The sequence below is a fragment of the Pempheris klunzingeri genome, chromosome 13 (assembly GCF_042242105.1).
Source record: "Pempheris klunzingeri isolate RE-2024b chromosome 13, fPemKlu1.hap1, whole genome shotgun sequence".
Taxonomy (NCBI): Eukaryota; Metazoa; Chordata; class Actinopteri; order Acropomatiformes; family Pempheridae; genus Pempheris; species Pempheris klunzingeri.
The window spans coordinates 6,103,683-6,155,859 of NC_092024.1; the positions used below are offsets into that span (position 1 = coordinate 6,103,683).

At 41.1% G+C, this 52,177-nt stretch overlaps 1 protein-coding gene across 2 annotated transcripts; it reads right to left on the minus strand.

Moving 5' to 3' along the window:
• Positions 1–5,933: 5,933 nt before the first annotated feature.
• On the minus strand, positions 5,934–50,827 carry rragd (ras-related GTP binding D). 2 transcript variants are annotated; one of them, XM_070842728.1, is made up of 7 exons: positions 50,677–50,827; positions 44,914–45,203; positions 44,246–44,445; positions 40,520–40,634; positions 35,346–35,488; positions 20,513–20,661; positions 5,934–6,356 (listed from the first exon to the last, which is right to left on the minus strand). In XM_070842728.1, the coding sequence occupies exons 1-7, from the start codon at positions 50,783–50,785 to the stop codon at positions 6,205–6,207; spliced, it is 1,158 nt and encodes a 385-aa protein (XP_070698829.1). In that variant the 5' UTR covers positions 50,786–50,827; the 3' UTR covers positions 5,934–6,204. The 2 variants fall into 2 exon arrangements, with proteins under 2 accessions (XP_070698829.1, XP_070698828.1); XM_070842727.1 differs by having other exon boundaries at positions 44,914–45,209.
• Positions 50,828–52,177: the final 1,350 nt, after the last annotated feature.

A 52,177-nucleotide genomic window follows, 5' to 3' on the forward strand; every position in this document is an offset into this window, starting at 1 on the left:
TGTCATTCCACAATTCTCTTTTCTTCACTCCATCTCTCTAAAAAAAAAAAAAAAAAGTAAAGTTTAAACAGTATGTTGGTTAATGGTTGGGCATATTATGAATTGGACCCCAGATTAAGTTCACTTGAGCTGTCACTGAGCCTACAGTCTGTGTGCAGCTGGGGTTCCTCACCATTAGACGACTCTCTAATTAGATGTTTCGGCTCCACAGTCTAATCAATGAGTGTAAGATTGATATGATGAGAATGTGTTGAATCTGCTTAACCCTTTAACGCCTAGTGTATCATATTTGATACATACACCTCTGCATCATCAGTGTGGTATATTTTTGTATTTCATCTGTTTTGTTATATGTTTTTGTTTGTTGAAGATAAAAAAAACTGTGAGCATGAATCACACAAAAATGCCGGATGTAGCAAAAATGATACAAATTTAAAAAAAATTAAAGTTTAAAGGTTACAAACGACCTCCTTATAGCATCAGACAGAGGACTTCTCTCTGTACTGGTCTTGTTAGACCTGAGTGCTGCATTTGATACCATTGACCATCACATCCTGTTACAGAGACTGGAACAGTTCATCGGTATAAAAGGAACTGCATTAAGCTGGTTTAAGTCTTATCTATTAGATCGATTTCAGTTTGTACATGTTAACAATGAGTCCTCCATCCACCCTCTCTATATTTAAGAGTAGACTAAAAACCTTCCTTGTATTTTTAAATTTATCATCAATATTTTATTGTTCAAGTAAAATGTTCCTGCGTGTATATGATCTGCTTTGAGCACATTTTCAATGTTTTTTGCTTTTCAATGACTAAAAAACCAAAGTAGGGTAAAGTAAAGTAAAAGTCAGCAAACTAACAGCCTTCTTTGCTGCTACACTCTCATCATAACATTCGGGATGACGGATCTCTAGATGGTTAATCAAATTTGTTGTGTTGAAAGATTTAGTCTGGGCTCATCCTCCCATCACCAACACTGAGCACTCACTGCAAATAGCAATTTTGATGTCCATTTCCAACACTTTAAAAAAACTTCCACACTGCTGACATTTTGGCTTCTCCCACTATCATGCTGCAGGCAGATGCATGCATCATCCCCAAGCCAGGGACTTGGCGTGGGTGCCTGGTGTTTAATCAAGGAAGCAGCAGCCGACTAAATCTGTTTTAATATATCAGCATGTTGGCTGATATCAGATAATTCATTAAAAGTCAATATTGGCCGATATCAATAAGAAGATAATATTGTGCATCCCCAAAAATTTTTACTCCTCACCATAGTGTCAAATACTGAGTGTACAGATAATGGATGGAAAATCTGCAGTCAGCCTGTGGTAGCAGCAAAGTAACCCATGCAGGCATCCTTAAACTAACCCTAACCCTAACCCATCCTCTGCAGCCACACACTTCAGGTCATCCCTGGGCATCCTTTCACTTCTAAAAGTAGGTCCTGGGTCTGAGAGAAGCTGTATGCACCTTGTTATATCAATTCACAATCACTAACAGACTAATCACCTGTCAACCATTCACTGTAGACATAATGATTAAGTTCAGAAACCTCTTGTCTTACCTTAGAATAGATAAATAGATAAAACATCGTAGCTACTGATGTCCAGTCAACCTCAACATAGAATCAGCACTCCTCTGAGCCCTGGCACTCCAATTCAATCTGACCGCAATTAAGAATTACTTCTCTCGTTATCTTCCCACAGCTCATAATGACGGGGGATGATAAGGCACAGATTGACATATAAATGGAGAGCTTCACCTTCACATGCAGCTCCCTCAACCTACTCTAGATTAAAAGGATAAAAGCAATGGCCCCATCACATCAACTTGCAAGCCAAAACCATAGTGATCTATTATATATCTGGCAGACATGATCAGTGGCCAATCAGCTCTCCAATTCTATTTCTTCAGAGAAAAAAAATGTCCAATGTGCTGCTTTACAAGCTAATAGCCTGCTATCAAACACTCAGGTGGCCATAATAATAAAGCTTCCCAGTACAAAGCCTCATCCCTAAGAGAACCCCTAAGGTGGAAATCTGTTACGAGAGAAAGAGGAATTTTAGAGTAGTAGTAGAAAAAGGCAGAAAGACAAAGAAGAAGGAGAAATATTCTCCAAATGTTGAACAACAGTGAGTTATAAAAGTAATAAGGTAATGAAACACTACAGATTAAATTGTGCTGGGATACTGCTTGTGGTTGATCTCATTAGAGATGCGCTCACATTTCCCAGCCATGATCGTATAACACTAAGATATCTGGCAACTGGAAAATACAACTTGGGTCTGTTACAAGCTTCCATCAGCAGCATGATCATGCAAACAATTGCAGCATTTTTCAGTCTCATAGAAATTGATATACTGTATCATATTCCTCTGTACTATGGGTGACATTTTGACTCAATCCTACATACACAGTCCTGCTGCCATAACATAAAGATATTTAGTAGGAACCAATAGGCTTGGGGGTGAGAGCCGCAGACCAGGGCCTTGTTCTTCATATCAGGGATAATAACTGACAAGGTGTCCATTATCATGGACTCTTCATGTGAGGTCCATGCTGTTTTTTTAAAATATTTTGATGAGGTTTCATTTTCAAGACAGGGTATTAAGATTAGTTTAAATGCAGGATCAATCTGAGGGCCTATACAGTAAATGGACAGTGCTTGTGTAGCACCTTTCCAGTCTTTTTGATCATTCAAAGCAGTTTTTACACTACATTGACCAATGAGGAATATAATTTAAGAGGAGACTGTTCATTCATACTGAGTAATTGGTGGGCCAGTGTCTTGCCCAAGGACATTGGAGGAGCCGAGGATTGGCTGGATTGGCTGGACAACCCACTCTACCTCTACTCACAGTTCTTTTTGTTGTTGTTCTCGTTTGTTGTGAAGGATATTTCCAACCCGTTTTGTAAACTTGAAATTACTAATTATTGACACAACAATCTCACCACTAGGACCTTTTAGTTGTTCTGAGACTTGGATCATAAAAATCTTAAATTGATTTCTTAGAGAAAGAGCGAGAACAGCAGAGGAATGATCAAAAGCTCCAGTGCAGCTGAGTACATGGACCTTGTGTTGAGATTACTTTGAAAGATACCGTTCTTGTGGATCTTCCCACATTCAGTTTATGGTTTACTCAGCTTAGTAGATACTTCATTTATCCCCTGGGGAATTTCAGTCAAGGGGCAGTTTATGAAGAGTTGACATACAAGATGGTGAACCAGCTCAACCTGTAAATGAGAGAAATGTTATTGATCTTATTACAGGGCCTTGATGCTAAATAAGGAATGCACTATATTTTTACTAAATTACTAGCAACAGTCACTGGGTGAAAAGTTGTGACCACAGCATTTTTCTCATATGAACCCCAGACAATGTCTTGAGACTCATGTTTGGACATTGGTGAACTCATCTGCCGAGGAAGAACTCCAAAGAACTCTTTGAGAAAGGGTGTTTTGTTTCTTTTCGGCCGTTTCACTTGAACACGCCATCTTGCTAAGCTACCGGTAAGAAAGTATGACTGACCCCGTCGACAAAGGCACCGTGGTGGGTGTGAACATGACTGACAACTATGAGAATTGTCCGACCACAGCAGATAAAAAAAAATTAAAACACAAATTTGCTGCCAAAGAAAGTCGCACAGAGCTGTGCCCTGAGGAAAATCTGTAGGAACCAATAAAACAGGAGCCTAAAGTCACCAGGGTTTCCAAAAGATATCATTTGGCTGGTATCCGTCACCCAGGAAGTATCCGTATTCAGACAGACATCAAACAAATATCATGTCAAAACAATACATAATGGCTGCTGACAGGCGGTAAAAGACTGGAAAACACCCTTATTTCATAATTGTTTTGTATTATATATCTAATTTATATGTTCACCTCCTGATATATGTAGGGAGAGGCAGTCTAGCGCCCTCTACTGGTCAGCTGCCACTGTTTCCGAGTGCTTTGAGGACTTTAAAGTAAAAGCTGAGGTTCAAAGTTCATTAAACTTGTATTTATGCTCGAGAAACAAGGACAGCATTATCTTTAAATAGGTTTAATGGTTTATAAGTACTTAAATTGGTTATCAAATAGTTAACAGAAATATCTTTGATTACAAAAGGGACGTTCAGCTTGAGTACAGTGTGTCAGTTCTGTGTGTATTCAGTATAAGTAGGTTTGGTAAAGATGTTAGATTTCACGATCATTAACAGCTGGCACAGCTGCTCATTATACAGTACAAATTATACTGTGTTGATTTAAATAACCTACATCAGGCTTGTATTGTAAGATCATATTTCCTGTTGAGAAAACAACGTGTTTTCTAGTTCTTAGACCAATAACAACACACATAAACACACACACTTTGGTTTTACAGTGCAAGTAACCACTATTCAACCTACTTTTTAATTATGCAAACTTACATCAACTAGAATTCTGAGCCACATGACAGTTTTGTCAATTTCCTGTTCCCCGGGGTAACATTTAACCCTGTCAAGTTGTCATGTGAATTTAACCTAAGCTTAATGTTCTAGTTTCAAGAGCACAGAAGGAACTCTAAATGGCTTTTACATAAATTCATCCATCCATCCATTGTTATCCGCTTATCCTCAAGGGTTGGGGGGGGGGGCTGAAGCCAATACCAGCTGACATTTAGAATCACCAATTAACCTGCATGTCTGACTGTGGGAGGAAGCCGTTATAGTATAGACAGTTATATCTTCCTCACTTCTATTCAGGCAATAGACTGACAATATGGCCAAAATAACCCGAATATGTCGGCTGGAGCCATCACGACTACGGTGATTTTCTTTTGCGGAGCTGTCATGTTGTCCATCTTTATGTGCAGTCTTTGATTCAGAGGTACAAATGATATTGCCACTGCACATGTCATTGTATCATGCCGGTTGCACATTGTAATATTAGCTCTATGAACACGTTCAGAGTCCTCTCTGATGGGCTCCACCTGTGTGAAACAAACCAAACTGACTGCTGCTATGTTAGTATTACAGTGAATGTCACCCATTGGTAAAAATGTTCCTTAGCTTCTGTAAATCAAATACAACAAAAAGAACAAATAACAGTTGTTGTTAAATGTACATGAACGATTAAAACATACAGAGCAGAGGCCTTCATGGGTCATCTCAAACTCTCAACCCCAGGATCTGAGACCTGACTGGAGACCCGAACGGGTTCCGGTCCACGTCTCATTATGTGTGTGGAGCGGATCTGAGAAGATCAGTAGTGATCACAGGTCAGGAGTGTAATTTGGGAGATGATTAATTTGATCAGATTACAAAAAATGTTGAGGAGCGCCTGCGAGGGGGGGGGGGGGCGCAACGGCATAACTATTTTTTACTTTCTCTATTTTCACAAAAAATGTTAAATTTCAAAAGATGTCCATCTGGATGGGATTTTAATAGATTCTAATAAGAGGACCAGCAATTTCACATAAAAAAGGAAAATGCGGCTGTAATGATTATTGTGGTTTGGGTGGGAAATTACTCACATACACAATCCAGATGGCATTAAAGTCACTGGGTAATGTTAAAAACACCCTACCTCCTGTAGGGAAATACTTCACACTGTCTGCTAAATTGTATAATTTAACGGTATTAAGCGCCCGTAATGCCTCAGATGAGCCATTCAGATGAAAGAAAATGATCACTAACACAGTATATGCTCCAGCGTCAGTGTGCAGCGCTGTAGCCACTGGTCTCAGGAGTGATTTGGTAGTTCAGATAGGCTTGGAAGTTATTTTACACTCACATCTTTTACAGCCGCAATTGGCTATATTATTAAATATAATATCCTATATTAGCAAGGCTTGTGAAGTTTGAATGTTTTTAATGTGTTCATGAGGATTGAGCATCACATGAGCATAGTCACACCACCAAACTAAAATGAACGGTATATTGTTGCAATAGATTGCTAAAACTTTGACGTGAGTATCCTGACTAAGATACTTCCACCACTCATCTCTCTCATAGGACAACAAATGAAAAAAAAAACACACTGAGTCCAAGACAAACGGGTCATTCCAGGACCCCACGTGTGTTTTTATGCCCCGACATTTTTTTTCTGTGGCATGTTTAGTGAAGCATAGTCTCTAGAAGAAGCTGTTCAAATCATACTTTTGTTCCTTTGACTGAGGATGGAGTCTCCTGGTGCAGCTAAGGTGCTTTTGGCTGTCCGATGTGATGTCATCACTCCTCAGTGGGGGCTGCTGAGCACTCCATTGGTCATAGTCAGTTTACTCCACCGCCTCTGACAGAGGAGTTTGCGATTCTGTTGAACCTTTACTCGTACATCAAAAACCTCCTGGATGGCATTCTTGAAACAATGGAAGTTGTAGTCAATCAGTCCTGTAAGGGACAGAGAAAGGAGTTCAGTCCATTACAGGTCAGAGAGGGAAAGACTGAACATTCTTCAAAATAGAAATATGCTTTGTCAGGGTACTGATCTCACGCTACAATTTATTATTTCTAATATCATGGTTGATGCTACAGTCAACAACGACAACAGTTACATTAAACAATGCCTGTATGCATGGCTGTGTGTTGGTGGTGCAGCGGTTAGCACGTTCTCCCCGTGCTCGCGCAGGTTTTTGTCCAAAGACGTGCGGCTGTGGTGTGTTGAGTGCGAAAACTTTTTGCACCGTATTATGTACACTATGTATATACCGTTTGGGAAATACGACCGCTTCCTCGCCAAGGCTTCTCCGCGGATCAAACAAACAAGATATAACATCGTGTTTAGTGACCTCAAGAGGTGCTGATACAGTAGCCAAACATTTTCACCTTTGGACTGAGCCAGTTGCATGCTGCCTTCAAATGGAAGTCCTGGGTTTGCGGTTAAGACATGAAAAGTTATATACAACATATATGCTTGCCATTCAAGTCGTTATGTCGAGAGAACACTATTGATACGTGATGCTGCAACATGATGAACACCAAACGACTCCTCACTGTTGAAATCTAGAGGCCACCGAAGATAATAACTTGCTGGCTAGCAAGTGGGCAACGTAAAGTGTATGCCGGAAAGGTGAGGCCTCTCTATCTCTGTCCCCTGTTCGTGTGTGTGTGTGTGTGTGTGTGTGTGTGTGTTTGTGTGTTCTGCACACTCTGAGAGTTGCACAAGCAGGCATGCAGACAGATGGAAGGGAAGAGCGACAGGTTAGAAAGCACGGCTAGGAAACAACACAAAGAATAATACACTGCAGAGTTCTAGAGCGTGATTACTATTATAACTGAGACAGCAGCGTGGCACAGATTGAGAGAAGAGCCAGGTGGGTGGATATGATGGAGAGGTGATGAATTAATGGAAGACAGCTGTGCTAGGCTGAGGAAGGCAGTGAATTGGCCGAAGGCAGTGTGCAGGATTGAGGTGAGTGAGTGGCAAGACAGCAACACAACACACACACACACTTTGCATAAATAATAGACCAACAATCAAAATACTGAAATTTACACCAAACACACAGGGGCAAACACCCCTTGCTTTATGTGCTCTGTATGAAACATTAGTCCTTTTCTATGGCTGTTTATGTGATAAACTACACAACATGTGGTTGTTTACAACAGGTCCTCTCAGAGAGTGATTCTCCGTCATTCTTGGAGTCTCTAGATGGTGTCACAGGAGGGGTTCTGTCCAGGTACGCCATAGTTCTACTGGGGGACTTCAATACTTCAACACTACTTCAATACTACACCCATCTGATGCTTTGGTGTCTGCGCTGGGTGGCTCATTTGTCATTCTTAGTTTTGGAAGAGACAACAATTTCCCAAGCTACCTGTGTAATCTTCCGTTTCTCCTGCATTGAGGGGTGTACCTTCATGTGTCCTGCATGACAACATGAGTGCGCACACGTGGATGGAGGTTTTGTAAGAACAAGGCCTTGAAGGTGGAGCTGTCCTCTAAGACTGGTGCATTCTTGCCCTGGAAGTATGTGTGCCTCAAACGTTTGTAATACTCTCTGGGATGCTCACGACGGGCATGTTTAATTTGAAGGGCTGCAACCATTGCTGTGATCTCCTCAGTAGTAGAAGAAAATTCTTGACAGAGCAATTTGTAATCATTCTTAACGCTGGGAGATTGTGACTGTATAACCAGCTTCAGAGCAAGTCTTCCACAGGCAAAGTCTAACTTTCTCCCTTTCGGTTGCATGAGGTAGGTCAATTAGATTGTAATCTAATTCCCTAAAATAGTCATCAATGTGGTGATCACAGTTGTCTGGATCAGACTTTTTGAATGTCTCTAGCTAGAAACTCAAGCTTGTTAAAGCGAGGACACTGTGAGGTCTGATGAAGGTGAGACTAAGTTAGCGTCATGAACGTGTGAATCGTGTGCTACAGTTCTCCCTGGTTGAAAAATAAGGGCTGGACAGCGGCCACTCTTGCATTGGTGCAGAGAAGGAGGATGAACATACCTGGACGGTTCTTGTCCTTTCTTTGGAGAAATGAGCACAGATTAATGTGCCATGCATCGGTGTCTGAGAAGGACTCGAGGCAGAATATCTCCCAGAAGCGAAACTACATATTTGTTATCAGCCATCTGAACCTTGTGGAGGAGACAAGTGTTTTGCGCTCTAAGAGCTTTCACCTCCTTTTCTATGGCTTTTTTGCTCTGAAGAATAAGGCTGGTTTACACTTCTTGTTTATTCTTGAACTTTGTAAAGCACTGTGAGACAACTCTGTTGTGATATTGGGCTATACAAAATAAATTGAATTGAATTGAATTGGTTTGCCTGTGGAGGTTCAAGAGCAAGTATTTTAACAATGGATGCTGTCTGCGCATCGCACCTGTCATTTAGTAGTGAGTTTATCTCTTCTGTGCACTCACTGAAATTCAATCTGCTGATGAATTCGGGGTAGCCAGGCTTTAGGCTCTTTGTTATGGAAGAAATAAACTGCTCTACACAGCGGTTCTCCATTATTATGCCTAGAAAGGGGTGAGGTTAAACAAGTTGTCTAATACAATGAAGCAGTTTGCTGTGGTGTTGCGGTGGCAGACACCTTGAAGCGTAGCTTGAACAGTACACCAGCCTAACCAAACAACGTGGTGGCCTACACTAGAGGCTAGCCTGTGAGGGAGGGGTAGCTACGGGACTATCTAATGGATCTAGTGTGAATAGCAAACTGGGGCCAATTAAAGTAAACACAGGTTTAAACAAAATTATGTTTGTGAAATGCAGGACAGTAACAGGATTGCCTCTTAAAGTTGACTCAAGCTGCAACATGTGGCAGTAACAGCTAGATACTAAACTTAAATTAACAGCAAATACTGACAATTTGCTGCATTGAATATGTGATATTCAAATGCAGAACCAAAATTCTTAGGGTTCCTACTGAGTAGGTTCAACCTGAATGGTTAGCAGCAGTAGCAAGCCCTTAAGGTAACGCTATAGGGCTTTCAGTGTTTGTTATCACAGCAATTCACAGTAACAAGTTTCACAACTAAGTCTCTCAACTTGCTTTAGCTAGATTTTGTTAGATCAATTTTCATCACAATGCACTTGTTTGTAAGTACAGCTGGATGTGTGCTTCTTAGGCAGACTAGTTGTTAAATGAAGACTTTTGCTCGTTTTAAACTTAATATTGTACAATTATGAATAATTGCCAACAGTACACGGCCTCACATGGGCTCAGTACTCTGCATTAAGATAAGATAAGATAAGATAAACCTTTATTCATCCCACATTGGGGAAATTTGCAAATTTGCAGCAGCAAAGAACAGGTGCCTATATAAGTAGAAAAAAATATATATAAAAAATATAAATAGAAAAAAAAAGTATAGTATTCAGTATATACAAATATAACAAAGAGATTGCACTGTAGTAGAATGGATGAAGTGATAATTATTGGGTATGCCTCCCTGGTGTGTTACACCGTGTTACACACCAAAATATGCTGGGATTTGCATCATTTCTGGGCAATTTGGCTATCGGAAATAATTAATTACTATCTAAGATAATTTATAATTACATTGATTAATGGGACTTTCTTCAAAGTCCACCTCGATTGGGGCACCACATCTTTAAGCGAGGAAACTGAGTTCAGAGACAGACAAAGACAAAGAAAGATCTAGTCCGCACCGTTTCTGGTGGGCCCAACCTCACCCACTGCAGAAACACACTCATTGGCATTGGTGACTGCCAGAAGAGGAGAGGTAAGAGAGTTGGGATAAGAGCTGCTCCATCATCAAGCCTACTGCCAGGCTATGAGTGTATATCTACATGTGTATAAATGACTGTATATGTTGCTTTGTGCTATTTCATTTTTTTTAATTTTATGTTCTATTCCAGATTAAAATATATAAATAATATCTTCTATGTGTGTGTTGTAAAATGACAAATAAATTAACTTAATACATTGATGTCCAATGTCAAAGAGAATTAAGATAGTAATGTTTTAAGTTTCTCAAAACATAATTTAACAGCAGTGGGCTTCATAGACAAAAAAGCACATAATGCACCTACTCTACAACGCAGACTGTTACATCTTTATCTGTTACAACTTCATATGATGTTTCTTTAAAGAAATCACCTGACTGCTGAACTAAACAGCAAAATTCAGCAAGTTAATGTGAGCCTCACAAACCAACCACTGACTCAATCATCTGTTCTTAAAGACAGCTCAATGTAGATAACTGCAATGACTGTATATCAGCCTCCGCTGTAGAGGTTGGAGAGGTCAACCATTAAATCATTAAAGCATTAGTTCAAGTTTTACTGTTCAGTAATAATTTACTAATGTATCAAAAGCCTTGGAATAAAGAATGCTATATCATAGAAGATAACTGATAGTTAATGTATGGTGCGGTTCACAAAGGGAATCAATGTAATTAACACTGCCCCATACTGACTTTATGAGACATTTTTTAGTTTGTTCCATTCCCAGTTTTGTCTCTCATTTCAATTGCTAGTGCTGTTAAAAAAACTCTGGTCCTGATCAGTTCACACGGTCTGCAAAACATCTACCACAGATATCAGATTAAAAAAGACAACCTTTTGGGTAAAGTTACATCTCTGCAGACCCCTCACACCCCGCACATAAACTCTTTAAACTCCTTCCGTCTAGTAGGCACATTTGCACTATACTTGCACTACTTTTGCACTACATAAATGCACCACACCTACCTCCACCGTACATACTGTTGTTATGAGTACTTATATTGTTCTTGTTCTTGTTCTTATTCTTATTGTTGTAGTTTATTTCTTACTTTTTACTGTACATAGAGAGGGAAGTTCCACCGAGTCAAATTCCTTGTTTGCTTGTACAAACTTGGCCAATAAAGTTGATTCTGATTCTGATTCTGGTTAAAGTGTTAAAGTGTCAGAATCAGTTTTATTATCTAATTATGTAATTATGTATGTAATTAAGATGCTGTTTACTGTTTTCAATGTACTCACACAGAAATAGACATGCAGCTAAGACAAGGACAGCAAAGCTGAACAAATATATGCACAAACTATTATGCATTTACAAGTAGGTAAAAGAATAATGAATATATATAAAAAGCAAAACTAAACAATAGTATACGATGCAACAGTGCAGGGTGCAAAGATTACTGAAATAAATACTAATATTAATCCCACTGGTCACTCTAGATAGACAGTGTAGGCAGTCAGTTAGCTGGGGGTGGGGGGGTCCACCTCCATATTTTTGAGCTTGTTTCTAAGCGTGGGAGGTTGGATAGTGTTGAAAGCACTTGAAAAGTCAAAGAACATAATCTTCACATAACCAGCATCCAAGTGATGCTCAGCCCAGTGGAACATGTAGAGGTGAGCATCTTCCACCCCCCATATTTTCCTGGTGCCTGAGCTGTAGGGGGTCAAGTGCATGTTCACACAGTGGTCTCAGGAGGTGGAGAAGCAGCTGCTCCAGTGTCTTCATGATGTATGATGTCTGTTTTTTGGCTCAGTTGGGGGCCTTACTTTGGATACCAGAATGAAACATGCTGTTTTCCATAGAACCTGAACCCCCCCCTGTCTACAGGCTCAGGTTGAGGACCCTCCTGGAGAGGCTCCGCCATTTGGGCTGCACAGACCTTCAGAAGTGTTGGACGCACACCATCCAGGCCAGCTGCTTTTCCTGGAAGCTCCGCCCTCACTTTGTTTGTTGTGAGGGATAGGGAGGACCCGAGTGAGAGAGGAGATGCAGCCGCGGTGTAAGGACTTCGGCAAAGTGGAGATAATGGAGGGGGGGCTAGTACTGAAGTGGTGGGAGAGGGTAAGGCTGTGCCAGCATGGGCAGGGCAGACATTGGTCGTCGTATCAAACCTAGACCTGGTAGACCTGGTTTAACTCACTGGCCCAGTCCTCATCACCTGCTGCTGTCTGAGTGTCCTTCTGCTTGAAGCCAGTGGTAGTCCTCATACCCCTTCACACTTCTCTGGTGTTGTTGTGCTGCAGCTTTCTCTCCACTTTTGTAGACCTCCTTGACCTGCGATAGATTCCTCTTTAGCTTGTGTTGCACTTGCTTGCGCTTGTATCCTTTTTCTCGTTGAAGAGTGTCCTAATGTCACTGGTGATCCAGGATTTATTATTGAGAAAACAGAGTACAGTCCTTGCTCGTATAAGTGTGTTCCAAGATAAGTTACTGTAGTCTGTAGTACAGTTAACCATTCTGTCAATGTCAGTGTCCAAGTTATTGTTATTTTCCTTGCAGTACATCCCAATCTGTGCACTCAAAGCAGGCCTTAAGAGTTTCGCTGGCCTCTGCTGTCCACTTCCTGAACGCACTGGGCGGTTGCAGGGTGCCTCAGTACTCAGATCAGAGATGAGGCTGACATGATTAAAATCTACCGATATCACAATGGATGCATCAGGGTGTTGGGTCTGTGTATTTGCAACAGTGTCGTGGATGACTGACTGTTTGACTGCTTTGGCCCTTCTGCTGTTTTTACAGCCATGTCTGGGGACCCCGTGATTGGCCATGGCCCTGTTGTTTACAGTAGGGATCAGCTCTTGACGTTCTGTAACACTGCGGTGCTGCTCGAGGACAGGCCCGACGTTCCCTGCGAACTGAAGAGGAGGAGACGCGAAAGCCTTGCCGGGGCTCAGCACCACGCTAAGAGGAGGAGGTACAGACCTGTCCTCCTGTCCATCAGCATGGGAAATGTAAGATGTCTCCTCAATAAGATGGACAAACTAGCGGCGCTGATGCTGACCCCAGACATGAAGAGAAAGGGAGGAGGAGTTTGTTTATAGATGGTATAGCTCTGGCCACATCACTGTTAAAGAACAACTCTGCAGCAAGGACATTGAGCTGTTGGCCATTATCATGAGGCCGTACTACCTGCCGATAGCGTGCGTGCATTCCCCCCTCTGCTAGTGCTGATGTAGCCTGTGATGTCCTCCATACTGTCTCTAGCAGGCTGCAAACACAGCACCCCCAGGCCCTCCTTCTTTAACCGTGCCTCTCCATCTCCCTCTCTACGCACATTCACCCAGTACGTCACATGCTGCTCCAGAGATAATAAAACCCTGGACTTGTATTATGCCAAGCTTACACCTCACCACCCCTCCCCCTGCTGGGTAGATCTGACCACAACCTGGTTCACTGCCTATCTGTGTACAAACCTCTGGTACACAAACAACCAGCTGTCCCCCGCACAGTGAAGAGATGGTCAGACTGAGGAGGCTCTGAAGGACTGTGAGGGAGGAACTTTGTGATCCCCAGTCAGCCCCACTGCAGCCCCCCTCGTCTGCACTTTCAAGACAGTGCCCCACCCCTCCTCCGTCACCTTCATCTCGAATGCATGGCTCACAGACGCCCCCCACAGCACACCTCATCAGCCCAACCCCACCACCTATGATAATCAATGGTAGGGCTGGCTTGTATCTCCTTCTCCTAGCTTCTAGCTTAGCCTTACGTGTAGCACCAGCCCTGCACCCGTAGTACAGCCTCTTCGGCTCAGCCGGGATGGGGTGTTTGACTCCTTGTCCAATCCATTGCAACGAGAGGAGTGCTTCCCTTGTGGACACAACTTTCTTCCAGGCTGCAGTCAACATTGTTGGTCAAAAAAATGCGAGCGAACACAAAAAATACGCTTAATACACAATAACCTCAAGAGCTACAAGAACATGCTGCCACACAGTATTGGTTCATCATTCATCATTCATCTATAAATGAGGTAGATTCAGGTAGGCTCAGACCAGCTGAGAACCTGTTTCATCTCCTTTGAGCAACAGCCACATCATTGCTCAGGTGTCCACTGGAGATGAGGAAGGCCCCATGCCACTTTCTTTAAAATACTGATAATCTTAAATAGCAGGTGAGACGATCAAATATATGATAGCCTGTCTTTCATTTTCAGTTCAGTTCAGTTAATTGTCCAAACAGAAAAGCAGTAGGGCTTCTAGCCACTATCTTTACACAGTTCATGTTTAATGACATTGACCTCGCTCTTCAGCTGAAAGCAGAATTGGTACTTATCATTACATTATCGCCCACCAAAATAATCATCCCTATTTCTACTAGAATTCTGAGAGCTGAACTCACATGGTGTATCACAAGATACAACAGCTCATTAATTTACTAGACAGCTTTGAACTCACCCAAAACACAAATGAAGCCAATCATCAGCATGGCAATACTCAAAACGTACAATAATAAGTAATGACAACAGTATATAGTGACTGCTCTGACGGCTATTTAAATGACATGGTTGTCAAAATTTCAAGAATACACTCTCACCTGCTTTATGCTGCTGCTCCACTACAGGTTAAAGAGGCTGACTGACATCATCTCTTCATTGTTAAACAATGACAGTGTTAATGAGATCAAGAGAATCTGTTGCATGAAAGAAAATGGAAAAAGGCTTCAATTGTAATTTATACAAAAAAGCCATGACTGCCCATTACAAAACATCTGGCAAGAAAGGATTATGTTTCCAAGTTAGTTACAGAGAATTCTGGGAACTTATTCTCCAATATTGAGATGTAATATACGAGCCACTCATCGCTGTTTTTCAATAACAAAATAACTTCAGTTAGAGCCAGCCATACATGGTGAAAGATGAAGAGACTCCCTTTGGAAATGGGGAACTACTAGGTTGACAGATGAGTTGGGGGGGTGACAGCATTCAGGAATTTTCAATTCAATTCACAGTGCTTTACAAAGTTCACTGAAATAAACAAGAAGTGTAAGCGAACAAACAATCTCATAAAGAGTCCAGCAGTCGATGAGGCCAAAGGATCGGTCCGATGGATCAGTCCGAGGCATCACCTGCCCTTTATGACCCTCCTTCTTCGGGAAGGAAAAACTCAAATTTGATGTCACCGGTCCCAAAAGTTACATGTAGTAGTGCTTCATGTCAAGGGCAAGGGTTTCAGTTGAAAAATTCAACATTTCTGAAAAAAACTGTGGTGTATGACAGGAAAACTCTGCCTCTTGGCTACTAGGATAGATGATAGAAAAATGTCACACTTCACCGCTAAGGGGGAAATTGAATTTGATCCCAGACTCTGTAGGCCTCTTTCATGTCTGATTGTGGGACCAAGTGGTTGTGGGAAAACTTATTTTGTAAAAAGTATACTGGAAAACTGTGAACCAGTGATGGATGGGAAACTGGAAAACACTGTTTGGATTAATACTTCTTTTCAAACCATTTAGGCTGAACTGCAAAAGATGAATGAAAATATTACATTTTTCAACAGACTACCTGATTCTTTAGAAGATGAAAACCCGTTTCCCCCTGAACAAAATCATTTGATCATTCTGGACTAGGGATGTGTCGGTCATGAACGAAACGCCTTTTAGAGCCGTCTCTTTGAAGTGAAAGATCGGAGCTGCTTTTTTTTATATATATTTTTTTCTGTTCAAGCTGCACGTGATTGGTCAACTATGTGATGTGTGGTGGCGCCTGTCTGTCCGCAATGAGCGGGAAGGGGAGGGGTGGGAGTTACAGACACAGCACACAGAGAGAGAGAGAGAGAGAGAGAGAGAGAGAGAGAGAACAGCCGCTACAGAGACAACACGCTGGAAAGGTGAGAAAATGAGTGACCGCAGGAAATTTGGATGCATTTCAATTACGTCGATAACACAAAGGCAGAGAGTAGAGTGTGCAAGGTTAAAATCTCATATCGAAAAATAGCTGTTCATCCATCAGTGCAGTTGTTAGAAAAAAGACAAGCAAGTGAACCTGCTACTAATGAAAATGCCAGTTTGTCTACTGCAGCTGTTGCTGCTGCTGCAGTGTCTACAAGAAGGAATCCCTCAGCAGATGCAATACACTCTTATCTTGAGGAGCCACTGAGCTGTTGGGAGACCAAGGCTTCAGTCTGCCCACGTCTCACACACATGATGGCATGGAGCAACATCAGTCCCCTCAGAGAGAATCTTCTCCAAAACAGGGCCGATAATAACAGAGAGAAGAAACAGGATCAACTATTCAAAACTGAGGCACTTGGTTTTTCTTAATGCCAATCTTCACTAGAGACTAGCTAAAACTGTTACCTGGATGCTGCTTTTTTCTTTTAGTTTTACACATTTTCGTTTATATTTTGTGTGATTCTCTAAGCTTCTCTATGTTGTTTCACTGTAAATAGGTAAAAGTTTCTAAATGTTATACATACAATCACAGATTGGATCTTTTTGTCAAACTGAGATGGGTATTTGTTTTTGTACTTTAAACTTTATTTTTTTGTAGCACTCTGTTCCACGTTGAGTATAATAAGCCATATAATAATATAATAAACATTTGATATAATGTATGTTTTATACATAAGTAATTCATTTTTAACATAATTTTACATTATTTTGGGTAATAAATTAATTTAAGCAACAAAAAATCTGAGGAGCCAAAAGAGCCAGAATTCCCATCACTATTCTGGACAATGTTATTTCTCAAGACTCCGATCACCCTGAAGGGGTTAAAATTTTCACCCAGTACGGACATCATAAAAATATGAGCGTCATGATGCTGATGCAAAATGTATTTCACTAAGGTAAACACGGTCGCACCACTAGTTTGAAGAGCAATTATCTGGTGTTGTTTAAAGACCCTTGCGACAAATTGCAGATTAATATACCAGCTCATCAACTCTTTCCCTCACAAAAGCCCTTTTTCTTGGAAAATATTTCCTATCTTGACCCACCAGTGAAAACAGTCTGACTCAACCAGAGGCTTCCATCAGACAGACAGCTGAAGACAATTTGGATGCAAAAATGAAAGCGAAAAAAGTGACGAAGTACGACGCTCTAAAAAATAACCCAGAGGCTGGACAAGTTTTTTAAACATCCTGGCAGAACTCAACATCCCCTTATCCTCAATAAGTAACCCTCTAGCCTGCGAACAATATGAACGTCTCAAAGTGGAAGAGGGTGTTTCCATGGAAAAAATAATCCTGTCCCCCCATTGGAGAAGGCCGGAGGAGGAAAAAGAGGAAGAGGCCCACGAAAACACAGATCAAAACAAAAAGAAAACCAATGACCCTGTCCCCATGTTGGATCACCCTTTAATCATAAACTTGTTCAGGAGTCAAATATGTTGAATCTTTTCTCAATAAAGCATTTATTCAAACACTTCTACAGCGTCTGCAGACGTATTCATCATTAAATCAGTAATGGACATGGGCAAAAACATTCAAAGTCTACAGACATTTAAATAATCAATATTTTTGTAATGATTTAAAGATGAGCTAGCGGGAAAAAAGCATGTGTCTCACAATTTTCAACAATGTTTAAACATTTGTAATGAACAAGCCTGATGGCCCATCTGCACACTCAGTGGCAGAGATCGTACATGCAGCGTTGACCACACACGGTGGACAGCAGGTGTTGAAGCTGGCGGTCGTGGTAGAGTTCGAGTATGGTTTTCCAAAAACTGTAAGATGCTTGGGAGGTAATGAGGAAAATCTGGCTGGAATCCAAAAGAGTCAAAAATAAGATCAAGATCTCCCCTCTTAAAACTCATCTTGTGGCGGACAGGAAAAGTGCTGCAGAGGTTTTGAAACACCTGAAAGGCATTCTCTGGTGTTACCTGCATAGGCATCATTTTTATACTTTCTGATAGCTGTGGCTACAGCTTTTTGCCAAGTTTTTTAAGACGTTGAGGTATCGCCAGGTGTTTTTGGCAGTAAAATATCTCCATAATCTAGTTTTAAGTTATTAATAAATAACTATACCTGTCATTGTGTTCTGCCAAGGCTTGCATGTCGCAAAGGTCTGCTTGAAATTAGTATAACAGCCTTGGCACAAACTCTCTGTTTCTGGTAAAATGTGTTCTGGCAGGTTTATGCAGTGTGTAGGTATTCTGTTCCGATAAAAACTCTTTGGCATTTCAAGCTTGACTTTCTTCCCTGTTTCATCTCGCACAGCTGTGTGGAGTCGTCCTACACCTCAGAAGCTGCCAGGATGAGCGAGGTTGTAATACACTTTTTTCATGAAACAATTATCAGCCATTTGGCTGTCTCTTAAGTTTTTTTTATTTCTCATTTGCAAATAAAAAGGACATTGCGAAGGCCATGCATTTCATAACTAAACACGAGTGTAACACAATAGTGTATGAGATAAATGGCTAAAAGAAATACATTTTCCTACAAGAGTAGTGTACAGTTCTTAAGGAGACAAAACTAACATTCTATCATCTTTAGGATTACAATTAGGATTTAGAGTTTTGTGAAAAGCACGGTGTCATTTTCTCAGTTCCGTCAAAATATTCACAGGCATCAAACACACCACATCGACAAAGAAAGTGTACAGAGTGAACAAGTGGTAGGTTTTCATATCAGTGGCGTCTTCAGTCCATTCAGTCACAATTTCAAATATCTGACAAACAAGACTGACCTATACACAGGGTGCATTGTGCAACCAGTTCCAAGGACGTATGGGATCATACTTTAGCAAGAATATTTTCCAGTTGAACAGTTCTGCATGTCTGATCAAATCGTTCGTATTTCTGTACAATGAAACCAGGTAACAAGTTTTCTCAAAGAACTACCTATTTCATTATTTTGCTAATTTTCAGTCATTGAGAACAGTGATAAAGACGGATTATTGCAAAATATCATCAGTTGAAGCTGGTTTATTTTCACCATATCCTCCCCGATCAGAGTTTTGTACATATCGTGGATAGTGTCATAGATCTTCCTTGCTGATTTTAGTTTGTCTAAAAGAGTCCAGGGTCTTGCCATCATTCTGGTAGAAATCATCCTCAAGCAGATCCAAACACTGAGCCGTGGCTAGCGCTTTCTCCGGTACTTGTTCATAGTAAGGTCAGGCAGACGAAGCACAGCTGTTTTTACAGAGTTGTTGAACGCGGATGACATACATCCATCCATCGAGTTGCGGAGTTCTAGAGGGGACAGATCTGGAGAAGGCTCCGTCAGGGGCTGCTCCGGTGAAGGTGAACGACCACAGATAAGCGGAAGAAAATGGACGAAAAGATCTAAGTTTTAATCATCAGTTTTAGTCCTGCAACCTTGAAAACGCTCCAATAGTCTAAGCGTTCCCGCAATTCCAGCTTTGCCTCGTTGGTCTGTATCTTCACAGTCTTGGTGCACAGGTTTAGCAGATTTTAGTTTCTGACTGTAAATTAGGATTAGCATGACATATGCGACCAGAAAAGGGCGTCTCTGACGCATCATTTGAGTCTTCTGCACAAAATGGACCATTCACATGCAAACTACTTCAGTCAAGAATGGGTCACTATATTGGAGAGCTATGAATAAATAATATATATTTTTGGATGGATCTCTGAATCATTTGGACTCAGGATTCAATCTGAAGAGTTTCGAGCTTATCCATCCAGTGGAAGTGCTCCAACTGTGAGCCATGCAACACTCTCGGATACAGAGCTCACACTGCAGGAGTTTCAAAATCCCACACAAGGAGAATCCTCAGAGATGTTCTCTCTGATCTCAAACATGCTGACAGTACAAGATTTGAAAATAATGGCGCATCACACGTGACATGATATGAGATTGATAAAATCAATAAGATTATTGTGGTGTAGGGAGCAGCGGGCAACCTCATGTGATCTCATGGGGAAGCAGATGTAAACAAAATGGATACTGATGTGATGAAACTTACTAATGCTTTGTAGTGAGAAAAAACAACAACTGAAGGCTAAACAAGTCTGGTTGGTCGAGGAGACATGGACCACATGTCCATGCTTCAGTGAGAATTTGCAGGTCTCCTTGTAGACTTGTCTTTCTCATTGGCTATTGTGGACTGGCTCAGAAAGCACCAACGTTGTGTGAAGATTGTAAACCCCTCACATTACCAGATAATCTGGACCGCACATTGGTACCGACCAAGGTACCACACCAGATTTATTTTCTGATTGTCAGGAAGGCAGAATCAGGGCTATAAAACCCCTATGGTGTGAGTCAGGCTTAAGGGGAAAATAAATGGGACTTTTATCTCCAGAACAAGGGGCACCCATATAGCTCCTCCTTCCTGCAATTCTATATCAAGTGCTGAGCTCAAGGAAAGGAGAGCATGGTGAACAACGGCAGAAATGCACGGCTACTTTCTAACATGCACGTAAATATAGTGTCTGCAAACAGGCTGACCTTTCCTCTCAAAGCTTTCCTTGCGGAGGAAGCAGACCATGGCGAGGAACTTGGTGACCTCCTTCAGGTACATGACTGTGGTGTTGTTCAGATGGATGATGGCCATAGACTCCTTGTCATAGGGTAAACCAGCTTCACTGTCAGTCAAACTGAAGGAGAGGAGATGAAAAAGCACACTAACTCAAGTGAGTAAAAATGTTGCATCATCCGACACACAACACTGGCCCTGTTTTAAATACAGGAAAGACTCAGTATGCTATTACAGCTTCTTGTTTAAGACACTTTCATAGAAGGCACATTGTTTTTCTATTCAGAACAACAACAGACATCTGATTTCAGTATTTAACATGAGGAATTTTAAGTTGTAATGAGCATGGTGGGAAGGTGACTGACAAGAGAGGGAGGTGCAATTAGTGACAGGAGCGGTTTAAAGGCAGATAGGAGTCAGACTTCGAGCAACAAGCAGATCAAGACAGAGAGAGAAGCAGTACTGTACAAAGAGGACATGCCGCTCTTTATTGATGGTCACGTAACATATTCTGTTTTCACAAATTAAGTTAGCATACAAGAGGAAACATTGTTTTTTTCATTCCTTCTAGTGTATATGAATGTTGTCTTTCTGGTTCTCTTTTCGAACCACACAGTTTACAGTATACACACCACAAGCCTTCTGTATCATCAACTCTCCAAAGCCAATTAATAGTAAGTACAGTATGACCCCTTCTTTCCATGATTTCACCACCGGCAAAATGACTGAAAGAGTATGTGAAAACCTTCCATCAGACCCACAACTCAGCGTGAGAAAAACTCCCACCAAAAAGATTAACAGAGCATTTGCACTGTTTACAATCTAACAATTAATCTCAATGTCTCTGCTTCAATAAATATCAAATAACCTTGTTCTTTTCGAATTCACTTTCCCCCTTTCCATGTAGCAACCACACCCCAGAATTTCAAGACGTAACCGAACGGAAATCTCATTCAACTTCAAATGGGCACTGCCATTCCACTACCACATCTGCATACATGTTGTCACATTAACAGCAGCAAGTCTCTTTTCACATCCCCTTTCAGCGTTGCATGGATTACATCAGACTGTTAATTGTAATTTTGTAAAATCTGTCTTTTTATTTTTGTTAAGCAAATTACAATACGTGCATTCAAAGTCCGTATGAACAGGAGTTAGATGTTACCAGAAACAGTAAGTGTGTCTGTCTCAAACAAAAAACAAAATACAGTAGCATGTTCACTACGAATGAACATGCACATGGGGTACAGAGAGGCTAGTAGAGCAGAGGAAAGGATTAACAGTAAATTTGGCACTGCAGTGTAGGCTACAGTGTGTCATCTAATAAATGCTGCTTTTCCTAAAGACTAATTATTATATTGTCTGTTGTTTCCTCAACAGCTGGAAGAGAGGCCCAGCAAACATCTCCCCTGTGCTTCCAACCATGTCGTGTTAGCTGAGCAGGAAAGGCGAACAGTATAATTCTGTGTTTTGGCTGCTATATGTAACATTAGCTAAGTTTATACAAAATAATGACTTAACCTGATATTATTATTTTACTTGCATGATATTACCACCTGCTTGCTCAGTGTGAAAAAATATCAGGTACAAGCTTAGAGTAAAGTCTAAGCCTGAAAAACTGGTTGGTTAGGAAAAGAAAATCCGATGATGAGCATGGAGGAGCTAGGGCTGTGATGTTCCTCTATATATTTTGGTTTGCAGTAGACCGCTGCAACGTGCACACGGGACATTTGGTTACTGTAAATGTAGTGTTAAGGTGCTTTGAGTGGTCGACAAAAAAGGCTGTTATACAAGCACAGACCATTTAGCATTACAGTCTGACATGTCCGATAGGAAGAGAAAATATCAGACCTCTTCACTACAAAAATATCATTCACTGTCTGGTCATATAAAAACAACAAAAAATCCTGGAGTCAAACTGTCAGCTGCAATAAGCACTAATTGGTAATAATATATTAATATATTCTAATTCATAAATACTAATATATTCCTCTTGTATAAATGATGAGTGAATGTGAACGTAGTGTAAAAAAGCGCTTTGAGTGGTCGACATGATTAGAGAGGCACTTTATAAGTAGAGACCATTTACCATTGTTCTCCAGACACACAAATGATCTACACGGTGACATGTTCCTTCACCCAGATGGACCGTGGACCATGCTTAGGCCTCAAAAGCCCTATTCATGCCAGCAGACTCACAGAAACCTGCGGGCAGGGTGCACTTTGAGAGTGCACAAAAAAATATTGTACATCCACATGCTTCACCTCCACTATTACAACTCCCACCTAGGGGAGCACTGCTGTCTGCTGAACAGGACATAATGTATGCATGGTCACTGTTGCCGGTCATATTTGTAACTGGCGCATGGTATGGCAGATGGTCTGGCAGCATACTGAACAAGAGAACTGGCTTATCAGTATGCAATGAGTATTCAGTAACCATCATACATTGGAAAGTAGTACTCTACACGTATTTAGTTGATGAACTGATGATTATGCAGAGTGCTTTATTTTGTTATTAACACTTTTGGAATATCATCATGTTTGGGGAAATTAAATCAGTTTTAAGTACCTGTGAAGAACTACAATAGCTTCGCAGGGAATTATTTTTACACACAGTTGACATTTCACAGCAGCAAACAGACAGCAACAAGATGAGATTCTGCTCATTTTGAATCACAGCTGAGGCACTGCTGAAAACAAATACATCATACTGTACAAATATGATAATAAGCATCTTTATGCAACAGATGCTGGATTATATGTAATTATCAAAATGAGTAAAATGCTCTCATACATAATCTCATAACGGAATGACATATGTGGACTAAGAATAGCTGCAGTACTCCACAGATTGGAGACAGCCAAAGAAGAGAAACATGCACCGCTAACGTGAGTTCAATGCAATGTGAATTAATCAAAAAAGTAATTGCTTTTTACTAACAAAAGACTTGGCTCAGTTTGTTGGCCAAGGAATATTTTAGTTATATTTGGGCTTTCCAAGTGCGTAGCATGCCAGGTTTCTCACAAGAGAGGAGTTGATTAATTAATTGAGGTGAAAAAAAGATTCCATTTACTAAAGCCTCTACTTAAGGATAATATACCAGCTGTTTTGTGATGATAATGATGGCAGCCTTCTGTAGAAAAATTAGCTGATTTATGTAAGCTGGTCCAACTGGTAACTACAACGCTTCTACACTGAACAATTCCAGGATACAGGTGAGTGTACACATTATTGGCAGTTATAGACGGACCGTTATGTTTAACTAAATGGAGTGTGTTTAGAGAAAGAGAAAATAATGTACAGACATCTGGCATCCACCTCTATACATGGTCAAAATATGAAATTAGCAAGAGTCCTGTTTGTGCCCTCGGCCACACATTCCCCAACACAGCTGTGATGGGTTAAATATTCACTCACTTCAGGCCAAATGTGGCCTAGTTCAGTTAAAACCCCCAGCTGTGATGCCTAAGGTGAATCACAAACACACAAACACAGACGCTCTCCTCTATTATGTCGACAACATGGGTCAAACAAGGATCACCTGGCCAAGGGGAGGCATCGTGACCATACCATACAGCATTCCAGAACTCAGTTTGGGTGGATTACACTTTCCTGTGCTCCCAACCAACGCCACTAACATTTAGTTGATCGTAAACTCTTTCCATGCCTCTTTTTTCTTATATTCTGTCTACATATGTATATACCTAGGGACTATTTACATTACATTTACATTACATTTACATACCTAGAGGTCAACACACTGAAACACAAGCAAAGAGACAAAAAAGAATCAATTGAAGAAAACAACACATGAGAAAGTTTAATTTCCAGCATGTAAAAATGCTAAATGACACCATCTTGCATTGTAAGGACACTAAAAAATTCAGATGGATCCCGGGTGAAAGAATGAGTCTCAAAACAACTTTTTACTAATTAGACGTGTTCAGAAACATCTGCTGTGTTTCTGTACTTGCTTGTTGGGGATGTTTCAGTGGTCTGTGGTGCCATCCAGTACCTTATTAACTGGAGTCAAATGAATTCTTTGCAATTTCAGTCACTATATTACTATTCCACATTCAGACTGCTATTTCTCCTGTACTGGCTTCTCTTCATTGGCTTCCAGTAAAATCCAGAATAGAGTTTAAATCCTTCTTCTCACCTACAAGGCTCTTAAGGGTCAGGCTCCGTCAAAACCGAAAGAGCTCATAGTACCGTACTACCCCACTAGAACTCAGTGCCAGAGAATTTTGTCCTGTCACACAAGGATCTGAAAGAGCTCCAGACAGGGAGGTGGACTTGGAGAGGCCAGAGATAGTTGAGACAGGGCCTGACTCTGGGTCAGCCATCATACCACTGTTGGAGTGCAGATGTGAACTTAAAGCTTTTCATTGATTTCATCACCCATGTAACATCATTGCATTTGAAGTCACTACAATTTCACATCCAAACCAGTAGAAAGTGCACCACACTAAGGTGGTCTACGATAGCATTTCCTGGATGTGTAGGGGACGAATAAATCCATCTGCTGTAAAGTAAACACTGTCTCTTCTATTCTTTAACACAGCTACCCTGGCTGTGCGGCAGGTTTTGCCATTGGTCTAGGTACCCCTTGGTCCAGGGTTACAGCCCTATAAATGTGTGAGCACAGCCGTGTAGTTAGACATTCAATGTAACATAACCAGAACTGTGTGTATGTCTGCTGTGAAAGTGTGTTTGGATTATACCCAGCGAATTAGCCTGTTGCCAGGGGATCCAGATAAGATAAAGGGCAGAACATGGATAGATGGATGGATTTTGTATCTACAGTGGGTCTGCGTTCATGCCACTAATGTGTTGTTAAGTGGGTGAGTGTGTTTTCTTATTTTTTGGTTCTTTTGTTTTTTCTTGAAGTATATGTTGTCAAAGTGAATAAAATATTGGGCATTGTCCATTTGCTTGCCTTTCAATAAGTTGTAGTGCGCTGCACACAGAGCCAGGAATTGGGAAATCGAAAGTTCTACAGACATATTTCGTCAACCAGGAAACAATCTATTTAATATCATATCTATATTTAATATCCCTACATTGTTCCCTCACTGCTGCCTTTGATGCCGGAAACAAGTGAAATAATGACATGAAAGATTGAAAGAAAGGTTTCTGTGGCTTGATCTGGGCTGTGGCTTGATCAAGGCTAATCATCAAACACTGCTTTCAGCTGCAGACACAACTTGCTCAGAGAGATAAGACTGTCAAGCCAGTGGGTGTGTCAGGCCAGGCTGAAGCTGTGGAAAAGGGTTAGGGGGTGAATCAAAGAGTGGATTTCTGTTTGTAATTACTCCTTCCTTCACAATACTTCAAAACCTGTTGGGTCATTGGCAGCACCTGCTCACTGAGTGTGCTCAAGTTGATGTCTCTCTTTCATGGCAAATGACCAGACTGTAAAATCGTAGGCCAAGGCAGTTTGAGGGCCGGTTCAAAGCACTGCGAGAGACAAACTGTCTCACAAAGTAGACTCACAAAGCCAGGAGCAACACTTGTAAAGACAGAATGTTGTGTGCCATTGTCATTGTCGCACAAATGCCAGCACCAACATCATCAGCTGGTAGTAAATATACGTATCTACAGATAAGTGCATATATGTACAGATTTCTTAGCATCTGCTAATCTAAGATGATAATATGATCGATTATAGTACCTCTAATCTTATTTGAAACTACTGGTCATACAGTACTCTGTTGCCTTAATTTTGTACTCCTCTTCCTCTCGTCACCTCTCTTCTTCCATTGCCATCCTCTTCTCTTTTTCTAACTAGGTCTTTGTTGGTATTAAGAGAACCCCTCATTGCTTTATTTTCCCTTGACATAGTCATAGAAAGAATGCAAAAAAAGGCACCCACCACCACAGAGGCCTAACTTTAATCCCAGACACCTGGTGGCTTGGCTGATGTACTGGTCAATTGGGTCTGCTATCTAAGCTACTTACTAACAGCCTAGACAAAACACTTAGGTCACTAGATCAGACGCCTCATAAATATTTTGTGGTCTGTGAGGGATTCTAACAATCCAACAGCAGCTATTCCACTTGGTGCTGAGAAAGCGTTTGATAGGATAGAATAGAAATAAATGTTTCACATGCTCAGAGCTTCTGGGTTTGGCCAAACATTTATGAGATGGATAGAAAGACCCAGAGACCGCAGGGCAAACAAATGGTCTAGTCTCAGAAGGTGTCAGCATTGTCAACCACGGCTCCTCTGTCTAACTTGTGGAAGTAATCTGTAAAAACCCAAACATTCAGTGAGTCTACATATTAGTTTATGCTCTATGTGGATGACAAATGGTGGTTTTCCTTGGACATAGTTAGATCTGTCCCAGAATTGCTATGCGGGTATAAAGTTAATTGGTCTTAATCAGCTCTTCCACTGACCTCACAGTGTCCAAAAGCTTTATTTCAGGCACCATTTTTTCAGTCGCCTATTGAGGGTATAAAATAGCTCATTATTATTATTACTACTACAATTATTATTCAAGCTCCTGAGGCTGTATGTTCTCCGTACATGTTATGCACAATGATATCTCACTATGAAGCCACTGACTTCATTCAGACCAAAAGTGGGAAATGAAATTATAATTAAAGCTGCAAGTAGCAATGATCAGCCCTTGCACCTCTGCACAATGGGTTGTGTTGCTGACCAGTCGACACATTTTCATGTGTTTTGGACACTACATCGTGCTAGAGAACACCCACTAATCGTGCGTTATGTAACAGTGCATCAAGTTTAGACCACACCTCACCATGGCCACACTGTTCAACATTCTAGAAAACCTTTTCATCATTAAGGTCTTTATATACACTGACCTTGTTTGATCTGGATATGATTAACCTCCTTGGACTCATTTGTTAAAGTATGACCCCAACAAAATGGCACAACACAAAAATTTCACACTAAATTCAAAATGGCTGACTTCCTGTTGGATTTAGATCACGTCACCAGGAGACTTTTTTTAAGTCTGGACATGGTCCATGTGCCTGACAGTACAACAGGATGAGACGTAGCATGACGGCTACTTCTAGCACTTTTCTGGTTTCCGGTTTCATGGCAAACAATGTGTCACCATGACAATGGATGATTTAGCATCATCAAGGTCTAAGGACTTTTCTGTCCAAACTTGAGGTGGGTATTGTTAACCTGCAAGGAGAGGCACATCAAAGTATAAAACATATCATTTCCTGTTGCCAGTAGGTGGCGCTATGACTATGATCCAAAATGGGTCTATAGGCAAGGCAAGGCGATTTTTTTTGTATAGCACCTTTCAGACAAGACAATTCAAAGTGCTTTACAGGCACATAAAAACACAATAAAAACAAGACAGTTAAAGCTTAAGAGAAGATGCATAAAAATCAAGGATGTGGATAAATAGTTGCTCTTTTAGCTCTTTTATTGGAAAGCCACAGTAAACAGTAATGTTTTAAGGCCTGCTTTAAATGTGCTGTTTTAGAAGACCTTAGGTGTTCAGGAAGCTTGTTCCGTAGGTGGGAAACATAGAAACTGAAGCTGCTTCACCTTGCTTGGTTCTGATTGTGGGAATGCTGAGTAGACCAATTGACCTGAGGGGTCTGGACACCTCATATCTTATAAGTAAGTCAGTTATGTATTTGGGGCCAAGACCATTTATTGCTTTGTAAGCAATAGGATTTTAAAATCTATCCTTTGACACACTGGAAGCCAGACAATTATTATTTATTATTTCAGTTTTATCTACGTTTAGTTGTAGGAAATTCTGGCACATCCACTCATTGATGAGTTTGATACAATTGTTTAGCAAATATAAGGGACTGTAGTCATGTGGAGGCACTGTTATGTAGAGTTGTGTCATCTGCATAAATATGATACGAGCTGTTGTAAAATTCAATGATCTCAGGAAGGGGAAGCATATAAACGTTAAAAAGCTTTCTGGACAAGCTGCAGTTGTCTTATTGATTGTTTATTAAGACCCGTGAAGATACTATTGCAATAGTCCAGCCTGCTGAAGATAGATGCGTGACTATGTTTTTCTGCATCTTGTTCAGACAAACATCTTTTAAATCTGGCTATATTTTTAAGGTGGTAGTTGGCTGATTTGATGATTGCTTTTATGTTTTCATGGAGTCAAGATGAGCGCTGACTTTTAATCTTTCACGTTTGGGGTCAAAAACAATTATTTCAGATTTAGTTTAGTTTGAAATTCTGGCACATCCACTCATTGATGTTTTTGACACATTTGTTTTGCAAATATAAGGGATTGTAGTCATGTCGAGACACTTACACAAATTGAGCGTCATCTCATCTGCATAGATATGATATGAGATGTTGTAAAATTCAATGATCTGAGCAAGGGGAAAATAAATATTAAAAAGAAGAGGTCCGAGAATGGACCCTTGAGGATCCCCACGTTATTTTTGTTCGCTCAGATTTAAAATGACCAATTGACACAAAGTAGTCCCTATCCTGTAAGTAAGATTTTGAACCAGTTTAACACTGTGCCAGACAGTCCCACCCACTTTTCTAATGTGTCCAATAGTACTTTATGCTCAACAGTATCAAAGGCAGCACTGAGATCTAATAAAATTAGGGCTGAGATTTTCGATGCGTCACTACTCAGATGGATGTCATTTAAAACTTTAACAAGTGCAGTCTCAGTGCTGTGGTGTGGACTAACACCAGACTAAGAGATTGCGGGAATTATTTTTTACCAGGAAGGTGTTGAGCTGCAGAAAAACAACACTTTCAATGACCTTTCCCAGAAAAGGCAAACAGAAGTGATTAACAGAAGTGGTTTTAAGTGGAAGCACAGGTGACGTACAAGTTTTGCCCAGAGACCAGTTGCTGATTTTTTGTCTGATCTTTACTTTACTATTTTCTTTGTAGAAAAGGATGCAAAGAATGATTTGATGGTTCAGGGCGAACTGAAGGTTAAACCTCATCACTGGAGCTGATCGCCCCCACTCTAGTCAACGCTTTAAAACTCACCAGAAGTGCCATGGCCCAGCAGCATCCCAGTAGTAGCTTGGCGCTTCACAACGCTAAAGATATGCGCCACTTCTATTTTCAACGCTGGCCACGGCCGAATCGCATCAAGCAGCACAGAGTAGATGAGGTGCATAAGAAGTCAGGCAAACAAACGGCAAAGAGAGTCCAGTCAGTTTTCAAAATGAAAGCCTCTGTGCAGACTTTCAATCATATATTCCACCACCATAGCAAGATTATTTAAAAACCAGTGGCACCAGACCAGACATTAACTGGTCAGAGGGGTAAAATCCTCAAAGAAGTGGGCACTATATTTTGGTGGTCTGTACATGGTCACCAGTATTATGCGACAGGATCTCAGCTGGAGTGCAACGTATTCAAATAAGGCAAATTTTCCATATGAGAACTGTTTGCATTGGTAAGAATTTTTAAATAAAGTGGCTACTCCTCCTCCTTTCTTAAATACTCTAACCTCAATGATAAAATGGAAGTTTGGGGGAGCTGATTCAATACCCTTATTGCACCGTTATATTAATTTTCACTAGTTTCAGTTAAAAACATAAAATCAAGTCCTTTCTTTATAATAAAATCACTGATAAGCAGTGACTTGTCAGCCAGAGACCTGATTGGCAATGATTTTAGTACTTTAAAGCGTTATTGAATGAGTCCTATCAAACATGAAATTTGGAAAAGATTTGACCATGTGGAGTCGAGTTACAAAAATTCCTTTTTTCATGGTGAAATTTGCGTCTGAAGAAAACTCTTTAACCCTGAAACGCCTGACCCAAGAAATAATGGACAGAAAATTCTAATTCTTTGAATCTGAACTCTTTATTTGGCCCTGGTATCAAATTTGATACATCAAGCATTACATGCAATTTGGGCAATAACAAGAACTTTTCTTCATGGCCATCTGTAACATCTGCATCTTTTTTCAAACAGCTGCCTTTTTCAAAACTTTTCTTTTATTTCGCAATGTGGTAATCAGCAGTGCTTGAAATTTGGGCAATAACAAGACTTTTCTTTTACAAAAACCCTTTTTTCTTGGCCATGTGTAACATCTACATCTTTATTTTTTCAACCTGCTACCACTTTCAATCTCTTTTTCTTATATTTTGCCAAGTGGTTAGCGAGAAAACGGTTTCTGTCCTTGTTTAGGCAGAGGTGGACATTTTGGACAGAACACAGGAAAAATGAGGAGTTTCTTTGCAGTGCTTGCACCTTTGTCTTTGTTCCCAGGTTGGGAAGTGGTCAACCCCATCTCTCCTCACATCTAGACTGCACGATGGCTTCTTCCGTGGTGGTGTTGGTGGTGAGGATTGTGGCGGAGAGGATAGTGATGGAGAGGACAGTGGTCTGCCGATCCTGACTTTCCCTTTTCCTGCACTTATCAGGCAAGAGCCAACTGAGGCCTGAAACCTTCTCAGGCGCATGATGTTTTTCTCTAGCTTCATTGCCTTCGTGTCTCTTTGGTACAGGGTCCAAGCATTGATGAGTTGGCTGATGTGGTTCTCCATCAGCCAATGGATGTGCGTCTGTCCAAGGCTACAGCCTGTCCGTCCTTGGGAGCTGGATCTCTCCTTCACTGTGGTGCTCCCGGAGGTTTCTCTTTTCCCACTGGGTTTTTGAGTTTTTCCTTCCCGAAGAAGGAGATTCATAAAGGGCAGGTGATGCCTCGGACTGATCCATCGGACCGATCCATTGGCCTCATCGACTGCTGGACTCTTTATTAGATTGTTTGTTCGCTTACACTTGTTTATTTCAGTGAACTTTGTAAAGCACTATGAGACACTCTGTTGTGATATTGGGCTATACAAATAAATTTGTCAGGTTTTGCTGGCATGTAGACTTTCAGCTGAGATTTTCCCTTGAGCGGAACCATAATTTCATCAACTGCATGATGTTCTTCAGGAGGTATACGAAGGCATTGTTCTCATAGCTTTTCGAGCCATGGCCTGAGTTTCCACATTTTATCCTTCTTTGCATCTTCAGACACATTGAGGTTGTTTTGAAAGTGGAGCAGTGTCAGCAATTTCTGAAATCGATCTCGCGACATCACATCAGCAACTTTGGGGTATTTTGTGTCCACTTCCCAACAGGCTCATACATTGGACATCTGTACCAAACCCATGAACATGTACATACCAAGAACCTGCTCAATTTCTTTGACAGTTGTGTTTACTGACTTTCTTTGTTTCTGTACACTGAACAGTTTTGTTTGGTCTGCAACTAGCTGTAACATTTCGTCAGTAACAAACTGTTTGAAATACATGTATGGTGTAAACTCAGACCTTTCTTCAATGGCTTCATCAGGACTCTCATCAAATTGAACATCTGGAGGTTCAAATTCTGCCTTTCTCCACCTGTACTCCTTCCTTGTCACTTTTTTCTTTGCAGATAACATTGGTCTTTTGGTCTGTTCTGTTGTTGGATTACTGCAATTCCTCACTATCAGGCTGCCCCAATAAGTCCTTAAAGACTCTCGAGCTGGTCCAGAATGCTGCTGCACGTATACTGCTGAGAACTAGAAGAAAAGATCATATTTCTCCTGTACTGGCTTCTCGTCACTGGCTCCTGGTAAAATCCAGAATAGAGTTTAAAATCCTTCTCCTCACCTACAAGGTTCTTAAGGGTCAGGCTCCACCATATCTTAAAGAACTCATAGTACCGTACTACCCCACTAGAGCACTGTGCTCCCAGAATGCAGGCCTACTGGTGGTTCCTAAAGTCCTCTAAAGTAGTGATGGAGCCAGAGCTTTCAGCTATCAGGCTCCTCTCCTGTGGAACCTCCTTCCAGTTTGGGTTCGGGGGGCAGACACCCTCTCTACATTTAAGAGTAGACTAAAAACCTTCCTTAGTGATAAAGCCTATAGTTTAGGCTGGCTCAGGCCTTGGACCAGCCCCTAGTTATGCTGCTATAGGCTTAGACTGCCGGGGGACTTCCCATGATGCACTGGGTTCCTCTCTCTTCTTCTCTCCTCCTCCTCCTCTTCTTCCTCTCCATCTTTATGTTTCATGTATCTTCCCCGGAGCCTTTCTGTGCTTATCTCATCCCTCAGGTTCCTGTGGATCCTGGTCTTGGTTCTCCTGCTGTGGATCCTGGTCCTGGTTCTCCTGCTGTGGTTCTCTGGTTCCTGTGGATCCTGGTCCTGGTTCTCCTGCTGTGGTTCTCTGGCTTCATGAATCACTGCTGAGGATCGTAAGCTGCAGCCACTTTTTGCGAGTATTAGTCATGTTATTATTATTCATATATTAATATTTATAATTGTCATGTTTATATTGCTCATTATTAGCAATATTCCTATTATCAGTAATATAGTTACTATTTGTATGGTTGGTGTTTGCTGTGCCCCTTTCTCTCTCTCTCTCTCTCTCTCTCTCTCTGTCCAACCTACACCCAACACGGACCCCGACAGAAAGCTGCCCACCTGGTTCTGTTTGAAGGTTCTTCCCATTAAAGGGGAGTTTTTTCTGCCACTGTTGCCTAATGCCTAATTTTTAATTCTTGGTCTAGACCTGCTCTTTATGTAAAGCGTCTTGAGATAACATCTGTTTTGAATAGGCGCTATATGAATAAAGATTGTGAAGAAGGTGCACAAGATTGTGGTTTGAGCCTTGAATCTTTCGGTGTGGAGTTTGCATGTTCTGTACTGTGCTCCAGTTTCCTCTCACAGTCCAAAGAAATGTTAGGTTAATTCGTTACTCTAAATTGTGTGATTTAGATAGTTTAGAGATTGTGACAATGTTTATAGAAAACAATCAATAAAATGCTAATCCCATTTTCCAACATCCATCACAAAAGACTTCCAAAGAATCGCACAACTTGCACATCCCCTATTGTACCATGACTTTCTCTCTTGAGACATTATTGCACATTTTCTTCTGTTGTCTATAGCAACGGACAAAGACAACATTTACTATTCAGGCATAAAGATATCTGGGCTTGTATGCCCCCACGGGCAAAGATATCAAAGATATACACAAATATCTCTTCAGGTAAGAAACGACTCCATGAATCTAAGACAGACAGACGGACAGACTTCAGAAATGAAGTGAGAGAACAGAGCAGATCAGAGAGGATCTGCTCTGGGATCAGAAGTACAGAGAGTGTGCTTTGGGATTTATTGCACATTCAACTATGTACTACTATTATCCAGTGTGCCACTTCACTCTGTATCACAGACGCAGAGCTACCTAAGCATACTTCACCTTAACAAGCACAGTGATTTCAGTCACTCCAACAACTACTGCTGCATCTCAAGGCTCTGATGCTTTGTCAAGATCTTAATCAATTCTATACTAATGACGCTGATTAAAGTATAACAGTTAAGACATCAATAGATTGTTGAATAGATTGTTACTGTGAGCAGACCTCCTCATATCCTCTTTGAGTACCAGTTCTGACTTTACAGATTTTGTTCAGATTCTAATTTTTTTTTATATATGTAACAGTATAAACATATTGATATTGACTGAAGTGGTATACCACATGTTCATATAATTCTACAAGGCCAATTTTAACCCATACACCTCTTATCAACTTAACTATTAACTGTACAGTTTCAGAAAACGTATGAATTACATGCTACTAAATGAGTTTGGAAAATTCTCTGGTCATAAAATCCTTTCAGAAATTATACTATTATATTAAAATTATTTAGTCTTTATTGGTTCCTGACATGTTTCCCTAAAAAAAGCTTTTTAGCTTCAATGGGCTTGCTTTGGATTTGGATCCCATGTGTATTTCTTATAGTGCAAGTATAAAAAGCATAACACTTTTACATTCGCCTTTCACACATACTATAGCAGCTGGTAGCATTGACATTAAGCACGATAAACACCAGTTCAAAAACATGCATGAAATGAGATCTATTTTCAAGGTTAGTAAATACAACACAGCAATGTGGCTGTCCAGGCGGACACATTGCATGCTTTATTACTTAACAACACATTTTGCAACACATAACGACAAGCTATATTCAGCCCACAAGAAAAATAAAATAACATTGGGATATTTATATATTTAAATTTATTTTTATACATGATACCTCAAAATGGGCTATTACAGAAAAGTGACAAGGATATGTACTGAGCTGCTGGGGTTAGGCAACAATATATACCATCATAGGAGAGAGAACTGTCAATGATTTTCTTACACTGTTTATACTTTGGTAACAACCCATCGAATATTTCTGGTCAAAGCCATTGTAGCATATCGATGAGCAAGATTGCTTCATGGAAAATTTGGATTGTTGTAAGATTTATTGAATCACTGTAATGTATGTAAGTATGCTGAATTGTACACTATCTAATTTGATGGATTTATCAGAAACAGACTTGCTTAAAGTAAAATAGTGTAGTTGTATAAATCTTGTGTTTATTATGTGTGACCAATGTGATGTCATACCAGTTAACCACAGCTCTGAAAACTGGTTGAGAGAGCTTGTTATGAATTAGTTTTGAAGGGCAGCTAAATTTCCTATAGTTGGAAGCTGGAATTACCAACTATCTGACATCTCTGAAACACAATATGTGTCCAATGTATTTATTTAAATTCTTACATTTTGCCTTACTTATATTTAGTTAGACCCTTTATTTAAATTTTAAATTGTTGTAACTTGCTTAGTTTGTATTGTTATAGTTAGAGTTTCAGTTTAAACAAATTGTAATACTATATTTAATACTAATAATAAATATAATACCTGCAAAGTAAGAATTTCATTGTGCAGTGTAACTGTCTGGTTTCCTGTGCATATGATAATAAACATTGAATCTTGAATCTAGTGTAATGGTTTGTCTCTAGTGTCCAGTGGCTTACCCATAGATGCAGGAGATGTCAATGACCACATCGATCATGTCACAACACAGTTCATATGTCTGCATGTCCACTGGGCTACTGTCTGTGGCGATGTAAATCTTACTGACCACATCGAACAAGAAGGCTTTCTCAACACCCGAGTTCTGAAAACAAAGGTAGAAACAAACACGAGCGTCACCATGTGCGAATCATGTTTTAAATATAGTTCATACTGAGACTCAGAGAGCATATTATCCTTTATACAAACCATTTGCTGCTCAGATAAATGCCTTTCTCGTATTAATTTCAGAAGGTCTTTGATGCACACGTTTATTAGTTAAGAAAGGGTCAAACTGAAACAGCAAAATAAGCCAGTGAATTCCACTGAATTTACATTCACAAAAGATAGCATTAAACAGATGTTTAATACAGTTCATTTAATACAAATCTCACAAAATTAAACACTAATCACTTTGTTTATTTGTGACTTTTTACATATATACATGATTTTCTAAGTGACAGCTAAAAGGTAAAGCTAAAGGTAATTGTTAGACATAAACACTGCTAAACGTTGTGTTTTGTAAGGTATATGAAACAGTGAACACCTTGGGTTATAAGACAAACTTCAGAAAAACATTCAGATTATAAAGTGAAATCAAATCAACTGACTTTCGTTGGCTTTCTCATTAATTTTTTTTTTCAAAGTCATCAGTATGACTTTAAATTTACCTCTAATATCAGATCCTTCCTTTTTCTCCTAAATAGAGGATCCAGGTAGTGGAATAAACTGAGTCCTGTCGTTAGGCAAACTCATACACAACTCATTCAAGTCTGCGTGTGGCTGCTGATTGGTTGCTGCTGCTCTCCTCCAGTCACTGAACAAAACTACATCAGAACATATACACTGAGAGGTTGGTTAGCCATCACCAGTTTGTCAGTCTGGATCTGGAAGTCCCACACGATCGTAGCTCGGTCATTCTCAACAACTTTGAGAGGTGTCTTCCATTCTGGCTGTGGGACTTCCAGCCCATATGTTTCTGTACACTATGTCAGCCACTTGGTTATGGGGTCCCATGGACACTTTTCCAGCCCACATCTTACAACCCGCTATTATGTGCTGGATTGTTTCAAGAGCATCTTTGCACAGCCTGCACCTGGGGTCCTGTGTGATGTGGTAGACCACCACCTCAATTGATCTTGTACTAAGTGCCTGCTCTTGTGCTGCTATGATTAGTGCTTCTTTTAGCCTTTCTTTTAAGCTGTCATCGGGGGACATTGTTGAAGGTGGCATCACTTAAAACCATTTCTCAGTGGCTAGTGGATCTAAAAGCTGATGGATGGGACTCATCCACAGTAGTTAAATAAAGGGCAGATGGTCATGATCATGAAGGGGCGCAATTCCATCCAACTTCAAGCCAATTACCTGGCTCTGTACAATGTGGAAGCTCCTGTCAGGCATCCTAACAGCTCAAATGAATAGACACATGGCCTAATACATGAGCAAGGCCCTGTAAGGAATTGGCAGCAATACCAGGGGAGCCAAGCATCGGCTACTGGTCGATAGAGCAGTCACCAAAGACTGAAAGACCAGGCAGACCAACCTGTGCACCATCACTGATATCAAGACAAGGAAGCTCCTCACAATGCCTGGAGGGCTTCATCCCAAGTCCAACACCCTGACACTGTACACTAAGCAGAGCGAGAGAGGTTGAGGACTGGTTTGGCATGAAACAACCAACCAAGATCCAGAAACACATCAGGAAGATGGCCCCTGAAGATGAGCTGCTGTGAAGTGAATACTTCAGGCAGCAGAAACCTGTTAATGACAGAGGAGGATGAACTCTCCTGGAGGGACAAGCCCCTACACGGCACGTGCCACTGGCAGATAGAACAGGTGGGTGAATCTGACATTTTGCCACAAGAACATATTAAAAACAAGCTGCACATGAACAACAGGACAGGAAGTCATCTGGATAATGTATATACCCTGTTCAAAGAATGGAAAGGCTGGTTGGTCTGGACATGTGCTGCCTTTCCAACAACTCCGGGAACCAATAAACCTTTTTAAGGAAGTCAAGAACTTTTGATTTTGATTGAAATCTACTGTAGTTGAGGTTTAATTTTCTGCAGCCAAACGCACCAGCTGTGTAAAGTCTTGCATTACAACTAGCATGGTTACACAAGCACACCTGATGCAACTAATCAGAGGCCTCATTAGCTGCATCAAGTGTGCTTGATACAGTGAGTGAAATGCCAACTAACAACTATGGTAGACACATTAACGCCTTCTTAGAATGAATAATAATTCTGTCCATAACTGTTCCCTTATCACCAAAGTGAATGACATTCCCATCAGTGTCATCAGGGCTTTGTTAATAAACTAATTTTAGCATGTTAAAATGCTGATTCTGAGTCTGAAATCTCTGGTCATGATGATGACCCACTATGTGCCTCAGGGTCAAGCTGGAGTCGTGGGTGTGTCTTGGAATCCAGCTCTCCTGAATGAAGAAGACTCCTCTGATAACATAGAAAACTCATCTGATGAGTCCTCTGAAGAGGACACGCCAAAACTCCAAAAGCATATCATTGATGCAATGGGAAGATGCGGAATAAAAAAACAAAACTCAGCCACCACACAGCCACAGGAGGACATCAGGCAGGAGGGCCGAGGGAAGAGGAAGAGGTGCGCAATCTGTCGAGCTTCCAAAGACAGAAAAGTCAGCAGCTGGTGTTCCCAGTGCACCAGGCCTGTGTTGTGCATTAGAAGGGGTGTGCATATGTTGTGAAGACCCGCTCCATTCCCCAGTCCCCTCACTGAGTGTTAACTGGATACATCAGTGACACACTTTACATTTTGACTATACATTTATTATAAGATAGGACAACTTAACAGCTTTTGTTTATGATAACTCCTTGTACCACTGTATTAGTGCAACAAAGTTCAGATATGTAGGTTGGGACCTAAGACAGCACAACAATTGAGTGACTAAACCAGTGCAAGGTTCATTAGAAAATAAAACGTGGAATACACAAGAGCTTGAAACACACACAAACAAAGGAACTCCTTGTTATTAGGCAATTATATAGGGATTATTTTGGTTTTATTATGTACACAGCCACTCAAAAGTTTGGAATCAAAGGCTTGATTCTGTACCGTCACATGGCTGAGACTATTTTTGAATCGTCTTTTATGCATTTAGGTTGCACAAAATCCTTTTGTATAGATTTTGGGTGTACAGCAGAGAAGAGTTGGGGGAAGTGATATATCCTCTGGTTGGCAGATTTTAACCAATGAGGACACAAAGGACACAAAGGGTGGCTGTGGCTCAGTGGTAGAGTGGGTCATCCCTCAATCAGAAGGTCGGTCAGCTCCTATGGGTCAACATGTCGAAGTGTCCTTGGGCAAGACACTGAACTAACTTGCTCCTGAAGCATGGCTTCAGTGTGTGAATGAGTATGAAAGAATAGTCTCCTCCAAATTACATTCCTCCTGTATGAATGATGTGTGAATGGGTGAATGAGGATGTCATGTAAAGCGCTTTGAGTAGTTGAAATAACTAGAAAGGAGCTATACAAATACAGACCATTTACCATTTACAAAGTTCAAAACACAAACACAAATAGCGACGCACAAGATCAGCAGAATTTTCACAAATACACACATGGTGCGTTTGTTGTTGGATGCCGACTTCCATTCCAGTCCATCAAAGTGAGTATTTTCTTGACCCATCAGGGGTCTTTGAAGGTTTCAATGTGTTCTTTCACTTGCTTCCAAACGGCCTTGAAAATGAGTCATTTATTAAAGGTATATGAAGATGCAGCATCCTACAAAGACTTCATGTTAATTTCAAGAGTGATAAACTTTCCTTAATATCCTATCAATAATTTCAGCTTATCAGCCTTAAGGCTTTGAACAGTGGCCAGGATTTGAAAAATGAGGTGTGCCAAATTTAGAAGGTTATTATTACATTATTATTATACTTAATCAACGTGTAAATGTAGGGATCGGATCAGACTATTTATTGGAGTAATCCATCATTCATATACTTTACCAAAAACTTTGATCAGGACATCCCTAGTTTGCGTTTAAATGTACATCTCTCAGTTCAGTATGCTACAGCTGAGCAGGTTATTAGTTGTCTTGCCTGCAAACTGCTGTTAGCAGTGCCCCTATTCATGGTGGACATTTGTTTGGCGGCTGCTTCAGCTAGCCAAGGTGCAACACGAAGCATCCTTTGTTCTGCTGTGTTTGTACATAAGGAGTTACACTAACATGACCCTCAAAAATGACTGACTGTCAAATGAAGCTCTGTAAGTCTGACTCTAGGAGTCTAGGAGCTGGGACCCCCAGCACTTTTTTAGAGGGTCTGAACTGAGTGATTGAGACCATAATCATGTGGAGTCACGACTTTGTATTCCTAAAAAGAGTTTGATGCTTTTTGTCAGATTTAGCAATTTCTTAAGCAAAAATACCAAACAATTGATGGTTCCAGCTTTTGAAATTAGAGGTTTTGGCCTTTTTTGCCTTAGTAAATTGAATGTATTTGGTTTTTGGATTGTTGGTTGGTCACAACAAGACATCTGAAACCATCATCCCTAGCTGTGGGAAATTATAGCAAGCACTTTTCATTAGCTGTAGCCCTAGGACTGATTCTTTGTTCATCATTTCATGGTTCTTCTTGCCAAGCATTTATTAGTGCACACATTAGTATATGGAAAAAGTCAGACACATACATTTGGCTCTGTGGGCTCATTGGCACACAGCTGTTAGTTGGAATCAATGAGATTTTTTGCAAAAGGGAGTGCCATAGAACCACAGGGGTGTGGGCATCTTGGTGGTGTGGTGGCCGAAGGCAACAGTCAGTGATTGAAGCATGTCAGTGGGCAAACTTAGTTTACATGCTTTGGTAGTCTCATTAATGAATGCTACTGTCAGGGGACGAAATTGAGAAAAAACTGTTCTGGCATTTCATGCAATGTTGACATTTTTGAAAAGAAATCAGTATATCTATCATGAATCACTACCACCATCTAGTGACTGAATTGCAAAGTACAGGTGAGCATGCACATGGAATATACTGTAATTTACAGAGTTCAACTTGATTATTAAAATGTGGGGGGGACAGAAGCACACTGGTGTATGTTTATTTAGTGGTTCAGGTAAATTCAGTTCATTCAGTAGCATGGTTACTCACAGATATAAAGATGTTGAGCAAGTTTTCCAGGGTTGGCAACTGTGGGATGAGCTTCTGGACAACTTTACTAAAAGCCTCAAATATGGAGTGGTCGTATATGCTGGTTAAATAGAAGCTGTTGAGATCAGGGAGAAGAATCAGAATCAGAATAAATTTCATTAACAAACTACTTCACAATTTGATTAATTCTTTGCTCTCTTTACACAGATATGGACCAAAAACAAGAGAAACAACGGTCACCAGTCAAAGGATTTACATTTCAAGGTTACATAAAAAAAAAAGTGAAGTATTTGTAGATCAGTTGACTAAACTCCAAGCCTGCCTCATAGACATTAAGACATGGACTCATCAACTAAGAGAAGAGACCACATTTCTCCTGTACTGGCTTCTCTTCATTGGCTTCCAGTAAAATCTAGAATAGAGTTTAAAATCCTTCTCCTCACCTACAAGGTTCTTAATGGTCAGGCTCCATCATATCTTAAAGAGCTCATAGTACCGTACTACCCCACTAGAGCACTGTGCTCCCAGACTGCAGGCCTACTGGTGGTTCCTAAAGTCCTCTAAAGTAGTGATGGAGCCAGAGCTTTCAGCTATCAGGCTCCTCTCCTGTGGAACCTCCTTCCAGTTTGGGTTCAGGGGGGCAGACACCCTCTCTACATTTAAGAGTAGACTAAAAACCTTCCTTAGTGATAAAGCCTATAGTTTAGGGCTGGATCAGGCCTTGGACCAGCTCCTAGTTATGCTGCTATAGGCTCAGACTGCCGGGGGACTCCCATGATGCACTGGGCTCCTCTCTCCTCCTCTTCCTCTCCATCCTGATGCTTCATGTCTCTTTAATGTCTGTTACTAACTTGGTATCTTCCCCGGAGCCTTTCTGTGCTTTTCTCATCTCTCAGGTTCCTGTGGATCCTGGTCCTGGTTCTCCTGCTGTGGTTCTCTGGTTCCTGTGGATCCTGGTCCTGCTGCTGTGGTTCTCTGGTTCCTGTGGATCCTGGTCCTGGTTCTCCTGCTGTGGTTCTCAGGTTCCTGTGGATCCTGGTCCTGGTTCTCCTGCTGTGGTTCTCTGGTTCCTGTGGATCCTGGTCCTGCTGCTGTGGTTCTCTGAATCCTGTGGATCCTGGTCCTGGTTCTCCTGCTGTGGTTCTCAGGTTCCTGTGGATCCTGGTCCTGCTGCTGTGGTTCTCTGGTTCCTGTGGATCCTGGTCCTGGTTCTCCTGCTGTGGTTCTCTGGTTCCTGTGGATCCTGGTCCTGGTTCTCCTGCTGCGGATCGTCAGCCTCCGCCACTTTTTACTGATATTAGTCGTGGTATTATTACTTATTATCACTGTGGCAATATTTCACGTCTGCGTGGGTTTTTCTCCAGGTTCTCCAGGTTCTCCAGGTTCTCCAGGTTGCTCCCACAGTCCAAAGACATGCAGGTTAATTAGTGATTCTAAATTGCCAGTTGGTGTGAGTGCTTCTGTGAGTGGCTGTGTCAGCCCTGGTTGTGTTGGCTGGTGACCAGTCCAGGGTGTAGCCTGCCTCCTGCCCAATGTGCACCACAGAGTGCAGTCAATACTAACACACACTCACTCTTCAACTCACTTGTGTGTGTGTGTGTGGCATACTGTTCTTTTCTGCCTCTGCTAGGATTGCAATTAAACTATGGCCAAACAAAGAAAAGACTGATGACTACAGACAATTTAAACACTGTTTGGATCACTGGGAAATGAGGTCCACAAACACACTTGCAATTACTACTTATCACCATAGGTACCACAAAGGAGAACAAAACGGACTCAATGGTCTGTAAAGATTTATGACTTAATATATAATTTGGAGAATTTCTTGTATTACTGTATCTATTTATTCCATGCAAATTATGGAATTTTGTTTAATCTTTATTTGAGCAGGCAGTCTCCGAGAGTTTAAGAGCTCTGAGACCTGAGAAGAAGCAAACATTCACAACACAAATACATAATAAACAAGAATTAAGGAAACGGTTACATAAAAGAGTTACATGAATCATATAAAACATCAGATAATAAGCCTTTACAGAGTCCAAGAGGACCGCAAGGACCGACATGAAGGGCGACTGCACAGTAATTTGGGGTTGGGAGAAGATAGACATCCTTTCATCCAACACAAGAAGCTTAGTTTGCTTTTTCATTTTTGAGTCGCACTTTTTTAGAGGGCCTGAACTGAGTGATTGAGACCATAATCATGTGGAGTCGTGACTTTGTATTCCTAAAAAGAGCTGACTTCATTTGATCCCCCTTCAGAAAACATCAGATAATCACAGCGTGACGAATGAGCTGCCTTCTGTTTCCACTACATATACAATACAGTAATCTTATATCTCTCTCTTACACACATACACACAGTCTTATATGCATATATTTACTTCAAACATACCATCTCTTACAAACACATATTCTTTTTAATATTAAATGTGCATGTGTAAGAGTGACAATGTACAATTGTGAGTTAAAATGATAAAAATGTATGTATGGGTAAGAAAATACCTTAATATTAATAATTAATAATATATGTAAACAATAGAATAAATGATTTTAAGGGTAAGAATAGATGTATGTATGTATGTCATTTGAATATGTGTTACATAAAAATACATAAATAACTATAAAATAAATATCAGGTCTCAGGTGAGGGAAGGCAAATTAAAACAATCACACAATCCGTTATTTTCAAGCAAACAGGAGTTCTTTTACAGTTGTAGCAAATGTTCCATCAACCTATTAGTCCATCAACAGAAAGGTCAAGCCAAAGTATTAGTATGACTCAGCAAGAATGACGTGGGTACCATTTCGAGTTTTTTAATCTACTGGATCACTGGATCTAGCCTTGGACCAAGCTTTGTGTGTCATGTGGACGGCTTTGGAGACTTGTGGGAAGATCCAAGGACTGTTTTTCATGTCTGTGCTTTTAATAAGGGGCATGTTTGTCAGCTATACCGTTCCGAGATTGTGAGAAGTTTTCCAGTCCCGTGACATTAAAAACATTAATGGTGGGGATTTGTTTTTAAAAATCTTGAAGATTACAATCACTTCTTGTGGAGATGATCTGAGTTTTAGGGACTGTAGTGTCTCCGGTACACGCAGCGTGACAGTGTGACTTTATGTGGTCTATTGTTAAGTATGACATCAATTAATGTGGAGTTGCCTCAGGCTCCGCACACAACGCCTACCTCAGCGTTGCAAATCTTGTTCCTTTTTCTTTCGCAGGCCATGTTAACAGGTTAGAGCAGCCACGCGGTCTGTGTGGGCCGTGCAGCTCAGATGCAGACGCTGTGTGGTTAATGGTCGACGATAACCATTAGCAGAGGCTCAGCGTAGACGGCAATGCAGCAGCCGTGCTGTCTGCGCGGACGCCACATGCATGCGAGCTGCAGCAGTTCAGAGAGGTAGTCATCATGCACAGGTAGAGGTGGCCAGTGTGGCCCAGGTGTCACAGCAAGAAGGTTCCGGGTTCAAACCAAGCAGCCAGCCGGGGGCCTTTCTGTGTGGAGTTTGCTCTTCCCGGGCAGGTACTCCAGCTTCCTACCACAGTCCAAAGTCATGCAGGTTAATTGGTAACTCAAAATTCCCCGTAAGTAACTGGTACCCACCCAGGGTGTACCCGCCCCCCACCAATCCTCTCGACCCCTCGGAGGACAAGTGGTTAATTCTGAATGAATTAATAATGACTGAGTAATGATTGAATGAAACCAAAACTGAAAAGCCCACCTCAGGTGTATCCGTTCCAGGCCTGCATCTGCGAGGTCATCGTTGGCTCGTTTGTGAATGTCCCTCTGCTTCTCAATCTTATGGTCATCTGACAGGCCATCCACTTTGTGAATAAACACCTCGAAGTTGATGTCTGGGTTGACTTTGTAGGCCCTGGTCACTGTGAGATGCAGTCTACTCAAAGCCTCCACATAGTCATCCTACCACGAGGAACAGAAAATATTTACATCACTTAGGAAGCAAGTGAGTTCAGAGTTTGTCCACACGAGCACTGACAGGTTGATTTTTATACTTCTGAATCCAAGTGAATAAAGCAATTAAAGTCTCATTTCATATAAGGCTTCAGTCAGGAGGCAGTTAGCTTAGCATAAAGACTGGAAACAGGGGGAAACAGCTAGCCTGGCTGCCCAAAGGTGTGTGTTGTATTGGGGTCATGGGCCGGATAGTTTCCTGGTGACTATGTCCTGGTCACACTACCAGTGGAGAATCTAGGAAGTGATTGTGCCAAGAAATAGTGACTTCAGCTCGTCATATTAATGCACACATCATCGCCCGGTAAGACAGTGGGGTATTGTTGATTTCACAGAAGGCAAACTGAAAATGCTCAGTGTTCAGTTCAGGATATTTAAAGCATTGATTAATTACATAATATAGCTTTGTGGCCTGACCTGTGAATCTATGACAAAGATTAGTGCTCCAGTGCCTCTGAAGATCATTTCATAGTCAAAGGTGGGGTCAAAGAAGTCGATCTGGCCAGGGAAGTCCCAGATCTGGAAGCTGACGAAGGAGCTGCTGGAGACGTCTTCTCTGCAGATTTTATTGGTGCTCTCCAGGAATAGAGTCTCATTGGGTGACATTTTATGGAAAACCACTTTCTGGATTGAGGACTTTCCGCTTCTCCGCAGGCCCATCAACAGGATGCGAGGTTTGACCTCTCCATGCAGGGAATCACTAAAGCCTAACACTACACACAGACAAACAAGAGGAGACAGAGGCACTAGAAGTTAGGTGGGTTCATTTCCATTAGGCAACCACTAATTACCAAAAGGGAATCCATTGATTTTACATGTCAAAAGTCAATTTATACTTTAATTAATTTACTAGTTAATTCACAAATACTAATCAGCAAAGGTGGATGATCCATCCATCCATCTATTATCTATACCCTTAAAGGTTAAGTGGTATAGACCGGGCTGGAGCCAATCCCTGCTGACACTGGACGAGAGGCGGAGAACACCCTGGACTCAATCACAGGGCCAACACATGGAGCCCTGCATGGTAGCTCAGTATAATCAGTGTGTGAATGAGTGGCAAAAACCTTGTAAAGCACAATATAAATGTAGCTTTTTCCCATTTATGAAAGCAGTTGTATAATATCTATACACAGATATCTGCATTTAAAACTTAACTGACGGTAGGTATTCATTGTTTCATGTTCTATTATTTATTAATACATTGATAATCTCAAAGATGGCCGTGCTAAAGAACTTCTGTACATCCTTGACAACTCTCTCAACATGCATCAGAGTCAACACACAATACGGGGCATACCTTAGACCTAATTATGTCAAAAGGCCTACTCATCTTCAAGGTTGTAGTAACTGATGTTGCACTCTCTGAATTACCATTCCTGACAACATCAGCAGAGGTTCAGCTGAAATGATCGGAGAGTGTCATATCGACAAAAACACCTGGATGTGATTCACCCAGGCCTTTACACCCACACCGGCTCTACCTTCATTTTCCATCAGTGATTTTGTTGACAGTTTCAATTTTTAATGTCACTAATGTTTTGATGCCATTGCCCCCTTGAAGACTAAAGTGGTCTCTGGTAAGAGGAAAGCACCATGGAGGACTGCCACACTGGTGAGAACTTAGACTTAGACTTCTTTATTTTATCCCCCATAGGGGGAAATTTTCTTGTTACAGCAGCAACAATATAAACAGGGAGAGTGAAAGAAACAAAGCAATAGGAAAGACAAAAAATAGCAAATATAAATATAAATATAAATATAAATATAAATATATGGATTGTGATGAAATGAAATAAATATTTACACCATAGGATATTTACACTGTAGACAGGAATGGAATGACACGTGAAGCAGAGCGTAGAAAGGCAGAACGCAGGTGGCGTAAAACCAAACTCCAGGTGCACTATTATATTTTTAAAGAAAGACTTCACATTTAGGACTTAAAATTAGAAAGGGCTTGGCAATCTTTTTTCTCTGAGATTATCAACAAAATACCAACAGACTAACAAACCCCTCAGCATCAGTTCCCCCTGACCTGCTATCCACCAAATCACGCAATGGCTTTGCATCCTTTTTTACAGAGACAATAGTAAAGCTCAGACAGAAAATCTGTAACTCGTCTCTGGGCAAAACTTGTATGTCACCTGTGCCTCCACATAAAACCGCTCCTGACACTTTTTCAAACTGTAGATTGTGCAGCCTTGACAGACATTGTGTGTAATCTTAGACCCATCACCTGCTGCCTTGATACCTTGCCTACAACCTGTTTTTAACTGCTTAGCACCACATATATTGCAAATTGTCAACAGTTCTCTTCAGTCAGGCCTTTTTCCTCGGGCCCTGAAGACAGCAGTTATTAAACCTCTCTTGAAAAAGCCTCATCTAGATGCCTCAGTGATAAATAAACACAGACCAATATCAAACTTGCCTTTTCGACGAAAGGTCATTGAAAGGGTTGTTTTTCTGCAGCTCAACACCTTCCTGATGCAAAAATTATTCACTCAACCTCTTTCAGTCTGGTTTTCCCTCTAACTTTAAAATGTATAAATACTGCTAACAGATCAAGGGCTCACAGTTCCGCAATAAAGCATAGTGATTATACATCTCTAGTACATAACATTACAATATCCATCCATCCATCCTTTTTCTATACCGCTTATCCGTCAGGGTCGTGGGGGAGCTGGAGCCAATCCCAGCTGACGTCGGGCGAGAGGCGGGGTCACCCTGGACTGGTCGCCAGCCAATCGCAGGGCCACATACAGAGACAGACAACCACTCACTCTCACACTCACACCTACGGGCAATTTAGAGTTACCAATTAACCTAATGTGCATGTCTTTGGATTGTGGGAGGAAGCCGGAGTACCCGGAGAGAACCCACGCTAGCATGGGGAGAACATGCAAACTCCACACAGAAACACCGCGGGTTCAAACCGGGATTTGAACCCAGGACCTTCTTGCTGTGAGGCAACAGTGCTAACCACAGCACCACCATGCTGCCCCCACATTACAATATATATATATTTATTTACTATTGCTTATTTTCTACTGTGGTTTTCTTTATTGCTTTTTTTTCTATCACTGCTTGTCTTGCCCCTGCCTCTGTTGATGCTGTAACATGTAAATTCCCCCCTATGGGGGATCAATAAAGTAAAAGTCTAAGTCTATAACTGTTGCTATGCTGACATTTTCATTTTACATCATTTCAAGGTCAACTACGGTTTGTGATCACTACGGATTGTGTGCATCAAAAGATGTGCTGCCTTCCTTCCACAGACCATGGGCCTTGTAGGGAGACTAAATGGCATAACACAGAGGTACATTTTGTTCTTAATACTTTTGAATTCAGCCGTCATTATCTGAACACATTATACTCTCTGAAAATAGGAAAATAGAAAATAGGAGGCTCTCCTGCCTCCTCCTACTTGCACTTGAATACTGTTTTGAAGGTCCCTGAATGGTGGCAAATCAACCCCAAAAGCTAGGATCAGCAGTCAACAATATTTGGCCTACAGACCAAGAAACGGCTGAGCACAACATTCAGCCACTACTGTTTAATGTTTGGGAGGGAGGCAAGGTTTCAAAGTTCCAAAGGACTATTAATATCTAATGTGGTAATGGTAAATGGTCTGTATTTGTATAGCTCCTTTCTAGTTATTTCAACTACTCAAAGCGCTTTACATCACATCCTCATTCACCCATTCACCCATCAATCATACAGGAGGAATGTAATATGGAGGAGACTATTCTTTCACACACATTCACACACTGAAGCTGCTTCAGGAGCAGGTTGGAGTTCAGTGTCTTGCCCAAGGACACTTCGACATGTTGACCCATAGGAGCTGGGGATCGACCCACTCTACCACTGAGCCACAGCCGCCCCATGTGCTCATCCTTCTTTAAGAAAATTAATTTCAATCAGCAGTCAGGTATTCCGCTTGTGCACGTACCTGCCAAAAAGGCTTCAGAAGACATTCTACTCGTAATTTGTGTCAGATAACTGAAGACAAGAGCTGCAACATAGTGATGATTGAGAAGCTTTGTGAAGGCCTCATAGAGCAGAGCTCAGCATTCAAAGGTCAAAGAAAACATTTTTAAAAAAGACAGGAAAAGCTTTACAGAAGGACAGCAGAAATAAGCCAGCCTCAAAGTGAGGGATCTTGTCTTGCACAGACGCATCAGACTGGAAGCATCAAACATATAGGGAAGCTACAAAACAACCTAACTGGAGGGGGAAAGTGCACACCTGGTTTCAGAAAAGGGAAAAAGCAAAAAACAAAATACATAATAAATGAATTAGTGGATCCCTCTCCTTTGACTGGCCGATGACAACACACACCACTGCAGACACAGACGCACAGACCCTGCATGGTAGCATGTGCCACATGACCTGACCCACCCACAGCTGAAGGGAGACGTAGAGCTTGCATTGCATATTGCACTTTGACTTTGTCCACAGTCTCAACATCTATAATTCAATTCAAACTTCATTTCCGACTCACAAGAGGGTCCATAGCAAAAACAAAATAGAAAAACGAGACAAACTTGATAAAACTCAAAAATTCATCATCTCTAAAAAAAAAAAGGGGGTTTCTGAGCATGGATAAGTACTGAAGGCAACTCTTCGAAGGGCTGGTGAAACCCTCTATGATGCTATTGTCCAACTCGTCCAAACTACACATACAATTGTACATGAGACGTCTTAGAAGTAGCTCTCATGTAGTAGTAACACAAACGAAATTATGAATTATGAGACCAATAGAACATGTGGCAAGCAGATGAAAAAGCCTATTACTGGCATTTTTAAAGTGTTCTGCAGTAATGTGATCCACACCACAAGCCTTGTTATCATCTAGCACCATAAATACCATCTGACCTGACTGCCATGTTTCCACAAAGGTCAACTTTTTCAGCTACAAATGTAAATTTCCCCGTGGAGGGACTAATGAAGGAATACCTTAGAAAGATGTTATCTTTCAACTGTGCCCACACGGTTGAATAAATTACAATAATGCTCACGCCCCACCTTTGTCATTTAGTCTACAACACATGCACCCTCACTGTTGGACGGTAAAGAAGTTTTACAGGAGCAACGGCCCCCGTCTGGCTAGGCCTGGCCTTAGTGATTCTGAGCAGAGTTCATGAGCTTCACCGTCTGCAGCACATTCCTCAGCTAAAAAGGCATTCCATCCAGCTTTTCTCTGTAACTTGGTCTCAAAACACACCGACAAATTAAGGAGCTGCAGACGCAAAGTAACTAGAATATTTTTGTTTTGGTGAGTCGACAAGTGTGTGGGAATATCACAAGTTCAATCCCCACCAGTCCCATTCATTCATCAGGCCTCTGAGACAGCAACAGGTGTATGCTTGTGATGTAACCCACACACTGTGTATACACAGTATAAGTCACTCAGCTCAAAAAACATATACAGCATATATGCATACAGACATATGCAGAACTGTTCCATTATTATTAGACCATGCAGGGATGCATGTTAACAGCAGGTCTGAACGGCGTCTACGTCCCAAGTCAGTGGTTACCATCACACTTCCATCAAAGGATGAGACCAGTTCACACTGTGGATCACATCTCCAACCACAACCTTAGATTTCAGTATTGTTTTTTTTTAGAGAGGATAAAGCAGAGCTAGTCATTATACTCCACAGAACATTCACTTGACAGCTTGGAGGTCTAGGTCCTTGAATGCACCACAGGTAAAGGTGCCCAAAACCTTGCCTACTTATTAAGCATGTACTACTGATGTAAATATCAAGTTCATTACTCAATACATGTGTCACCTGTCACATTTAAACTCACATACTTAGTGATTTATCTCTGACTACATCAGCAGTCATCAGGTCTGCAGAAAGCACCGCTGCTCTGCACACTGACGCTCCGGACAGCAGCTGTCACGTGTCTCTGACCAGGAACACCTGCAGTGACCGTAGTGACTGACGGACTGACTGTCTGTCACACGTGAAGCCCACTAGCTTGTCGGCTAAGGCAGCAGGAAGCGCTGCTGTACGGAGTGTAGCAGCTAGCAGCTAAAGTTGGGAGCAGCTTCTGGTTCTGAGCGGCGGTGAGAGCGGAGCCCGGAGGACGGTGTCTGCTCTGGCCTCCCTCCGCCCTCCGCCCGCTGCTGTGCGACCGACCTCCGCAGCACGCACCCCGGCCTACCTCCGTCCTCACAGCCCAGCTCGGCGTCCGAAAATGCCTCCAAGTCTTCGTCGTCGTAATAACCCAGAGCGGCGTCCTCGTCCTCCGCTGAAAGCCTCTCAGTCGTCATGCTGGCTTCTCCTCTCTGGTCCGAGCCTCTGGTGGCGTCCAACTTTCCTACATTGTCACCTGATACATGAGAGCCATGCTGGTGAACTTTCACCCCCCCCCTCCTACCCCCTCCTCCAGTCTGACACTGTAGCTACAAGGGACGAACTTTCCTGGTGGGTTGATGGATGACAGGGAGTTAAGAGAGCTGCCATTTAATGAGGAACCTGCTGAACCAGGTCTATAATAGTTTCTTCTATCATACTAGAATTAGTGTGCTGCACCTCAGTCAGGCTCAGTGTCCTCCTGCATCCTGCTGGGAGGTAGAGTCTGAAAATGAAGAGAGCCATTGAACATTATGTGTCTTGATTCAATGACAGATGATCTACTGTTCACAAGACTGCACTGTACATTGGCCTCATATGATATCGGTGACAAATAGACCCAAAGAGGTCACAAAACACTTAAACTTACACTTGTTTATTTCAGTGAACTTTGTAAAGCACTATGAGACACTCTGTTGTGATATTGGGCTATACAAATAAAATTGAATTCCATTGTTGTAACCAGTAAAACTGAACAAGTATTCAGGTTTTCAGTTGATGTTTTCAGATGTTGCTGTATTTTAAAGCAATTTACAGCCATGCTATAACAGACTGAATGTAGAAAACAACTGCAATGTTAATTTTCTAACCAGGTGTTCACATCCTCTCAGATGTTTTAGGGTCAATATCACTATAAAGCACCTTTTGGTGTCCTCATCAGAGGCACTTTATCATTAGTTATCATTAACACGTTACAAAATGAAATGAAAAGTTTAGGTGTTAGTACAAATGTCCATACATTGACACACAAACCAGTACAAGGACAAGCTTCCTAAAATGTCTTTCTCTAATTTTATACCATTTCCTTTGGTTGGGTGTTTCTGCTTTTGCTTTGTCCCCCACGCTGCTCTGCTAACTTCAAGCTGTAATAAGACATTAAATAACACAAAATTAAAATACTTTTTAAATGTTCTTATTATTCTTACCAAGCTCTTGGCTAAAACAAGTCATTTAGATTTTTTTTTCTCTTTTTGTAATTATGTTTAACATTTAGTACACGTTTCTAAAATTGCCCCATTAAGAAACTAACTGATGTAATCAGTGACATCACCACCTCAATTTGTCTTTCTTTAGTGGAGGTAGAAACAACTGCTGCAAGTACGGTGAGTATCTACACTTATATTTCCTCATTTTCACCTTATTATGTTTGTAGTTAGATGTTGTCCAGCAGAACATGTTCACCCTGTCAGAGGAAAAGATGGTTCATAGAAAAACTTCAGAAATTCAAAATATATGTGAAGAACAGCACTTCAACAATCAGTCACTTTGCTAGCTGATGGTCCACCATGTGCTTCTTAGATGCTAACTTT

Excerpts from the sequence above, each read along its gene's own strand:
- rragd (XM_070842727.1), bottom strand. The coding sequence starts at position 50,785 with ATGACGACTGAGAGGCTTTCAGCGGAGGACGAGGACGCCGCTCTGGGT. Across the intron at positions 35,489-40,519 it reads TGCTCAACATCTTTATATCT|AACTCGGGTGTTGAGAAAGC; the intron begins GTGAGTAACCAT and ends CTTTGTTTTCAG. Across the intron at positions 6,357-20,512 it reads GGAAAGCTTTGAGAGGAAAG|GACTGATTGACTACAACTTC; the intron begins GTCAGCCTGTTT and ends TGTCCCTTACAG.